This window comes from Castor canadensis, chromosome 2 (genome assembly GCF_047511655.1).
Source record: "Castor canadensis chromosome 2, mCasCan1.hap1v2, whole genome shotgun sequence".
NCBI lineage: Eukaryota > Metazoa > Chordata > Mammalia > Rodentia > Castoridae > Castor > Castor canadensis.
Genome location: NC_133387.1, coordinates 11,955,312 through 12,027,400, shown reverse-complemented (window position 1 = coordinate 12,027,400; position 72,089 = coordinate 11,955,312). Strand labels below are relative to the sequence as shown.

At 37.2% G+C, this 72,089-nt stretch overlaps 1 protein-coding gene and 1 pseudogene across 1 annotated transcript; both read left to right on the top strand.

The window, feature by feature from the left end:
• The first annotated feature begins 13,656 nt into the window (after nucleotides 1–13,656).
• Nucleotides 13,657–14,634, top strand: LOC109674879 (olfactory receptor 2A7-like). The gene has a single exon (XM_020151745.2). The coding sequence runs from the start codon at nucleotides 13,657–13,659 to the stop codon at nucleotides 14,632–14,634; it is 978 nt and encodes a 325-aa protein (XP_020007334.2).
• A 14,187-nt stretch (nucleotides 14,635–28,821) lies between these two features.
• Nucleotides 28,822–45,815, top strand: LOC109674883 (olfactory receptor 2A12-like; annotated as a pseudogene).
• The last annotated feature ends 26,274 nt before the right edge of the window (nucleotides 45,816–72,089 follow it).

The window sequence follows — 72,089 nt, the reverse complement described above, 5'->3', positions numbered from 1 at the left end:
GTTAGAAAATATAAATATTTGCAGGGAAAAAACTAAGTATGAGAGATTACGATTTCTTGTTTCAATATTTTGATACAGAAAGTTTGGTTCCTGAACTCAATAGTGCCATTTTCCAAATAGCCAGAACAGAGCTTTGATGAAAAGCAAAGTAAAGTTTATTAGTTTGCTAGGCACATGAGGAGAGCAGCAGACTAATGTCAAAACCCTGTCATTCTCTTCCTGAAGCGGGTATTCTGGGTTTTTAAGGGCAAGTCTAAGGATTGAGTTTCTGGGTTTTATGTATTCTGAGGCATGACTTGTGACCAGATGGTGACCTTGGGTCTGATCATCATCCAGTCCCCTGGTGATAATCTCCAGAGTTGTATGTCTTACTGACATGCAAATTCCTTCAATCCTGTGGTCAGTGAGATAAGGAGCTGATTGCCCTGCCTGAAGGTGAAGGGATATCTAGCCTTGAGTTCTCTCTCTCAGGGATAAGGGGGACCTGGAGCAGAAAGACAAGAAAAAATTCCATTTTAACTTCTACAATTGTTGAGCAAGGCTGTCAGGCTGGTAAAAACATTTAGGTGGTGCCCATTATAATTTGAGTTCTAGTGTGTTAATAAATCATATTTTCGTGTTATGACCTCTTTAGATATGTTCTTTCAACATTAGTCACAGCTTTCAAAGGGCTGAAAGTGGAAGAAATATGCCTAAATTTATGTTGAAAATTCCACTGCTTCACAAACGATACCCTAGGTTTCATCAATAACATAATGAAGTAGATATTGTTTTCCTTGTTTAATAGAAAAAGTAGCAACATTTCAGAAGGGTTTAGTAACTTGTCATACACAACAGAGCAAAAAATAGACCAGATGTGAAAATCACTCTTGCTGCAAATCACTGCTTTTCTTCCCTAAACAGCACAGATTTTAGCTTCACATGGGTTAATTCTCAGTAGCCACATGAGACAGCAGTTCAGATTATTATGGCCAAAGCCTTAACCCCAGAAAGAATACATACAGTAGCCATCCCATCTTTAGGGGACTCATTATCACTCTTGATAAGAAGATTGGACTTTAGTGGTTCAATCATTCTCCAATAGTCACTCCCTCTGCACACCTTTCTGAGAAATCACATGGTATGGATGACAGACATCATGCTGCTCTCAATATCACATTGTGCCTATAATACTGATCTTGCTCCAACATCAAATTTACCCAGCTATTTCCTTTTCCTTTATAATGACCACTTTCCCTCTCTCTCTCCTATATAGACTTTGGATGGAGTTACCTTGTTAGTGCACAGTGCAGCTAGGACTGAAGGACAGGAAGAACCTAGCCTGTTCTGAAGCTGAGATACTTTCTCAGATTTGCATTTCAGTTGCTCCAAGATTTACTGATTAGGTCTGTTTGTAAGAATGATTTCATCTCCTCCATTCTAAGTTTCATCTTAAGTCAGGTGTGGGTGATAATGTTTTTACTAGCTGTTCCACATGATTTTTATGAGTGCTAACTGGTACAATGTGTGTGAATCTAATTTGGAGATACATGCATATTTTTATGAGGAAGGTGTAAAAAATGAAAATGAAAATCATCACAAAGACTGAGTGTCAATAAAATTCATAATTAACCAACTGTAGAGGTATAAAATCTAATTTTACTTTAATGATTCATAAGTTACTACAATAGCTACTGAAAATGACAGTGGTTTAAACAACTTTAGCTATTTGCATTTGTAGCTTTTTGTTATTTTGTTATTTTTTTTTGGTTAAAACTTGTGGGAAGGTCTCAATTAAAAAGAGGTTAAAGGACAAAGCCCAAGAGGTTTGGTATGAAATTGTTTTCACTGTTCCTGCTGGGAGATAAAACTGTAAGAAGAACCTACATAAAATTTTATATTTTATAATAGCAGCAATTCTGAAAAGATTCTTGAGATTGCAGTAAGAATAGGATAGGAAAAACATACAAAATGATTAGTCTACAGTATGATTATATTCATTTGCCTATGTGTACACCAAGAGCTCTCAGTGCTGTGTATAAGGAACATCTCTATTAGGAAATGTCAGGGTCTACAGTAGCGATATAAACTCACCATTGTGTTACCTTGCTAATTGCCTGACAACTCAGCATCCATAATAACCTACTCCTTTTATTGGTCTCCCTGTGCTTGCAGGTACCCAGGATGCTAGTGAGATGAGACTAGGCATACACAGAAGATTAAATAAATTAATGGTTAGACATAAATTATTTATAAATGACTATAAGTATTTATTCTGGAAAAGAGAAGACAAAAGTGAAACAGGTTTGACATCTTCATACGTCCAAGCAGAACATTCTGTAAGCGGTAAAAATCATTCATTGCCTTCCCCAAATGGAAAAACTAGAATCAATAGCTAGGTTCTTTGGTAGATTTAAAATCAATATGAAAAAATATTTTCTAACATTATAAGGTATCTGACAATGGGGTGCTGTGAACTGGTACCAGCTTCCTTATAAATAGATTAGTGTTGAGTGAAATAAGCACATATTGAGCAGGTATTTGGAATACATTTCTCTAGTGTCCCTGAAGTCCTATTCATTTTTTGATTTCACAAATGCTTTGTATCTTATTTTTTAATGTGGGGGGAATTTAAGCTGTTTTTAAACAAACTTGTACAATAGCAGCTGTAAGAGAATGTTTCCCATGTCAAAAATGCTGTCTTGTTGTTCCTAGGATTGAAAAGTCATCAAAATGGAAATTCAAATAGAAAAAAGTAGTTACATAAGATCCATACTTGTTCTTTCATTTTAATCACTGCTGCTGCCACAGTTTTCTTCCTAAGTATATGTGGCTTCATATTTTAAATTGTCAGTCTGATCTGCAGTGATAGTAGCTTAATAAATTTTTACTTTAAACAAAGAGCAGTGAGAGATAAACCAAGAAAAGAGGAAATGAAAAAGACAAAATCAGCCTCCACAGAGAGATAAACATCTCTGCAGAGAGAAGCAAAACATAAACGCAGACCCATGAGCGATGCAGAAGACTTGTGCTTGCTGACTGAGTGGGGAAGCTGGCCTCTGTGGAAATGGTTCTGCTCTTGAGAAATAAAGAGATTAAGTACCTTATATGATAATGAGGAATTGAGAGAAGGTTTCTTTGTTGAAAATAGGTTATGGAGAAGGGGAGGAGGGATTCCCTCTACCTACTAATGGAGGCCAGAAACAGGCACTGCCTGCCTCAACTCATAGCCCTCCAAGAGCTGCAGTAAAGACATGAGAGCAGCCAGGCACTGTGCTACACTACCAGTTGTGGCATCCGGCCAACCAATCAGGATAAGAAGATCTTCAATTCATGCAGTATCACTGCAGGGAGAACTCCTAAACCTTTAATATGTGGATTGGATCCAAATCTACAGAAAAAGGGAGAGGCACAGGGGCTGTGGAATGACCTTTTAGTCAAGCAAAATAACCCCAAACAACAATTGGAATATAAATTCATTTCTGATGATGTTCTTTTTGTGTCTTTAGAAATGGGCAATCTGATAAATAATCCATATTTGTTTTAATGCATAAACAGATTTTTTTAAATGCATGACCATTATTTTAAATGACTAAAATATTAAGAAAAAGGTTAGAAAACAACAGATGGAGTCCCAAAAGACAAATCATAGATCTTAGAAATAAAACATAGTCCCTGAACAAAGACTGAATTTTCTTAAATATGAGAAAATCATCAAACAGACAAAATTCTGAATTGAGCACATTAAAAGGAAAACTTACGAAATAGAAGATGGAAGTTCACAAGTACCCAAAATGCAAGAGTAATTTTTTAATAAAATGGATTTTAAAACACCTGGAAGTTAGCATGAAATATCATATTCATTTATCTTGTAGGAATATAAGGAAAAAAGAAGAAAATAGAATAGTACATTATTATTGAAATTTTTTCCTAATTGATGAACACGTGAATTCTCAGAACAAGACACTCTGAATCAAGCCCCATAACTAAAAATATTTCCATGTCTAAACATATAATGAAAGCACAGGTCATGAAGAATGATAAAAAAATTTTAAAACTTTAGATAGTTATAGGTAAAACAACAGTAAGTAAAGTAATACCTAATTCCCTTTTGCAAAACAGTGCCAAGCCATTCAAAATGATGAGAAACACTTTTACTTTATAACTATCATTTAAGAAAGAAAAATGTGAAAATATCTTGAGCCATAGTTAGTAAAAAATTATCACTCTGAATCTTCAATGGAAGTATTGATGGACATAGTTGGATTAAAAGAAGTTACAATACATGAGAAGATGTAGGCTAAGATACAAGATGATGGAATGTGTTAATAAATACAACTGTTTAATACCAAGAAAAAGTTTTTTATGTGAAAAAAAGAAAGAATAGGAAACACTTAGTAACCATGCTAGTCATTGCAAATAATACTAATGTGTAATTAAATCATGTAAAATCATTAACATAATTAGAAAGAAGATGATGTGCTGGGAGTACTAGTGGGAGGGGGGAGGATGAATGAAGGAGATAAAGGTGAGGGTATATGGTTGATGGACTCCATGCATCTATATGAAATAAAACTAAGAAACCTCTTACAATTTGTTTAAGTGGGGCAAGGAGGGTGTTGGGGTGGAGAGACAATGGGAACAATGTAACTAATGTACAACATAAATCTAATCAGAATTGGCACTATGAATCCCACCCCCTATAACAAACATGTCTTAATAAAAGTTAATAAAAAAGAGATTACAAAAAAACCTTAAGGAATAGAAAAAATAAAGATATATCCCTAAACAGTGCCTTTGGCTGACCATTAGAATCTCATGGGAGGTTTAAAGAATGATGCTTGGGCAGACCTGGAATTAAATCAGTCTCTGTAGATGAGACCCAGAGGTCTATATTTTTATAGCTCCTCGTGTGCAGCTTGGATTGAGAATCATTGCTTTAAAGGAAGGACTCATTCTCTGTTGATATTCTTTTTTTTTATCATTTTTATTAAAATACATTCCTTGTACGGTGGGGAATTCGTTGTGACAATTCCAAATAAGCTTACAGTATACATTGGTTAGATTGCCCCCATTATCTACCCCGCTTCCTACAACCTAAAGCAATTGCAAGAGATTTCACTGCTCTATTTCATATATGTATATGAATATCAACCATATTCCCTCACCTTCATCTCCTCCATTCACTCTTCCCTGTCCCACAGTACCTCCCACACACTGTACCTATTTTACAGTCCTGCCTTTCATTATCAATTCTCAAGTCAGTGTTCAAAGGGGTTTCTTAATGTTTCCACTGTGAGTATAGTTTACTTTGGTCAGTTCTGTTGATATTCTTAAGAACAGCAAATTGCTTTTTAAGAATGGTGAACATGATTCATAGACATGATGAACTATCCTGAAATCTTAAAAGACATCCTAGTGAAGGTGGATTCTGAGCAGCTCAAATGTTTGCCAGTAGGATTTCCCTTTGAACCTACTGAGTATTTAGTAAATGAGGTTTTGATCATGACATAAAATGAGGGCAGACAGATGACTCTCATTCCTGCTTCAAGAGGCCAAAAATTATAGGCCACATAGTGTCTCAGACAGAACTGATGAAAAGAAATTCACTTTAGAACTATTAAGAAACCACATAAATACAAAGGATGTGGAGCTGCCCAAACAGCAGAAAGATTTTTAATATTCTCATTGCTAGTGTTTTGTCTTTTTGAAGATCTGAGATGGGCAGTCTGCTAGGTGCTGTTCAAGTTATCCTTCCAAAGATTGTGAACTGGGTATTCTTCCTAGAAGTATAGTCCTCGTATTGATGTTACAATTAATAGGAGAAACTGTTGAAAATAATGATGAGACTGTGATAAAGAGGCCCAAGACTTGGGGAATGAAGAGAGAGAATAAATATTTACAAAATGAAGAAGAGCACCAGGTGCTGGTGACTCATGCTTCCTAGGTACTCAGGAGGCAGAGATCAGGATGATTGCAGTTCGAAGCCAGACTGGCAAAATAGTCCCTGAGAACCTATGTCAAAAAATATCCAACCAAAAAAGGGTTGGCTGCATGGATCAAGTGGTAGAGTGTCTGCTTAGCAAGTGTAAGGACATTGAGTTAAAAATCCTAGTATTGTCCCCCCACCAAAAAAAAAAAAAAAGAGGAAGAGGAAAAAGAAGAACGAAGACAGAAAATGGTACATACTCAACAGCATACAGGTCACAGGATTCAAAATTTCTAGGGATAGTTAAGTGTTTGTTTTTTTAGAAGATGACGTTTTATAAGTTCATTTTTCTTTGAACTTTTTATTACATATTATTGTGCCAAATACATAGTTGTAGTAAATTTTATGTTTGCTCATTTTTACATGATTTTTTTCTTTTGAATTTTTGTCAAACACGTTTAATATTACAGCTGTGAAACTTATGAGAAGCATTCATGAGACCAAAATTTGCTTAGTTAGGTACTTTTCAGAAGAATCAACTGGCATAATTTTACCTCATTTAAAATTAACTGCATGTTAATCACTTTGCCATAGAAATGTAACCCTTTATGCTAATTTTACCTTCTGTAAATCTTTTTTTGATTTTAACCTCTTACACTCTAGTAAATATTTTAGTTTTTTATACTTCTATTTTTAATTTCCACAAAATTTGACTTGCTTGCAAATCTAAAAATTTATGCAATAAAGGAAAACTAATTACATTAAGGTTATCTTTTTTAAAGAGAGTATTAAAATTCTAAAATCTTAGTAAAATTATTATCTAGAATAAAATATATTAAAATGATGATATTGTGGAACAATTATTAGCATGTACTTCACAAATCAGTCAGGTAACATTTAGTGCAAGAGCTGCTTATAAGACTACAAGCCTCACAGGTCCTCATGTGACCTATAAGAGAACCCATGTGAACAGGAAAACTACTATATACATATATGTATACATATTAAAACCTTTTTAGGTTTTAATCATTTTTTAAAAATTAGGACTGAACAAATTAAATGAATTTTTTGAATAAGAGATAGATTGACTAACCATTTATTCAAGATGTATACTTGTGTTGTGTGAGAAGTCGAACGGTCCCTTCCAACTATAGGATTCAATGGACATAAATGTCTAGCAAGGTGGTAAGTTCAGTTCAGGGTGAAGACTTAGAAAATCAATTTGGAGTATACTCTTCATCTAGCTTTTATCAATAATAAAATTATATTTTGTTTACCTGTTTGATTCTTGGATTTATACCTCAACCAGTTTTCAATATGAGTAAGGTAGAGGAATGTTGCTTATTGATATCCTTAAACGTCCCAGTACCCAGGCTTATAACTTATGTTAATGTCCAAATGTGGGCATTTGGATTGCTGACCAATTGACTTGCTGTTGCCTATGCTGTGTGGTTGACTTTTTTTGTAACTGATTTTTAATACCTGTGACCTAGATTGGCAGCTTCAGAACTTAGGTTTAAGTTAAAACTAACCATGCAAAATGAATAACACTGGTAAGACACTATAATTTATGGCAGCTTTGTCCTATTGCAAGCTGTCTTTTTATACACACAAGTGGCTGTTTCTTTCTAGTCAGGGTAACACAGAATAGAAAGCAGGTAAGACTAGAAAGCAGGTAAGACTAGAAAGCAAGCAGGTAAGCTGCTTTGAGGGCAGCTTACCTGAACAGAGGACAAGCAGCTTCTAAGTCTTAACTAGCACACAGGTGTCATGGCAGGTATGGTTAACTTGAATTCGAATTGATAGATAAAATGGTCTGGTATTGTAGATGAAACTGAAGGATTTGACCTTTAATGCATTAGCTGGTAGAATGATGTTTGCAGTTTCTACTGCATTTGTCAAGCAGGGCTACAGACAGGAACTTTGAAGTGAAAGGCACTAGAGTTAGCTTTATGCTGTAGTAAAGCTTTACCTTTAAACTTCTGGTGACACTTTTGGAGTAACATCAGACTGACCATGCTAAATTCCATTTTGCATTCATGAACTCAGTTGTAAAGATGCTGACCTTGGATTCATGTTACTTCTTTCCATTCTCTGATTGCCCCCTACCTCGTCACTGAGCAGTCTGAATTTTTTCATGATGTAAATTGTCTCTTTATGATATATAAATTATGGATTTGCACAGGAAACATGACTGAGACTAATTACTGAGAAAATATGTCAACCAAGCAAGCTACTGCAAACCCCAGGCATAAGGGAGCAACTTTAAAAACATGTACATAGAAAGCTCTGTATCTAGTGCTAAATTTTGTGGGAGTCCATGGATTTGGTCTAAGCATTTGCACTGAACCCATCAAACCAAATTAACATACAGCTTAATCAGAGTAACTGAGCTTTGGTTGATTGCAGGGGTCCTGTAACTAGTTAAGTAGCTAAGCCATCACCAATTAACTTGTTCATTGACTAAGCTTTAGCCAACGAAGTCATTTTCTATACCTCACTTCCATTTTTCTGTAAATGCTGTCAGATCATGTTGTTATTTGGAACCCTAGAACCTGCTTTTGTTCTGGGAGCTCCCTGATTTGCACATTGTATTGCTCCATTTCTCTTTGCTTAAATAAACTTACTTTACATACTTGGTTTGAGGAATTTCCCCCTTTAATGTTTGAAATCAGGTGTATTTATATACTCATGAAGTAAAGTGGTTTAAAATTTTAAAATGGCTATAATAGGAGCAAGCGGGAGAATAAAAAATAAAATAAAGAAGTACTAGTAAGCTAGACGAAGGGAGCGATTTTCTTAAGAGAAATACCTTACAAGAAGGATTGAGTAGATTCAAAAGGAGAAAAAGGGCTGTGTTGATTCTGTTTTAAGAGAAAGTTTAAATTATTTTTGTCTTTGTCATTGGTAGAGCTGAAAAGGTGATGGGTAGACAAAGTAACTGTTCCAAGAGAAAAGGCAAGATCTTAGTGAGTGAATTAAAATGCCTCTCCAGAAAGAGCTAACACCCAGAAATAAACTGTTGTAAAGCACTCCTTACATTGAAATTGTGCAGTAACTGACATTAACCAAAAGTAGATATTGTGATTGTCATCCAGAGGAGACAATCTCTTTTAGAACTTTGTGTTCTCCCTTTCTCAATAAGAAAGTAAAATGATCTTTGCATGTACAATGGCTGGTTGTGTCATATTTAGCAAAATAATAGTCATTATTGTTTAGATGTTTAATGTACATAAAAGGGTAGTTACAAATTCTGAATTACTAAAGGAGTGGACTGCACTGATTACTAAACTCATGTCTTTTTGCTCCAAGCTTCTGCTTCTATGCTTTGTAATATTAGAGCTAAAGCTCCACAAATTCCCTTTGTTCCGGGCAGGCAAGCTGACTGCCACTTAGGGTCTACCAATAGAGGAGCCTAGATAAAAGTAAGAGGAACTTGCTCCTTCCTGTTTGCTTGTTTGCTTGTTTTGGTCAATTTTGCCCCCCACTAATTCTTCATACTGGCAGGTTAGCCAGTTCCCCTCTCCAATTTTTTTTTTCTGGCTTTCCCAGAATCAGCCTCATTACTCAATCTGTTACAACAGCATCTACTAGGAGATAGCCTCTTTTTAGAGTTTTAAGTCACAGCCCTATATGGTCTCTTCTTTGACCTTCTAAATTCTAATTGCCCCAAACTGGTGCACCTTGTGCATTTATTCAATCCTATCTGTTTGCTCATTTGAGATCTCCATTGTTGCTGTTATCATTCTTCAATATCAATTTAACCTCTCCTACTAGGCTCTGTTGAAAATAGCAGCACACTTTCTGTTGATACATTCTTGCTGATTCAAAGAAAAGTTAGAAAATGTGAGACGGTTATACAACTGATGATAAAAAGATTATCTGAGTAGGTACGAGAGTTTAAGATGAGAAAAGTCACCACAAAGTGTTTTTTTAAATTATCTGACATGTTGCAAAGTGATCCAGTTATAGATGGATGTATGCATTGCATGTGTCTGAGTGAATATGCCCAAGAAATCTAGGAATTGATCACTAAGTGAAGGCAAAACAATGACACAGAAACAAGATTACCATGATAGATAATCTTCCAACATGTCTTCATAAAATTAACAGAAAGAGAGAACAAATATAAAAGCCAAAAAAAAGGATGAAAAATAATATACAAATGATAGAAAGTCCAAACATCTTGATATTTATATTAAATGAATATGGGTTATATTCTATGTTCATGTTGAATTTTTAACACCCATAAAATATAGTTATTTATATGAACAACTAAAGCACAATCACAAAGAGAGGCTGGGAATACAGTATTGAAGGACATATCCTAGCCAAATATTTAATAAGTTGGCACAGCAACATAAATACCAAACAGACATTTGCATTTATTTAGATAGGCAAAAAGCATTAACTGGTATAAAGAGAGGTATTGCACATTAATTGTTATAGTTTCGATCTGGAATGTCCCCAAAACTCATGTGTTGAAGGTTTAGTTCCCAGGTGGTGATGCTATTGGAAGGTGATAGAAATTTAGGAGGTAGGCCTAGTTGGAGGTGAGAAGTTTTGTTCTACCATGATGTTTTTGCCTTGCAACACATGAAAGGTGTCACATGGACTGCAGTCACCAATAAGCCTCTCAGTGAACAGATTTGATGGAGAAAAGCCCATTTCAAACCTACCGCAGTCTCCTCTCCAGATTGAAAAAATGGTTTATTACTTTCATGGTTGGTATATAAGCTAAAATAACTAATTCAGAAATTGTGCTCTGGCTCTTTTATATTTGATTATGAGAATAAATGTAAATATAAGAATAAATGAGATATTTAATACATGAAGATATCATCAGATTTTTTTGACTGTAGTCCCAGAAATTATAAAACACGGTCAGTTCATTTTTATTTTGAGAGGAAGAGAAAACAGTAGTAGTCATAGGCCTAGAGGGATTTTAGTCTTTCTTCCCTTCTTGTGTTCAAAATCACTAGAAATTAAAGAATAGAAATTGTTTCCTTGTTTGTGCCCCTAGCTAAATTCTATAAAATAATATTTAACAAGTCCCATTGGGAAGCTCCCCATAGCTCCAGTAGGACTTGTTATCTGATCTTACTTCATGATTTGTACTCCTAGTGGAGACAACATTTAGAAAGGATGGGAATAATATATGGGTTCTGCATGCTCTAAATATAAGTTAATCTATCAGGTCAGTAGGAGGAGGAATAGATTAACTGCAGTTTTGGGAGTTCTTTAGAACCATAATAAATCCAAGCTGCTGGAAACTGTGGTGTGAAGGTGTCCTGTCTTAGAAGTCATTTGATTATTCTTAACTGTGGTCATGGACTCAACATTAAGCAAAGAAATCAGCAGTAGCTGTGTCTTATTGTGAATATTTCTCCAAGGAAACCCAAGCTAAGAACAGCGACTCCCATTTTCCTGGAAGGGCACAGATGGCAGTGTGTGTGATGTATCTTTTCCCCCCTCACACTCTACAAAATTTCAGAGCACAATGAGAGATGATTGGGTTAAGCAGAGAATAAAATCATCTATTATAAGAGAAATGCAGTCTCAATCACATTTTGCTTCCAAGAATCTTCTTGGAAGAAAATAATTTCAACATTAACAGCTGCTTGTTATTTGTGAAGCTTCACCTAGCCCACGTCCAACGTGTCGTCTCATTTTCAGATGTAAGTCTGAGAGGTTTCTTATATTATCTAACCTTTGTTCATTATACAATTTCAGCTAGACCATAATGAAAGATCACTATTCAAAATGTAATTATTATTGTCTGTTAATACTAAAGTCTTACTATTTATAGACTTAGCTATTAGGATAATCTAAAAATTATCAACTCTTTTAGATATACCTAATATGAATAATTTACTTTGGTACACTTTGTGTTAAATTTCTTGTTTAAATTATTAGAGTAGATGTTTGAGTTTCTATCACCTCATGAAATAGAGATTTCATAAAATAATGGGTCTCTTCAACTACAAAAATGGACTTGTGTGAAAAAAAAACAAACATCCTAAAGACTGTATTATTTAATGTGGGCTCCTTTATGTCAAAGGAAGAAACATGAGATTGTCATATTTGTGACTCCTTTCAACAAGAAAGTTATATGCACCAGAAAACAGGAACGGTCTCATATACCTTGCACTGAAACATGTAGCAGAACATGGTGTATGCTCACTGAATCCAACAGTTGGAAGGGACCTTAGCATCCTGGTTCAGCTTCTCACATGACACAGGAATACATCTTGATTAAATGGTTGGTCAATCAATCTCTTATTTTAAACATTTATTTAATTAAGAGTTTAGTCCCAATTAAAATGATTTCCAAAGAGGTTTCTCCAATTCTTTAAAAATGATTTTTGGCATTAAAATCATAATGTCTCCCAATAATTACTGTGAATTTTGACACTTCCTTTGAAGTAAGTCAAACAATTACTTACTTTTACTTATGAAACTTTTCAAAAATGTTTTAAAATTTTGAATGGGATGCTCAATGATAGGAACTCAATTATGAAATTTTCTTATATTCTTATTTTAAATGTAAAATGCAAACAGATTCTGGACTGAAAAAGAATATAAAAACAAATAGGCAAGAAAACAGAAGCAATAATTTAAAAGTTATAATTCAAGCCTCTATGTGGAAAGGTTTTAAAATATCTGTTTAGCCACAATGAAAAAGAGTCACATAAGTAATAAGTACTTGTTTTTACATTATAATTAACAGCTAGAAAATGTGTTAAAGATTGTATAAGCACAAGTCTATAGTTAGAGCTTTACCTATAATCTTAGTTGACCTTTATCATCATTTTTTTAAAAGTACTCAATTGCTATTTTTACTAACGAAATTGAGTGAAATAGATCAAAATCAAAGAGCATTTAACAAGTGCATTGCACACAGTAAGGATCCAATTTAAGTAATATATATATATATATATGATTCCTCTATCTCTCCCTATCATCCATTTATTCATTCAGGTACATATTGTACAGATACATTTTACCACAGAATGTTGCAAGGTATTTGAAAATTTTTGAGTGTAGGAAGGGAAAAATGTATGAATAAATATAGAATATAAAGCATAGAGTATAGGAGAGGTAAAAAATAGCTACATTTTTGACCAGGAGAAACCCAGAGTAGACCATCTATGGGTACAAAAGCAAAAAAAGGCAAAAGAATTATTTAAAATATTACAGCAAACTACAATTCTCTCAACTTACTTCAAGTTTACATTATCAGTAAAATGTCACAAATATATCAAATAATTTTTATTTTGAAGGCACTAATTTGATAAAAAGATCACTAACATTTCCTCATCCTTATTCCTCTCTTCACGTAAGTGTGTAAGACACCAGCATGAACACATATATGAATGTATATCCATTGCAGTGCAGGAATAGGAGTGGGCACACATCTGATGGAAGTATCACAAACTGAAAAGAGTGTCCAGTACTATGAAGGTAATTTAAGTGTCACCGTATTTTAAATACTGGTGAACGTTGGCTTGAACATAAAGGTAAGACTTAAGGAATGATGCTATTAATACCAGAATTTAATTGATAGTAGGTGACAAGATGCCTTTTCTTCCATTTGGGACACATAGTTTTCACTAAGTAAGTGACAAACTGGCCAAAAATGTCATGGAATGTATTTTAGGAAACATTCAAATGATGACACACACAGATGCACCATGTTTAAATACTTGCCTCAGACAAGTGAGTTTTCTTGTTTCTTTCTCAAAGAAATGTGGGGAAACCAGAGTTCCATCACAGAGTTCATCTTACTAGGATTTCCTCTTGACCCAAGGATACAGATGCTTCTCTTTGTCCTCTTCTCCCTGTTCTACACCTTCACCGTGCTAGGGAATGGAACCATCTTGGTGGTCATCTGGCTGGACTCCAGACTGCACACTCCCATGTACTCCTTCCTCTCCCACTTGGCCTTTGTGGACATTGCTTATGCCTGCAACACAGTGCCCCAGATGCTGGTGAACCTCCTGGACCCAGTCAAGCCCATCTCCTTTGCTGGCTGCATGACACAGACCTTTCTCTTTTTGACTTTTGCACACACAGAATGTCTCCTCCTGGTGGTGATGTCCTATGATCGGTATGTGGCCATCTGCCACCCACTCCGTTATTCAGCCATCATGGACTGGAGAATCTACATTGCCCTGGTAGTGACTTCCTGGATTTTAGGGGTCTTTTTAGCCCTAGTCCATCTAGTATTACTCCTACCATTGCCCTTCTGTGGCTCTCAGAATGTTAATCATTTTTTCTGTGAAATTATAGCTCTTCTCAAACTTGCCTGTGCAGATACTCACATAAATGAGGTCATGGTTTGGGCTGGGGCAGTGTCTGTTCTGGTTGGACCATTTTCTTCAATTGTGGTATCTTATGTTCATATTCTATGTGCCATCCTAAAGATCAGGTCAGAAGAGGGGCGCCAGAAAGCATTTTCTACTTGTTCCTCCCACCTTTGTGTGGTTGGACTTTTTTATGGAACAGCCATATTCATGTACATTGGGCCCCAACATGGGAACTACAAGGAGCAGAAGAAATATCTCTTGCTCTTTCACAGCCTTTTCAATCCCATGCTCAACCCCCTGATCTATAGTCTGAGGAACAAAGAGGTCAAATGTGCTCTGAAGAGACTGCTCATAAAAGAGAGAATGCCACGAAAGTCTCATATAATAACAAATAAAGGGCTCTCAGACATCTTCTAATCCAGTACCTGCCCCAGATATGTGGACACACTCTAGGGCATCCTTTCCATCTTCTTGAAATAGTCCTACTACACCTCCCAAGAAAGCCTGCTTTATTTCATCCTCTCTAATACTGGAAGTTGGTGCTGCACAAGTAGTAAAAACATCTTTATACTATCAGCAATCTATACACTTTTAATGTGGTTATGTGAAATAGTCTTAATGTGCACAAATAAATTTTCATCTTTTAATTTTGTAGCCAAAATTTTATGGATTAAACAAAAGGATCAGTGGAGTTTTTAACATAAAGAAGTTGCAAAAAATGACATTTTTATTTAAATATTTTTATCCTTTAAAACTAGGATTACATCTGAAATATTGGTATGTATTCCTATGATAATAATATTCTCTCTGGCATAATCAATTTAAATAATAAGAATATGAGCTATGGATTCAAGAGAAGAAAATTCAGAATATAACTGATCCAACTAACAAGAAAACCTCTATAGATATCATGCTAATAAATATGTAGTCATATTGGAGCCTCTCTATTCCTCTTTTTCTCTGCTTGTGGAGGATAGGTGGAGATCCAGGAGACATAAAACTGAGGAGAAGAAAGCAAAATGGAAAGAAATGACAGTCCCTACATATTTTTCTCTCATTAGTTGGGTCACCTTCCTCCTATAGAAAATAAGCAAAACTTGGAGAGATCATTGCGACAAATAAGAAAAGACTATAATCATTGTGACAACTAGCTGACCAATGGTACTAGTGCCATAAACTAATGCAAATAATTTCAATTTAAATTATGATATTTTGGGTAAGTTAATACTTTTTTTTGCTCAAGCATGAATCTCTCTGATTTAATTGAAAATTGATTAGAAAACAATAGTTGAGAAGTAGTATAAAATAATATATAAAGACACTTTTTTCAAATTGCATATAATTTAATTCAAACTTCTAAATACTCAAAATTATATAAAAGGGAAATGTTCAACTTTTTAAAAAAGGTGTCTTTTGGTATAAAATGATTTTTTTTCCACTTTCTACTAATTCATTTATTATAATTACCACATTAATTGTACAAATTAATGAGAATACAGTAAATGCATACATTGTACACGGGTCATGTCTGTCCACCTTTCTTCTTCCCACAACTATCCAACCCTTACAGTCCATCCCCAGCACATTTTCGGTCTTCAATAATCCTAAGTCTTTCTTTCCTGTTTGTTTTCACATGTGGCTGAAAACATGCAATATTTGTCTTTCTGTGTCTTGCTTATTTGACTTACCATGATGTCTTCCAGTCCATTGATTTTCCTGCAAATGCCAGAATTTCATTCTCATTGCTCCATTGGTTACACATACTGTATTTTCTCTATACATTCATCTGACTATGGAGACCTCCACTGATTCCCTATTTTAGCTATTATGAATAGTGCCATAATAAACACAGGCATGTAGTGTTTCCCTCAGATATAAACTCAAGAGTGGTACAGCTGGAACATATTGTAGTTGTATTTTAAAAACTTTATTTTTATACACATCGATTATCCAACTTCTACCTGAGGTTCTGATAAAGTCCACTGGCTATTGATTATAGTATGTTGTGGGAAAATAAGTTTCTTCGCCCTCAGCACACACTCACGTATGTAAACATTGTGGCTTAAAACTTTAAGTAGCTAATTTTCTCAAGTAGTAAGTCATAGAGATACTTTAAGTATTTCTCTTTAACATCAAGTTGTCACATATCCCCCAAGAGAAAAAAATGAATAAAAGATTCCCCACAGTCATTGGATAACTTGGGTTTCTGCCTCATGAGAATACTTCTAATTCCAAGGTTTTGTAGCATTCTCTTCCTATATCATTTTTCTCATCAGTTACCATTTGCTTGTATGTGTTATAAGAATTGAGAACTTACTTAAAGTTAAGAGACATTCATGTTATCAAGAATGCCCATCATGAATTTCCCAAAGGACAAGAATTTACTGAATCCTTTCCACAGACATTTCACTTACAGTATTTATCTCCAGCATGTGTTCTCTGGTAACCAGTATGATTATACTTTATGCTGAAACTTTTCCCACACTGATTACACTCATATGACTCCTCTCCAGTGTGAATTCTCATATTTGTTATCAAGTACAAATTCTTACTAAACGCTTTTCTGCAATCACTTCATTTAAAAGTTTTGTTTTCTGTGGTGAAATGTTCATATCTTCTGTGAGTTGTGAGACCCTTGAAGACTTTACCAATTCTTTACATTTAAATTATTTCATTCTCATGTGGATTTTCCTGTGAGAAATGAATATTTCACTATGAAGGCTTTCATACACTGATAACATTTAAAGAGTTTGCCACCTGTATGATTTCTCATGTTTTTTTTAACATTGAAGCAAAACATGGAGATCCAACATGTCGGATAGTAGAGGGAAACAGAAATAGAAATCCTGAGTGCCACGATTTCAGAAATGCTCCAGAGTTGTGGTAGCTACATATGGGTAATTCAGATTCTTTTTAGTCAACTGAACTACTGCCACCACATAGTGCACACATACAATTCAACAAATGACTCTTAAAATCACTTTTAATTACACATAACAGTCCAGGAAGTCCAGGCACAGCTGCAGGCCTGTATTGGGAAAGCTACAGGTGGCCATTTCTCCCACCTTTCTCTCTTTCTTTATTTTCCCTTGAAAATAGGAGAAATCTGTGGACCAAACTGAACTGTATTCTGTGATGACCCTTAAAGTAGATTTTATTTACACATAACAGCCATGGAAGATCCAGCTCAGCACCAGCACAATCACCAGCATGCTGGTAACAAACAGCATAGCCAACGGACTGCATCTGGGACAACCCCTGTCCGTTTTTCCTTTTTCTTCCTTTTTTTCTTGGAAAAGTGTCCAACTGCCAATCAAACTGGCCTGGACTATGCTATGTACTAGACCTGTTTCATGCATATACAGCCTTCAGACACCTGGATGTCCTGGACCCAACTCTGGAGGTATAAATTGACAACCCAAACAGATGATCACCACACACCTCCCATCCTCCAGGGACATAATCCAGCGCAGCTCATAGGTGATTCCACCCTCCCCCCCTTACCCCAAACAAAATTTAATGCCACAGACAGAGAATATTATTCACCATTACCTGGTGGGAGTGGGGCAGAACTGAGAACTGACCTCTGAGAGCAGGGATGTTTGAGAAGCCAAAACGTTGAGAGCTGAGGCTGGGTAAGGAGCCAACCTCCCGACTGGGAGTGTGGTGGATCTCTGAGCTTATCTCCTGGAACTATAGGTGGGGCAAAATGCTGATTTGCCCTATCTTCTGCCTGGAGGCAGAACATCCACAGCCAAAGCAGCTTTAGAGCAACTCAGTTGCTGCCTAGTGTAAACAGAAACATATCTGACTACCTTGAAGAATCTTCTATCCTGTGCGTAGAAGAGAGCAACAACTGCCCACAAACCACCCTCCTGGAGAGACCCTGCCTGCACCAGACAGCCCATCAGACCAAGGAAAAGCAGGGCTCAAAAACCCAGAGCTGACTCACCACTAAGCTGTCCAACAAAGAGGGGCAGTATCAATCATCACACTGCCCAGCATACCAACCTTGAGAAGGAACAGGGACACTGAAAAAACCCCCATCATAAGGGCCAGCAACTGGATTTGATGCCAAAGGAATAAATCCAGAGCTTTCAGCAAACTGATTTTTTTCTTTTCTTTTTTTCCTTTTTTATTTATTATTTATAATTTCATTACTACTACTTTCTTATCTTTATTCTTACTCTCTTCACATTCTTTCCTCTTCTTTTTCTACCTTCCTCTTCCTCTCTGTCCAGATATTAATCTGCTTAGCCCTCTCTTGTCCTACTTTCCCTTCTCTCCCCCAAGTATTTTCTCTACCATTTTCTTCCATTCTCTCCTCTTGTCTTCACCTTTCCCTCCTCATCTTCCCCTACCTCTCACCTCACTGACCCTACCTCCTCCACACCCACCACTTTCAGACTACTCTACTGCACCAACCCCCATTCTTCCTACCCCTCTGCAATGCCTGACACAAGTACCCTCCAAATGAGCTCAGAGAGGACTTCGACAAACACCAAAATGAAACTAAGGAGACTATTAAAAAAGAGATATATGAAAGAAAGAAAACAGCACAAAATATAAAAGAGGGGTTCAACAAAGATATGGAAAACAATCAAACAGAAATCCAGGAAATAAAAAGTTCCTTAAATCAAATAAAAAATTACAGTTGGAAGTTAGTCCAGCATACTAGAACAAGTAGAAGACAGAACTTCAGGGCTCAAAGACAAAGTAGATGTCAAAGAAAAAGCAGAGGCGTTCTTAGACAAAAGACTCAAGACCTATGAAAGGAATAAGCAAAAACTCAGCAACTGCATTAAAATACCAAGCCTGTGAATCATGGGCATTGAAGAAGGAGGAGAGGTGAAAGCCAAAGGAATACTCAATATATTCAGCAAATTAATAGCAGAAACTTTCCCAAACCTTGAGAAAGAGATGCTCATTCAGGTACAGGAAGCCTCCAGGACAGCAAATAGACATGACTAAAATAGAACCCCTGCACAGCATAGGTGAAAAACAACAGCCACAGAGAACAAGGAAAGTATTTTGAGAGAAAAATAAAATAACATACAAATATAAACCCATCAAATAACAGCAGATTTCTCAACAGAAACCTTAAAAGCAAGAAGGACATGGAGTGAAGTATTTCATCCCTAGGATGCACTACCCAGCAAAGCTATCCTTCAAAATTGATGGTCTTCCATGATAAACAGAAACTAAAACAGTATATGACCATCATATGACCACTACAGAAGATTCTGACAAGATTTCTACACACAGAAGACTACAAACATAACCATGAAATGATGGGAAGTAGTAAACCTCATGAGAAAACCAGACAAAAACTCAGAGTAGTGGAACTGACTGCACGCACTCAAATTCTTAAACAACAAAAACAACTAAATGGCAGGAATCCCCATATACCTTTCAATACTAACTTTAAATGTTAATGGATACAACTTCCCATCAAAAGACACCATTTAGCAAGCTGGATTAAAAAGGAAGACTTGATAATCTGTTCTTTACAAGAAACTCACCTTATTGACAGAAACAAACACTGTCTTAGGGTGAAAGGATAAAAGAAGACTTACCAAGCTAATGGCCACCCAAAACAGGCAAGAATAGCAATACTTTTATCAGATAAAATGGACTTCAGACATAAATTAGTCAGAAGAGATAAAGAAGGTCACTTCATATTAACAAAAAGAGCAATATATCAAGAGGGACTAACAATAACCAACATATATGTACCCGAGGTTGGTTCACCCAACTTCATTAAACATACACTAATGGACTTAAAATCATAGATAGACCCCCCAATACTGTGATAGTAGGAGACTAACACTTCTCTATCATCAATAGATAGGTCAACTAGCCAAAAAATTCAATAAAGAAATTTTAGAATTGAATGACACCATAGCTCTAATGGACCTGACAGAGTTTACAGAGTATTACATCCTGCAACAACAGCACAATATACATTCTTCTCAGCAGCCCATGGAACTTTCTCCAAAATAGACCATATCTTAGGTCATAAAGCAAGTCTCAACAAATATAAGAAAATTGAAATAACTCCCTGCATACTGTCTGACAACAATTCAGTGAAACTAGAACTCAACAACAAAAGAAGCAGCAGAAAATACTCAAACACCTGGGGACTGAATAACACATTGTTCAATGATCAGTGGGTTATAGAAGAAATAAAGGAAGAAATCAAAAAGTTCTTATAATTTAATGAAAACACAAACACAACCTATCAGAACCTAACAGGTTCCTCTTAGAACCCAAGAGGAAAGTATATAGCCATGAGTGCATATATTAAAAACATAGAAACATCTCAAATAAACAACTTAAGGCTGAATCTCAAATTCCTAGAGAAACAGAACAAACTAAACCCAAAACAACAAGAAGGAGAGAAATAATAAAAATATGGGCTGAAATCAAGGAAATAGAGAAAAAAAAAGCCATGCAAAGAATCAATGAAATAAAAAGCTGATTATTTGAAAATATGAACAAGATTGAAAAACCTCTGGCAAATCTAACTAAAAGGAGGAGGGGAAAAGACCCAAATTAATAAAATCAGAAATGAAAAAAGGGATAATAACAAACAGCAGGGGAATCATCAGGAACTATTTTGAGAACCTGCGTTCAAATAAATTGGAAAATCTAGAAGAAATGGACAAATTTCTAGATACTTATGACTATCCAAAACTGAACCAAGAGGATATTAATCACCTAAGTAGATCTATGACATATAATGAAATTGAAGCAGCAATAGAGTCTCCCAAAAAAGAAAATCTAGGACCTGATGGATTCTCTGTTGAATTCTACCAGACCTTTAAAGAGAACGTAATGCCAACAGTCCTTAAACTTTTCCATGAAACAGAAAGGGAAGGAATGCTGCCAAACTCATTCTATGAAGCCATTATTACACTCATCTCAAAACCAGACAAGGAGATACACACAAAAAGGAGAGAGAGAATTACAGGCCAATCTCTTTAATGAACATAGATTCAAAAATCCTCAATAAAATAATGGCAAACAAAATTCAACAGCCTGAAAAAAGGATCACACATCATGTGTGATGAGTCAAGTTGGCTTCATCCCAGGGATGCAAGGATGGGTTTAACATATGCAAATAATTCAGTATAATACACCATATTAACAGAAGCAAAGATAAAAACCACTTGATCATCTCAATTGATGCAGAAAAACCTTAGATAAAATCCCATACCTTTTCATAATAAAAGCTCTCATGAGACTTGGACTAGAAGGAATGTATGTCAACATAATAAAGGCTATATGTGACAAACCTGTAGCCAACATCATGCCTAATGGGGAAAAATTGAAACCATTTCCCTCTAAAGTCAGGAACAGGATCAGGAACAGTCTAAGCATAGACTTAGAATTCCTAGCCAGGGAAATAAGATAGAAAGAAAAAATAAAAGGAATACAAATACGTAAAGAAGAAGTCAAACGATCTCTTTTTTGCAGACATGATCTTATACCTAAAAGAACTGAAAAACTCCACCAAAAAACTACTAGATGCATAAACAGCTTTAGCAAAGTAGCAGGATACAACAATAATCTACAAAAATCAGTAGCCTTTCTATTCACCAACAATTAACAGATTGAGAAATACTACCAAAAGCAGTCTACATGGTCAATGCAATTCCTTTCAAAATCTCAATAACATTCATAACAGAGATTGGAAAATCAAGTTCATTTGGAAGCACAAAAGACCACAAACAGCAAAGACAATACTGAGCAAAAAGAACAATGCTGGAGGTATCACAGTACCCAACTTCCAACTATATTACAGAACCATACCAATAAAAAAAAGCATGGTTCTGGCACAAAAACAGATATGAAGATGAGTGGAACAAAATAGAAGACTGGGATATGAATCCATGTAACTAAGCCCACCTAATTTTTGACAAGGGTACAAAAAACATGTGATGGAGAAAAGACAGCCTCTTTAAAAAATGTTGCTGGGAAAACTGTGTATCTGCCTGCAGAAAACTGAAACTAGATCCATGTTTTTCACCCTGTAAAAGTATCAACTCAAAGTGGATTAAGGACCTTAATATAAGACCTGAAATCTTGAAGCTAGTATAGGAAAGATCAGGGAAAACACTGGAATCAATAGGCATAGGCAATTACTTCCTCAGTAGAACTCAGTTGGCTCAGCAATTAAGAGAAAGGATTGACAAATGGATCTACATGAAATCAAAAAGCTTCTGTACAACAAAAGAAATGGTCTTTAAATTGAAGAGGCCACCCACAGAATGGGAGAAAGCTTTTGCCAGCTACACATCAGACAAAGGACTGATTATGAGACTATATAGAGAGCTCAAAACACTAAACTCCCCCCAAAATCAATGACCCAAAGAAGGAATGGACAAATGAACTGAGAAGAGCCTTTTCAAAGCAAGAAGTGCAAATGGCTAAAAAAACACAAGAAAAAATGTTCACCATCTCTGGCCATGAAGGAAATGCAAATCAAAATCACACTAAGATTCCACCTCATTCCTGTTAAAGAGCCACCATCAAGAACACCACCACCAACAGTCCTTAAAGTTTTCCATGAAACAGAAAGGGAAGGAATAAGAAAATGTGGTGTTTATACACAATTGGATTTTACTCAGCCACAAAGAAGCATGAAAATTTTTCATTTGCAGGTAAATGGATAGAACTGGAGAGCATCAGCGTAAATGAAGTTACTCATGCTCAGAAGGCCAAAAGCTGCATGTTCTTTTTCATATGTGGATTATAGATCTAAAACAAATGCAGCAATATTATGGGAGGCAGATCACACTAAAAGGAAGTCACACACAAGGAGGTATGGGCAAGGGAAGGAAACTAAAAACTTGAATGTGGTTGATTTGCTCTCTGTAGAGGAATTAATAAAGAAATCTTAAATTGGCTGGGGCTACAATGGGCAGGGAATTTGGGAGGTGTGAAGAGGTCTAGAGGAGATGAACCAGTTGGGGTTGTAATACATATATGCATGGAAACAACACAAGGAAACTCCCTGTGTAGCTATCTTTATCTCAAACTAGAAAAAATGTCATGTTTCTGTTTTTATCTTTTATCTTTTTTCTACTAAAAAATAGAACAGGAATGTAGAACACATTCTGTCGGGGTGGGGTTTGGAGGGTGGTAATTGGCACTGGTGGGAGGGGGGGATGTGTACAGGAAAGGGGGCAGGAGGATGAACATAGTGCAAATAATGTGTACATATATATGTAAATGTAAAAATGATACTTGTTGAAACTATTCCAGGAAATGGGGTGGAGGGGACGAAGTGGGTGGTGGATGGGGTGAATTAAAATATGATATATCTGATACATTGCAAGAAACTTTATAAGTGTAAATGCCATAATGTCCCCCTACCCAGCACAACAACAAAGGGAAAATAATTTTTTAATGAATACAACATACTTTATTGCAAAGGTATATTAAAAATGGAACAGAAATTGGGTGGAGTAATAAGACCACAGTCTAAACCCTTCACCACTTGGATGACAGGGTGGAGTAAGCAGGGAATTCCTTGCCAAGTGTGTTTATCTTGGCACTCTCTGGCTACAAAGATGAAGGATTCTTAGTTTGCCTAAGCTCCTTATATTCCCATGATCTATAAACTATTTCAAAGAGTTTTGATTGATAAAAGGAAACGTTACATGTATTCATTATTTTCAGTGCCCATATTCATGAGGAAAAAAAAGGGTTCATAAAAGGTTACAGAATAAAATGTTTTCTTTCTATTAAAAAAGATCGAAGCAAAACATGAAAGCTTTATCATGGTTTCTCTCTACTATGTGTTCCCTAGTGCGTAGAGTCCTCTTTTCACGGAATATTTTCTACAATGATTACACTCATATGGTTCTTTCTAGTGTGAGTTCTCACATATACTGTAAAGTTTGCATTCTTCCTAAAGTCTTTGTTACACTCACTAAATTTAAAAGGTTTCTTTTCCCTGGTATGAATTTTCACATATCTCCTATGAGTTAGGAAATATCTGAATACTCTCTCACATTCCTCATATTTATACTGTTTCATTCAAATATGACTTTTCCTATGAAAACTCAGAAAGATTGACAGGTAAGCTTACAGTTTACATGTAAGGGGCTTTTCTCCAATGTGAATACTGATGTGTTCTTTAAGATTTGCGCGTTCCCTGGAGGCATTTTCACACTGATTGCATTTATGTTTTCTTTGCAGTATGATTTTCTTGTGCACAGTATGATGGGAGCTTACTGTAAAAGTTTTACCACACTGATCACACTTGAAAAGTTTTCTTCCAGCATTGTATTCTCAGGTGCACTTTTTTGGGGAGAATCAGTACTAGAGTTTGAACTCAGGGCCTCATGCTTACTAGTCAGGTGTTCTACTACCTGAACCATGTCCTCAGCCCTTTTGTTTTGTTTGTTGTTGAGATAAGGTCTCATTTTTGTTCCAGGACTGACCTTGGCCTGTGATCCTCCTGTTTGTACTTCATTGTGTAGCTAGGGTGTCAAGTGCACACCACAGTGTCCAGCCATTGTTTAAGGTGGGGTTCTCCAACTTTTTGCTGTGGTAGGACTTGAACTGAAATCATCCTGACCTCTGCCTCCCAAGACTTAGGTGCATTTTAAGGAATGTCTGGCTGTTTGATAATTTTCCACAATAGCCACATTCAATGAATTTCTATTCAGTGTAGGTTCTCTTATGTCCAATAAGGCATATTAGAAAACAGATTTTCCCACAATTATTGCATTCATAGTTTTTCTCCTATATATACTAGCTTATACATGGTAACCTGAAAGCTCCTATGAAAAAATTTTCTGCATTCGTTATATTTGTAGCATTTTCATCTTGAATGAATTATTTCATGTTGTCTATCAAGTGAGCTTTCTCTAAAAGTTTTTCCATAGTCATGGCATTCACAAGGCTTTTCTCCAGTGTAAATCCTCTCATTTTTTCTAAGGTAAGAGCTTGAGTATAGGCTTTTCCGCATTGATGACCTTAAAAGTCTTTTCTCCTCTGGGGACTCTCAGATGCAACTCCATGAGTGAGTGACTCTGGAATGCTTTCCTACACTGAATGCATCCAGACAATTTCCTTCTAATGTGAGCTATCTTATAATTCTTCAGGTGTAAATTTTAACTTAAGACTTTCCCACAGTCACTGCATTCATTGTGTTTTTCTGTCATATATTTTCATTTGTGCTCAGATACATAAGAGCTCATGCTTTTATACTCATTGGATTTTCCCCTGGAATAAACCCTCTCATTGTATTTAAGTAAGAAGTCTCCAAGATAATTCTCAGAGTCAAGATGGGTGGTATCCCTCCCCAGTATAAATTTGACTATTCTGAGTAATGTCGGACTTCATAAGTAAGGCCTAAATAATTATTTTTGCATTTGATAGGATTGCTTCCATGTATTGGAAGCAATATGTATTCTTATTGCCATTTTTTTAAACAAACTATCTTCAATAGATTGTGATTGTGGGGTTGTAAGAAGAATAATCCCATCTAAACAAGAATCTTGATGAATTCTCCTCCCCACTGTTTTCAGTTCATTTTCTTGTTTCCTCTGGTTGATCAAAAGGGAGTTATTAAGATGAGGTCCTATTACCCAGGACCTCACCCAGCTGAGGATTATGGAGTTCCTGAGTAACAGAGATCAATGAAAATGATCATAAATGAAGAGGTGATGTCTTCGTCTATCTAGCCGTTAGTTTCAACAATTGTTGCTTACAATTGAGATGAAATGAAAAAAAAATCACATTTTTTTTCAAAAGAAGCAGAGACCCCAATTTTTATGTGAAATATCCTACAATTTTAATACTGGTTATACTTGTAGTCTTCTATTTCTCTAAGGTCCTAGGGATATCTGGAATTCAACTAACCAATTCATGAGTGAATTTGTTATAGTTTCTTTATTGCCTAATTTATTTTCATATTGCGCAAATACTCCTGTTATACACCAGAAAAGTGAAAATATTTTCCTAAAATAGCATATAATCCCATTTTTGTTAAATCATTTATCTGTTTCTTCTATTTGCATTGTATCTGCATATACTAATGATGAAATCTCTGGGATATTGACCATTAGTCACAATGATCATTTCTGGCTGCTGTAACCTAGAATAATTTGATTTTTTTCATCGTACTTTTCAGAATTGCTTTAATTTGTACATGTTTAATGTCCCTTTAAAGAAATAAAACTCACTTTTTTCCAAAAAGTGGGTGGTTGAAGAGAGAGGATGATAAAGAAGGATTAAGACTTAAGAAGGAATGAGGAGCTCAGGGAAGCTCCAGCAGCTCCTGCAAGCTGGTGCTCCAGCTTCAGCTCCTGGAGTTCCAGCTGATGCTGCTGATGCAGCTGATGCAGCTCCTGCTCCAGCTCCTGCAGCTCCTAAAACCCCTGTAGCTCCTGCAGTGCTGAGCCCAGGGGAACCAGTAGCAACCCCAGCACCCCCCAGGCAGCCTTGCAGTGAGCACCTCTAGTGAGAACTCCCTTCAGCAACAGCTTCTGTGCACCTTACAGGGCAGATTTCTGGTGCCACTAGTTTGACAAACACCTTTAGGGACCCTCATTGAAGACCTGGCCCACCTGTGCCTCCTCATGGCTGCAAGAACCATTGTCATTGACCATGGGTCTGGCTTTCTGAAGGCCAGCCTGTCTGGCCGGAATGAGCCATCCATGGATGGTCATCCCAAGCATCGTAAACTACGTCCCGTGCAGGGAGAACCCCGGCCCCAGCTACACCCAGAGGCGTGTGAGCCTGCATTGACTTCTGCCACCCTGACACCTCAGCTACCCCATAGAGCGTGGTCGTGTCCTCAACTGGGAGGGCGTAGAGCACATCTGGTCCTTTGTCTTGGAGAGCCACCGGGGGTTGGGGGGCCTGAAGACTCCTCTGTGATGGTCACAGAGTGTCCCCTGAGGACACCCTCCTACCGACAGAAGACTGTGGAGATCATGTTCGAGTTATTTGAGGTGCCCTCCCTGCTGCTGGCCGACCAGCTGGAGATGTCCCTGTATGCCTTGGGCCTGCTGACGGCGTGGTGGTTGACTCCGGCCATGGCCTGATCCGCGCACAGTCCTTCCTCTTGGGCCATCCCTTGCCCTCCAGCAGGAAGATGCTGGAGTTTGCCGGCCAGGACCTCTCGGACTATCTCTTCAAAAAAAAAGAAGGAACGAAATAGGAATCAGCTCTCTTGTTGACCATTAGAATGTGAGCAAGAGGGAGGCAAGACTTCCTCTCTCTCCTCTTCAGTTGTGTCCCTGTAAACAAACTGCCTGGACATTCATGGTATGTGCTAAATATCTGACGAAAGAGTATACTCGTGGGCAGTGTCAACTCTCCAATGCTTGAGCAAAGTACAATGTCACGCTGTGGACTATTAATAAGCCCAGTCACCGGGAGGCAATTGGAGAAGCTAGAAAGGCACCACCCTGGTGAAGCCCATTTTTCCACAGCACATTAGCACTGACAACCAGAACGTTCTTACACCTTGCTTTCTAGACAGGAAATAGGTATCAGAACATTTACAGCTACAATAATAAAGATAATGTCCACTTATTGTCTTGTCCACCCTCTGCTTGTATTCTTTGTGGTCTCTTGCTAAATATCTATATGCTTTTTAATCCTCCTCTGGCATTTCAGATAATATATCCATTCTACCTTTTCTTGCAGACATCCCTCAAGAGACTTCAGGTCTCTTATCTGAACCGCTTGCTTCCTAGCAATTCCTTCTGCCAGTGTCCTGACTTGGAATGCCAACTTCATCAACCTCATGTCATCCTCTTTCCTCTACAATCACTTCATAATGGTAAGAGCATTCATAAGGACAGAAGCAATAGTGAAAACAGCCCTCAGCTTTTCAGAGTCCTTATCATTGCTTATATTATTTTATCTTCCTCAACTATCCCACTGAAATTCTACATGATAGGTGGACTTCCAAAAGAAAAGGGAAAAGAAAAAGAAATGACTCGAGTCCTGTGAAAGAAATATTTTTGTCTCAGAAATAGCCCAATATTAAAAGCAAATTTAGGCACAGCTGTAGGTCTACTAATTAATGGTACTCAGCAAACTCTTCTGTTTCAAAATTGTCTTCATTTATGAAAGTTCATCACCACAGATGCTCCATTATAATTATTATCACTAAAATACAAAATGTTAATCAAAGTCTTAATACTCACAAGAAATTTAAGCTTCTCACAGGCAGTGCTTTTGCACTCTAATCATTTCAGTTTAGAAGTAAAAATAGACAAATTATTTTGTATCCACAGTAGGCTGTGGTGTCATTTTATTGTCCTAAATAGAAGAAATAACATTGTGCTAATTATGCCTGTCTGATTGAATATGAACAAAAATATCTAAGCATTAGGGAGTCAAATTCATTTTTCTCTACTTCATTTCCTTGTAGGAAAATGAACAATAAAAATGCTACAAGTTAAAATTATTTAAGTATAACCTTGAATCTTGATCATTGCAAGGGTTTTGGTTGATCACAAAGAAGAAATCATTTTGGGTTGGAATCTGTGAAGAGGTCTCATGAGTGATTTGAGAAATTGGTACATTGTTTGAAGTCCACATGGTAAAAACAGCTAAAATTGACCTGAAATGCTGAATAAGAGTTCCAAGAGTGAGAGCTATCTGGGAATGGTGTTTGAATGGGAGAGTTTCCTAGACAATAAGGAGGTAAGTCGAGTGAGGCTCTATTGGCCTCAGGGGTTATTTAAAAAGAGAAACAATCCCAGTTAACCTTCTCTTGAATATACATTTTGCTATTCTCTACAACACATTAACATATAGCTAAGAAATCTGGGGGAAATTATGAAGAAGTCAAGGTATATCTGAACTGTGAAATAAAAATAAAAATATATTTGAATTTGAAAAATAAGGAGCAGCTATCTTGCAATAACACCTCCTCCACTGGAGAAACCTGTTTCTCTGTGGAAATGCTCTAACAGCTTCCAGGGGCTTCTAACTAAGACAGACAGAGACATCATACTCTCTGCTCCACAGCCAACAGAAAGCAAAAGAGAGGGGAATAATTTTAAGACAGATTAAAATGTTATTTTTGAGATAATTTAGATGATTTTATCTGTTTTTAAATTTTTCTATGCAATGTTTTACCTCCATTACAGAAATCCTGACCCCATCCAATCCTAGGCAAACACACTAAAACACATCCCATGAGTGTACTAAAAGAACAAAATGAGTAAACATGGGAGATTCAATTCACCTGCTAATAGAAAACTAGCATAGTCTTTATTTCCCTCTAGGGACAATGTGAGTAGATGCAATGCCACATAGTCTGGCTCCATCATTATTTATGTCTGCAAGCAGTGAGTGTTATTCATAGGATGATAGGAAAAGCTAAATAAAGCATGCAGAGGCAGTTCTCCCACAGAGGTCAGGAGAGCTCTGCCTCTGGGCTGTACTTCCCAGCGAGGCCCCTTCAGAGAGGAGTCGATGACACATTTTCCCTTTCTCTCTGTGAGATTTCTTCTAAATGCATGGCTTTGCCTGAAAGCAAGATCAGTTTATACCACCATAAGAAAAAGTTGTTCAGTTACCTGAGAAGAAGTTTGCAGTGGGAAATGGAATTGAGGCAGTGAATTAAATACTTGATTGAAAAGACAGTGGGGAAATGCCCTTGTTGTGTGATCCTGTCCTAACTCTCAGCCTCTATTTATGACTACCATACTGAGCAGATCTATCAGATCCACTAGGTACCTCATTTGTGGCCACATTTCCTCTAACCTTCTTGGCCCCTCCATCCAAATCCCATCATCATCCCATGGCAATTCTTAGGTTTGTCATGACTATGCAGGGAAGAGGATCAGATAACCCTCCATATTGAATGTGGTTTTACAGGCTCCAAAGAATCTCAGAAGCTGTGTGTTCCAGGAGCCTCTCCTTGCAGATGAAACACTGAGATCAGAGGAGTTGCTTTGTGTGCAGGCCCTGAGCCTGATCCTCCTTCCTTCTGTTTGCTGCCTACCTGGTGCATCCTCAGGAGTGTCGTTTCCTCCAGCAGGACGCACTTCACTGTGTGCGTCCCCAGGAAAACCCAGTGCCTATGGGGATCTCCTTCTCTTCTGGTCCTCATTTTAGCAGAGGAACTGTTGAACATATAGCATGTTTCTTATGATTATGGGATTCAGAACTCACTCTCCAATTATAGATCTCAAGTTTCTAATAATAATAATATTTATGAATTAGTGTCTTATGAGAGTTAACTCATTAGATCCATTCAGCTATACTATGAGACAGGATCAGATACTCACCTGGTTTTGCAGATTGGGAAACTGAGGCAGGGAGAGGCACAAAGAAGTAATGAAGCAGGTGTGTGGAAAAACCAGAATTTGATACTATGTCATCTTGTGCCAGAATCTTTTTTATTTTATTGTTATGCTGGATGGGGTTGCATTGTGGCATTTACAAATGTTCTTACGATACATCAAATATATCATATTTCAATTCATCCCCTCCACTGTTCTCTTTTATCACCTCTCCCCCCATTTCTGGAACAGTTTCAACAAGTATCTTTTTTCCATTTACATTTATGTGTACACAATATTTGTGCCATATTCATTCTCTTATATCCTTTCCCTACCTCCTCCTTCCCCACTCACTGGTATGGACACCCCCAGGCAGGACCTGTTCTTCCCTCCTGTTCTCTGATTTTGCAAAAGAAAGGAAAGTGAATGACTTTTGTTTGTTTAATACACAGGGGGATTTCCTTATGGCACTACAATTTACATATATATTATAGCCTGATTTGGTTAATTTCCTCTATTTTTCTTCATTCTTTCCACCTGTTTAAATATTCTATATTCATTCTTGTATAGAAAGTATATCAACCATATTCACTTTAGCTTCCTTCTTTTACCCTCCTTGTCTTGTGTGTGACCAACCCTTGGCATGTCCTATTTTTCATAATACTGTTGCATTTGTATGAGGATTATATTCAGCATATGAGAGAAAACCTGTAGCTTTTGGCCTTCTGAACCTGGCTAACTTCACTTAAGATGATGTTCTCCAGAATTCGCTTAAGATGATATTCTCCAAAATTTTATTCTTCTTTGTGGCTGAATAGAACTCCATTGTATATGAGTACCACATTTTCTTAATCCATTCATCAGTACTGAGGCATCTTGTCTGTTTCTATAGTTTAGGTATTATGAATGATGCTGCAATAAACATAGGTGTACAGTTGTCGTTGTTGTAAGCTGACTTACATTCCTTCAGGTATAACCCTTATGAGTGGAATTGCTGAATCTATGGCAGTTCTATTTTTAGGGTTTTTTGTTTGTGTGTTTTTCTGAGGAGCCTCCATACTGTTTTCCATAGTGGTTGTACTGGCTTACGTTCCCACCAGCAGTGTATGAGGGCTCCTATTTCCCCATATCCTCACCAACATTTGTTGTTGTTTGTGTTCTTAGGTAGCCACTCTAATAGGAATGAGGTGGAATCTTAACATGGTTTTAATTTGCGTTTCCTTTATAACCAGGTATGCTGAGCATTTCTTCATGTGTATTTTAGCCGTTTGGATTTGGATTTTTTTCTTTAGAGAAAGTTCTGTTAAGTTCTTTTGCCCCTTTCTTCGTTGGGTCATTGAATTTGGGGAATTTAGTTTTCTGAGCTCCCTGTATATTCTGGTTTATCAGTTCCTTGTCTGCTGTATAGCTGCCAAAGATTTTCTCCTATTCTGTGGGCAGCCTTTTCAATTTAGAGACCATTTCTTTTGTTGTATAGAAGCCTTTTAAGTTCATGTAGTCCCATTTGTCAATCCTTTCTTTTATTTGCTGAGCCATTTGAGTTCTATTGAGGAAGTCATTGCCTACGCCTATTAATTCCCTGATCTTTCCTGCACTAGCTTCTCAGTTTCAGGTCTTATATTAAGGTAATCTTAATTAATTTGAGTTGATACTTGTACAGGTTAACAAACATGAATCTAGTTTCAGTTTTCTACATGCAAACATCCAATTTTTCCAGCAGCATTTGTTGAAGAGGCTATCTTTTCTCCATCATATGTTTTTGGTGCCTTTGTCAAAACAGTGGGCATAGCTGCATAGAAGCATACCTGAATCTCCTATTCTGTTCCACTGGTCTTCATGTTTATTTGTTTGTTTTGCCACTACCATGCTGTTTTTATTGCTATGGCTCTCTAGTATAGTTTGAAGTTAGGTGTTTGATTACCTCCAGCATTTCTCTTTTTGCTCAGTATTGCCTTGTCTATTCATGGTCTTTTCTGTTTCCAAATGAACTTTAGCAATCTCTGTGATGAATGTCATTGGTATTTTGATGGGAATTGCATTGAGCATGTAGATTGCTTTTGGTAATATAGCCATTTTTACTATGTTGAGAATCTTTGTTTTTTAAACTATGGAATTCACTAAAATCAAGCTCAGTGTCAAAATTACTGCTGCAATTATAATACTTTCTGAGGAAATATAAAGATTTGGCATATCTGTGTTTCTGTCTCAGAACACCATTTTTTTTTCATTATTGGGGTATGAATCCAAGGTACTGTTCTGCTACTTGAGCTACACCCCCAGCCTGTTTCATTTTTTTTGTTTTTTGTTTGTTTGGTTGGTTTTGGTTTTCAGATGGAGTCTCACCAACTTTTGCCTGTGCTGGCTTCAAACTATTGATTCTAACCTCTGCCTCCCAAGTAACTGGGATTACAGCCATGTGCCACTATGTCTGACCAGAACCCTAATTTTGATGGTGCCAGATCTCTGATTCTGACAGCAATAGCAACAGAAATATTTGCCTTGGATCAATGTTAAATACTCTAAATGTGTCTCCCTTTTCCTTCTGTAAGATCCCTGTTCTCCCTCACTCTTTTGGATATTTGGCCTGGCAGAACTGTTTTAAAAATTTGTGTTTTCTTCTTTGTCACACAGGAATGAGCTTACTTTGAAGGATTCTTCTGTCTCTTTAGACTCCTTTGAAAGATAAACTTCTAAATCACAATGGAAGGTCTCTAATAGAAAACAAAGTAAAATGTGTTTTTTACTTAAATTCTAAAGTAGCCTAAAAGAAAGACATATTCAATGTGAAAGTGTTTAGAATACCATATGATTGTGTTGGATTTCAAAACCCAGTGACTTTAATTCTTCCCTCAACTTTGAGATCTCTGCAGTACTATTAATAACAGCTAACATTTATTAATCTATTAACAGGTACCAGTTTAATGGTACCTGTTCTTTACATCAATCTTTTATGTAGGTACTCTCATCTCTTACAGAAGAAAATAGCAAGGCTTAGAATAAGTCATTCAAGTTCACAGAGTTCACAAGTCAGAATAAAAGTTGCAGTGAAGGAGAGGAACACTTAACTATGCTCACTTGATTCTTATTAGGGAATCATGTTTTCTTCAGTCACACTAAATTTGTCAGGCTATGGAAAAAGAGAGAACCCATGAAGCTTCTTCTCTTGTTCTGTTCACTGAAGATTTTCTTGTTCATGGAAGATCTTCCATGTAGCTGGAGCTTCGATACAGAGCTCTTCATCAGGGGTTTAGCTGTTTTCATTGTATCTTCCCCAGGCTTTTTCAAGCAAGGAAAAGTATCTGATTCCTTAAACCACCAAATCTGAAATGCAAAACTTTGCCAATAATTAAAAGAAACAAAATTATCTTCACCTTATACAGAACTATGGTTTTGTCCTCCTTTGATTTCACAACTGAACTAATGAAACTTTTGTGATTGTAAATAGGCACTGTTATGGATATGCCCCATTATGGCCTTTGCTAGGAAACCATTGAAAAGTACAGAGGACTTCCAAAATTACATATGGCTTGGATGCAGTTCCTGTCTGATAAAAAAGTTCTTTCACTAATAATCCTATTTGCTTCCCTGTTATTCTTCAGAAACAGCTCATTCTGCTTGGTGTCAGGAATTCCATTTCAAAAATCACACATAAAACTCTAAAAATTCCAGATTGCTTTATTATGAACTTCAATTAGAAATTTGGCAAAAGGAACCTCCTGACTTGCATTGAGATACCTGAGGCATTCAAGTGCCTGCTAGCCTAGTTCTGTGGTCAGGGTGCAGAGCACGCCTCACAGGTGAGAGTCACATGGGATCATCCACCTTGCATACCCAGGATTCAGCTCAGGTAGAAGGGCTTTCCTGGCTACAGGCTGGTACTCAGCCTGATATCTTCCTCTTTAAGCTCAAAACTCACTTCCTCTTCTGAGAGTTTTCTCTAAATCATCAAAATACTATCATTGGAAAGAATTTTGTCTTCCCAGTTTCCTGTGTCTGTTTGTTTGCTTTTAACTTTAAATATACAGTGGTGCATTGCAGATAAAATTAAAAAGCACTGAAATGTATTTCTCTGAATGACAAAGTTCAGTTGCCTTGACCTGCACAACCTTGCATTGCCTGTGCGCTTATTCACAATTTAGTGGGTGTTACCATAATTTTCCACCTGACTTAAGATCCATTTCTACTTTTACTCAATAGATGATCTGGTTCGTTTCTATATTAGGACATCTCAGAAAAACATTTTTGTAAAGAAAAATGATCTTGAGGTTTTCAATTTCTGCTCTCATTCATCATTCAGTGTTAACTCATTAAAGGTTAACTCATTCATCATTCAGTGTCTTGTTTCTTCATTTGGAAGGTCTAAGGACATCTGCTCAGAACCCAGATTCTTGTCCAAACAAGGTGAGTAGGTTAGCAAGAATGGCACGCAACTTCAATCTTGCCTAACATTGTTCAATTTTCCTAAATAGACACATCCTTGCTTTTTTTCTCCCCTGACACTACAGATAGTTTATTTTAAAAACAACAGAAAAAGAGTAATTTGTGTAAAAGGTAAGTCATTATATAATCTTCCTCTGTAGAGCTAAATAATGAAATGAGTTCCATGATTTAGCAGTGCTTTACTAAATGTGTAAAGATATAATGGCATTTATATAAATGTTTTAGCTTTAAAATATGTATCAGATCATGTTATATATACATGAATTGACTTCATATAATGAATTGAAGATTTAAATTATCCATCTTAATTGCTGCCTGGTATTTATTCTGTACTTTGAAAGTACCCAAATATATTTAATCCATCTCCAACTGAAAAATATTTTGTCAACTCCAAAGTTTTAAAAGTACACACGTGTTCACAGTGAATATGTACAACCTCTTGTTCTCTATCATTTGGGCACATTGTATTTCTTTCTGTTCCCAGAACTCAACAAGTGCTTCCTTTCCAGAGATGGAATGGTCTTCTTGTTGCTCTGGTCAGGGTTGTGTCTCCTTCATCTTCCTGGTTCCATTCACATCTCCTCTTGAGAGAGGACTTTCCTGACCACATTATTTAAAGAAGCACCTTGAATCAAGTAACTTTCTATCATCTCATCCTGCTCATTTCCTCATAGTTGTGTTCATAATCAACAATTATCTTATTCACTTATTTACTCCTCACGGTTTAGGAGTGGTAACGAACTATGTCCTCAGTCTGTTCCAAATACAGAAAAAAACCCATACATTTAGAAATACACAGGAATCAGATAGATATTAAAAATAACACATTTTGCTAGTGAGGCTTATTGGATACATGGTTTATATTTTTAGCATAAGTTCTCACCAAATTAAAATGACAACCATTAGTCTACCATCAGCTCCAAACGAAACAGAACTTGGTCCTTTATGCTTTATGTCCAAAGGGACTGGAAATGCATAGAGGAAAAAAGAACAGAGAGGACATCCTTAGTTTCTATTTTCTGTTTTACAATACATATAAATTAGGGTACAGAGAGAGGTCAGTATGTTCCAAAGTGATTCCACCAGGGCTATAGAAGTTTTCTCCACAAAATGGAAGCCTGAGGTGTAGAGAAGCACCACCCTAGTAGTCACTTCTTCATTTCCCATCTCCTGCTCAGCATATGTCTCCCTTAACCACAGCTGTTCCTCCAGAGGACAGAATAGTGCAGAAACAGATCTGCCCTCCTGGACAGGAGTTGATGACATATGTGTTTAACCTATGTGAAATTATTCATGTTTCAGATCAACAAAGATCATAGCAGGGAATGTTTAGTATTGGTTACCCTGTGAGAAACAGGCATGATTCTCGTAAGTCAGTAGTATTTATATTGGTAAAGATTTATTAAAATTATATTGCTGAAAAATTTATGAAATTTATAGCATATAAATAGTCTGGGAGACAAATGGTGATAGATACCAGTAGCATTGAAATGCCTGTATATTTAACACCTGCAATTTCATTTTTAGATTATGTCCTAAAGAAATTATCATTCACAGAGACAATGCTTAGGTTTGTAAGAATATTAACCTCAATATTACCAAACATAAGAGAAATATAACCCAAAATTTCCTAACCATAATATGAAGAAGTGATACCAAAATATTATGCTACTTTATATAAATTATGCATAAATTATGATTTATTTCTACCTATATTTTATTCATCTAATATATTATTTAATACATGCAAACTTCTTTTTACATTAAATGAACATGGTAGTTTAAATGTACATTTAATTCCATAACAATCCTATTTTTAGATACTCAAATAAACAAATATGTGAGAATATTGAAATATTTTTCAAAATATTCCATTAGGCTTGAAATTTTCACATGGGTTAAAAATGAGGTTTTGGGTATTAATGAAATAAGTGTATAAAGTATACAAGGGGAGCACACGTCACGTGATTTTTGCAAAGTACCGCTGCCATCCATCCCTTTCATGTCACTTGTTTCCCTCTGGTGATTGGACAAACCCAGGGACTTCCAGGGAAGAACTCTCAAGAAAGAGCTAACCATAAATTCCAATTGTTCCCATCCCTGTGACCTGCTCAGGATGCACTGGACTTGCATAAGATTTTGTCAGGTAACTGGTGACCAGGAAGAAGGTGGTCAGGGAAGGTTGTCAGGTAACTGGTGACCAGGAAGAAGGTGGTCAGCTGTCTTTAGTTTAAACACTGTTAATGCAAGCAGGTTTCCCTTTCGAGTTTCTTACTTCAAAAGACTGCAGAAATGTCATCATGTTTAACAGTAGTTAAAGTACTTAATTGTATATATTTCTTGTAAGTAAAAAGTTAAGCTATGCCTAAAATTCAGTATCAAGTGCAGATGAAGAAGCAATAAAACTACAACCAAAAAGGACTGCCAGGGAGTACTAGCTGTCTATGGGAAAGGACAGTCTTAGGAGGTTTTAAAGCAACTATTAAAATTGGAAATTATTAGAAGGTATTTCAAGTCAGAAATAAGTGGATAGGAAACATGGACAGAAGTAAGAGGATTAGGAGGCCAACATATGAAGAACAGAGAGCACTAAGAACTCCATATCTTGTCCTGAGAAGGCAAGCAAACCCAGAAAGTGGAACCACCTTCTGTGGCAGGATTTTATTGATATGAGCCCTTCAAATTAACTTAAATCAAGACTCCCACCCTCAAAGTAGCAAAAATGCTATATTTTCTTATTATTGCTTATTTCTACTCTTCAATGGAACTGGAGAAAAGTGCAGAACAGGTTCTGCCTGGAAGGGGGGGGGAGGGAAGAGCGTGCAGGTGGGGGCAGGAAGGAGAAATGACCCAAACAATGAATGCACATGTGAATAAATGAATAATAATAAAAAAACACTGTTTAAAATTCTTACCTCGAGGAGACTCCAAGATGGCGGCTAGAGGGAGAAAGCAGAAAGCAAGCCTCCTATCGTAAAATCTTGGAGAGACACTGGAGACAAACTTTGCAGGCATAATCACTGAGAAGAGGCATAACTTTGACCCTTCCACACCTCCAGCCAGCGCAGAGAATCTCCAAGATGGCTTGGAGAGACGCGGACCAGGTGAGCTTCACAGTACTGTGGTACTCCCACAGACAAGCCTGGGCCAGAGCAGCATAGCCCCCTGGACAGACTGACCTCCACCCAGGGAAAAAAGAGAAACTGACTAATAAGCAATAAGAATAAAGACACGCAGGAAAGAGGGTGGGGCACACTGAGCGCTGAAGATTGGGGGAAGGGAATCCTTCCTGGGACTGTAAATAAACAAGCCGGGCAGGCCGGAGAGGCTCTGGCGGGAGCAGGGGTGCACGCCCAGCAACCAGGAGCGGGAAAGCTTGTGAGAGGAGGGAAGACCCACCTCCCACATGAACTGTAAACAAACATGGCGGCTGGCAGGAGCAGCAGCACCACCCAGTAATCAGGAGCAGGAAAGCTTGTGAACGTGGCAGTGGGAGGAAAACTCCACAGGAGAGGTGGGGAAGACCCACCTCCCACATGAACTGTAAATAAACATGCAGGCCTGACAACGGCGGGTGCAGTGTCACCTTTCCCAGTGTGCTTGGAAAGGGGAAAGCCTGTAGCAGTGGCTCACACACAGGAGAACTCTGAGCAAACAAAGCCTGCAGGGCCAGGTGAGTGCTAAGCTCACCCCAGAGATCTGCATAAATAACGCCGCCAGCAACAGCAGGCTGACAGCAGTGCAGATACCATTCACAGAACTGTCTTCAGACTCTTTTTTTTTTCTTTTTCTCCCTACCCTTGATGAGAGAACAACCGAATTACACCTGCAAGCTGAAAAACTTACTGAAACTGTATTGCATTTGAACTTGGGACACTTGGTAGGGTTTGTGTGTGTGTGTGTGTGTGTGTGTGTGTGTGTGAGTGTGTAGTTTTGTTCTACTTTATGCATACCCTTTGATGAGACAACTACAGAACAGCATCTGAGGCACCATCTCCAGGACTGGACACTGAGACGGACACCCAAATTATTAAGACTGGAACTTCATTGCATTTAAACTTAGAGGTTTTTTGGTTTTTTTTTTTTTAATTTTCTATTTTTCATTTATTTTAAGTTATTTTTATATACAGATATTTCTTTCTTTACTTATTTATTTTTATTCTTATCTTTTTTTAGTTTTGATTTTCAATCCTCTCTCTGTCTCTCTAATGTCTGTTCAGCTTACTGTCAATTAGTACACTAATGCTCCATGTTTATACTTTGAAACCTTCTTGTCTGATACCTTGTTCTGTTTTCTCCTTCTCCTCTGTGTATTTGCTTTTCCCTTTTCTTTAACTTCTTCCTTTCCATCTCCACTCACCCTTCCATTCTAAATATTACCATTGTCACTATTACAAGCTAGAAAATACTTAATTGCACACAGTACAGGGACAGTAACAACACCAAAGACAATGATGGGAGGACAGAAAAAACAAGGAAACCAGTTTCCCCACAGCAAAAAATTAGTACAGGAAACAGAGGGGAATGAAGAAAACAGAAACTCAGATCCAGACTCCAACAAAGTGAAGATAAACTATGCCAAAGAACCCAATGAAGCCCACAAGAATAAAAGAAGACATACTACAGGTACTCAATGAGAATTTTATAGAGATGATACTAGATAGGGTCAACCAAAATGTACAGGAGACACTCAAGAAATTCCAAGAAAATAAAAATAGAGAATTTGAAAAAGCAAAAGAAGAAATAAAGGAAACCATAGAAGCACTGTATAAACACCAAAGTGAAAGAGAGAACACGATGAATAAACAGATAAATGAACTCAGGACAAAAATAGACAACATTAAAGAGGAAACAACCCAGGATATGGAAAACCTCAGAAAAAAGAACAAAACAGAACTGCAAAACAAAACGGAAGGCCAATCCAGCAGAATAGAACAAACAGAAGACAGAATCTCAGAATTTGAAGATGAAATGGTAAGTAAAGGAAAAACTGAAGAACTATTAATTAAACAACTCAAGACCTGTGAAAAGAAAATGCAAGAATAAACTGACTCCATCAAAAGGCTAAACTTGAGAATCATGGGCATCAAAGAAGGAGAAGAGATGCAAGCAAAGGAAATGCATAATATATTCAACAAAATAATAATGGAAAATTTCCCAAATCTAGAGAAAGATATTCCCATACAGATGCAAGAGGCCTGCAGGACACCAAACAGACCAGATCAAAATAAAACTACCCCACGACATATCATCATTAAAACAACAAGTTCAGAAACTAAGGAAAAAATATTGAAGGCTGTAAGAGAGAAAAAACAAATAACATACAAAGGTAAACCCATCAAAATCACAGCAGAATTCTCAACAGAAACATTAAAAGCAAGAAGAGCCTGGGGTGAGATCTTCCAGGCACTGAATGAAAAAAACTTCAACCCCAGGTTACTCTACCCAGCAAAACTATCATTCAAAATAGATGGAGCAATAAAAGTCTTCCATCATAAGCAGAAGCTAAAACAATATTTGACCACAAAGCCACCACTACAAAAGATTCTGCAAGGGATTCTGCACACAGAAAGTGAAACCCAACTTAACCATGAAAAGACAGGCAGCACCAAACCACAGGAAAAGAAAAAGCAAGACAGTAGAGAGTAACCTCAACTTAGGTACACACAATCAAACCTTCAAACAACTAAGACAACTAAATGACAGGAATCACCACATACCTATCAGTACTAATGCTTAATGTTAATGGACTTAATTTACCCATCAAAAGGCACCGCTTGATGAAATGGATTAAAAAGGAAGATCCAACAATTTGTTGCTTACAGGAGACCCATCTCACCAAAAGAAATAAGCAGCGGCATAGGATGAAAGGCTGGAAGAAGATTTACCAAGCCAATGGCCCCTGAAAACAGGCAGGAGTAGCAATATTTATCTCTGACAAAGTAGACTTCAAACCTACATTGATCAAATGAGATAAAGAAGGACATTCCATACTAATAAAAGGGGAAATAGACCAAAAGGAAATGATAATTATCAACCTGTATGCACCCATGTCAATGCACCCAGTTTCATCAAACATACCCTGAAGTACCTAAAAGCATATATTAATGCCAACACAGTGGTTGTGGGAGACTTTAACACCCCATTATCATCAATAGATAGGTCATCCAAACAAAAAATCAATAAAGAAATCCTAGATCTAAAATATACAACAGATCAAATGGACCTACTTGATGTCTACAGAACATTTCATCCAACCTCTACACAATATACATTCTTCTCAACAGCCCATGGAACCTTCTCGAAAATAGATCATATCCTAGGGCACAAAGCAAGTCTCAGCAAATATAAGAAAATAGAAATTATACCATGCATACTGTCTGATCACAATGCAATAAAACTAGAACTCAGCAACAAAAGTAAAGACAAAAAACATGCAAACAGCTGGAAACTAAATAACTCATTACTTAATGAAGAATGGATAATCGATGAAATAAAAGAGGAAATTAAGAAGTTCCTGGAAGTCAATGAAAATGAAAACATAACCTACTGGAACCTAAGGGACACAGCTAAGGCAGTCCTGAGAGGAAAGTTTATAGCCATGAGTGCATGTATTAAAAAGACTGAAAGATCCCAAATCAATGACCTAATGACACATCTCAAACTCCCAGAAAAACAAGAACAAGCAAATCCCAAAACAAATAGAAGGAGAGAAATAATAAAATAAGAGCTGAAATCTACGAAATAGAAACCAAAAAAACCATAGAAGGAATTAATGAAACAAAAAGTTGAAACCATTCCCTCTAAAATCAGGAACCAGACAAGGATGCCCACTATCTCCACTCCTATTCAATGTACTACTGGAATTTGTAGCCAGGGCAATTAGGCAAGAAGAAGAAATAAAAGGAATACAAATAGGTAAAGAAACTGTCAAAATATCCCTATTTTCAGATGACATGATCCTATACCTTAAAGACCCAAAAAAACTCTACTCAGAAGCTCCAGACATCATCAAGAGCTATATCAAGGTACCAGGATATAAAATGAACATAGAAAAATCATTAGCATTTCTATACACTAACAATGAGCAAACTGAAAAAGAATGTATGAAAACAATTCCATTTACAATAGCCTCAAAAACAATCAAATACCTAGGTGTAAACCTAACAAAAGATGTGAAAGACCTCTACAAGGAAAACTATACACTTCTGAAGAAAGAGATTGAGGAAGACTATAGAAAGTGGAGAGATCTCCCATGCTCATGGATTGGTAGAATCAACATAGTAAAAATGTCTATACTCCCAAAAGTAATCTACATGTTTAATGCAATTCTCATCAAAATTCCAATGACATTCATTAAAGAGATTGAAAAATCTACTGTTAAATTTATATGGAAACACAAGAGACCACGAATAGCCAAGGCAATAGTCAAAAGAACAATGCTGGAGGTATCACAATACCTGACTTCAAACTATATTACAAAGCAATAACAATAAAAACAGCATGGTACTGGCACAAAAACAGACATGAAGACCAGTGGAACAGAATAGAGGACCCAGATATGAAGCCAAACAACTATAACCAACTTGTCTTTGACAAAGGAGCTAAAAATATACGATGGAGAAATAGCAGCCTCTTCAACAAAAACTGCTGGGAAAACTGGTTAGCAGTCTGCAAAAACCTGAAACTAGATCCATGTATATCACCCTATACCAATATTAACTCAAAATGGATCAAGGATCTTAATATCAGACCACAAACTCTAAACTTGACACAGGAAAGAGTAGGAAATACTCTGGAATTAGTAGGTATAGGTAAGAACTTTCTCAATGGAACCCCAGCAGCACAGCAACTAAGAGATAGCATAGATAAATGGGACTTCATAAAACTAAAAAGCTTCTGTTCATCAAAAGAAATGGTTTCTAAACTGAAGAGAACACCCACAGAGTGGGAGAAAATATTTGCCAGCTACACATCAGACAAAGGACTGATAACCAGAATATATAGGGAACTTAAAAAACTAAATTCTCCCAAAACTAATGAACCAATAAAGAAATGGGCAAGTGAACTAAACAGAACTTTCCCAAAAGAAGAAATTCAAATGGCAAAAAAACACATGAAAAAATGCTCACCATCTCTAGCAATAAAGGAAATGCAAATTAAAACCACACTAAGATTCCACCTCACCCCTGTTAGAATAGCCATCATTAGCAACACCTCCAACAACAGGTGTTGGCGAGGATGCGGGGAAAAAGGAACCCTCTTACACTGTTGGTGGGAATGTAAACTAGTACAACCACTCGAAAAAAATTTGGAGGCTACTTAAAAAGCTAGACATTGATCTACCATTTGATCCAGCAATACCACTCTTGGGGATATACCCAAAAGTCTGTGACACAGGTTCCTCCAGAGGCACCTGCACACCCATGTTTATAGCGGCACTATTCACAATATCCAAGTTATGGAAACAGCCAAGATGCCCCACCACTGATGAATGGATTAAGAAAATGTGATATCTATACACAATGGAATTTTATGCAGCCATGAAGAAGAACGAAATGTTATCATTCGCTGGTAAATGGATGGAATTGGAGAACATCATTCTGAGTGAGGTTAGACTGGCCCAAAAGACCAAAAGTTGTATGTTCTTCCTCATATGTGGACATTAGATCAAGGGCAAACACAACAATGGGATTGGTTTTTGAGCACATGATAAAAGCGAGAGCACACAAGGGAGGGGTGAGGATAGGTAAGACACCTAAAAAATTAGCTAGCATTTGTTGCCCTTAACGCAGAGAAACTAAAGCAGATACCTTAAAAGCAACTGAGGCCAATAGGAAAAGGGGACCAGGAACTAGAGAAAAGGTGAGATCAAAAAGAATTAACCTAGAAGGTAACACACACACACAGGAAATCAATGTGAGTCAACTCCCTGTATAGCTATCTTTATCTCAACTAGCAAAAACCCTTGTTCCTTCCTATTATTGCTTATACTCTCTCTTCAACAAAATTAGAAATAAGGGCAAAATAGTTTCCGTTGGGTATTGAGTGGGTGGGGGGAAGAGGGAGGGGGCGGAGTGGGTGGTAAGGGAGGGGGTGGGGGCAGGGGGGAGAAATGACCCAAGCCTTGTATGCACATATGAATAATAACATAAAAAATAAATTAAAAAAAAGCAAAGTAACAACTGTATAACAATCACAACTAATCCAAAAAAAAAGAAACAGATAATGAGACACCCTGCTTTCTCTGCCTTCATAAAACTTATTGCCACCTGACATATACTTATTTTCTTTCCACCCAACCAGAATGAAAGCTCCTTAAACATAGGAACTTTGTTTCATATTTTAAACACCAGAACAATACCTGACACAGAGAAGGAGCTCAACAAATATGTGTTGAATGAATAAATGAAAATCTCTAAATAAGCTGATGAATAAAAAAAAAAATGAACTCAAGAGAAAAAAAAAATAAAATAAAATAAAATTCTTACCTCATTAAAAGAGATCTCTGTTGGTTACCTTGAAAAAAAAAAAAAAGACTTCCACCCTGAAAGGAAGGCCTGAGTGCAAGATTTCTCTAAAACAATACATGTGTGCATATGTGTTCGTGTATCCTCTAATACAGGGTGTGTTAAGATAGAACCTATTATGCTAGCATATTTAATGTATGTACTATATTGATATATGTATTTATTTCCCTTTATTCCATTAGAAAGGAGTTTTTCCTCATTTTAATGAGTCCACTGAATTTCATTTTGCAGTACATCTGAAGGTAAATCTAGGAAATCTATCTTAAGTGGTACATTTCTATATTCTCACTTTGTAACATTCAGTAAATATTTAGCAATGTTGCTCCACAGCTGTAATCTTTCTGTTCTGGAAAAGGTCTTGCCTTTGTCATAGGAAGATGGGAGGTAAGCAGACATTGGATCACAGAGATCACCTTGCTGGGATTTCAAGTTCATCTGGCATTGGAAGGTTTCTTCATTGAACTTTCTCTTCTACACTTTTACCCTTACAGGGAATAAGGTAAGGGAATAATAATATTATAGGGAATATTATCTTTGGAATAATCTGACTGAACCCCATATTGTACAACCTATGTACTTCTTCCTCTCACATCTGGCCATGGTTGGCATGTCCTATACTTTCAACAATGTCCCCAAGATGCCAGCAAATCTTGTGAAGCAAAGAAGAACCATCTCCTTTGTTCTGTGTATAATAGAGACATTCATGTATTTGGCTTTTTTGCTATAGGTGGTGATGTCTTATGATTGGTATGTGGCCATCTGCTAACCCTCTCCTTACTTTGTCATCATGACCTAGAGATTGTACACTGTCCTGAGTGTCACTTCCTGGCAGTTTGGCTTCCTTTTAACTCTGGTTTATTTAGTCCTCATCCTGTGGCAGCTTTTCTTTGGGCTTTATGAAATCAACTACTTCTGTAAATTTCTTCCTGTCCTGAAGCTGGCATGTGCTGACATTAGCCTCAACCTAGCTGTCATCTTTACAGGACCCCTGTGTTTGGTACTGGTCTGCCACACATGCTTTCTAGTGGCCACCCTGAGGATGGTTGCCAGGTGCCACAGAAAGGTCTTCTCACCTGCTCTTCCCACCTCTGTGTGGTTGGGCTCTTCTTTGGCAGCGCCATTGTCATGTAATTAGCTCTCAAGACCTGCCACCATGAGGAGCAACAAAAGATCCTCTCCCTGTTTACTTTTCAACCCCATACTGAACCCCTTGATCTTACAGCCTGAGGAACATAGAGTCAAGGGTGCCCTGAACAAGGGAGCTGTGGCACTGTGGAAGGTGGGACCGAGTTCACAAACACAGAAGGGAAGGAGAAACTTGAGAAATATGGAATTTGATATTTTTGCCTTCTGTTAAAATAAGTGCTATAGTAAAGTGGAATATTATGGGCCTACATTTATAAACTAAAATTCTAAGACCCCTAAGAGAGAAAATAGTTGAATGCCTTAAATCACTTTTAGTATGAATAGATGTACAGCAAAAGCACAAAAAGAACTAGATGTAAAGTTTGAAAATTTAATTAATACTAGGCTTCTTTAAAGTTAATCACTCAGCTCATCAAGTCATCATTAAGAAACTAGACAGTCATAGACCAAGTGATAAAGGTCACATCTCTTGCTTCCAGCAAAGAAATTATAGACAGTACATGTAAAAATCTTTTCAGGTGTCTCTTTATTGCATCCGCACCCTGTCTTTTTAAAAGAGGAAAAGATAAAATGTGATTTCCTGAGCTGTGAGATCCAAAATGCAAGCTCATACCAGCAAATAAAAGGAAAAGAAAATATTGTGAGGTGATTAACAATTTGTGTATTTAGATAGCCACATTCTAGAATTGGCTTTTTGTGGTCTTTGGCACAAAGCTGTTAAAAGTACAGACATCAGCAGGACATGTGGTTTGTATATAGTTCACATCTGATAGAGTCAATTGTTTTACTAAGAATTTTATGCAGCACTTTATTTATTCTTGCTGTCTAGTAATAGCTTACTGGAGACCAGTGACTATGCAAAAGGAAAAGTCTATGTGAAAGGAAAATCAGTGGTTACTTTGAAGCCACTCTGGAGTGGCTTTTTTTTTTTTTTCTCATCACAATGTCTAAAACTTACAATGACTTAATGCCTGTGAACTACAAATACCTAGTCTTGCTCTGCTACATTCACATAATGATAGCATCTTGTAAACCCTCGTTTTTAAATAATGTGTTTCATCAGGACCTAGCACGTTTTAAGTATTTTTTGGTAACTTTTAGTAATTTTATTAGAAATTGTTTTACTTTTATGGTGAAATTTTCTTTATACATCCATCCATCCATGGGTACTTTCTGCATTTTGGTATATTGGCTATTGTGGAAGATGTTGCGATGGACATAGGGTATATATGTGTACATATCTTTGATATGGTGACTTCCATTTTGTTTGGCTATATACCTAGAAGTAGGACTGGTGGAACACACAGCAGTTCTATTTTTAGTTATAGAGCAACCTCCAATCTGTTTTCCACAACACTATTCTCATTTACATTGCATGATCACTGTGTATGGATTCCCTTTTTTCCACATCATAACTAACACATGCTATTTTTGACTTTTTGATAACTGTATTACCAGAACATCAAAGAAATTAATGTATCTCTGAGTTCCAACATAAAAAATGTAGCCAGAAAATTGGGTCAACCATCTGTGCAAATGGTAGATAGGGGTGATAGCCTCATAACTGCTAAGAAATCTTTTCTCAGCTGGGTGTTTTTTTTATGGTGATAAACCTTAATATGACTAAATTTTTTATACCTATAAATAAATACATCAATAAATTGTTTGATGGATTTGCCTGACCCCTTCCAAGTCTCAGTGCTTAATATAAGGATTTCATAGATATAGAAATAGGTACGTTTTAATCACTAAAGCATTACATTACATATATAATGAGACAATAACATATTAAACAAGTTATAATATTTGTATTCAAAGAAATAGCATGTAGTATGAATACACACACTGAAATATTCAACCAAAGAAGGAAATGGATGATGACACTGGCAATGAGTGAAACTGAAAAATTCTATTACGTGAAATAAGCAAGACTGAGATAGAAAAATACTATATGATCTTACCTATATGTGAAATTTAAAGTGGAAAGGAAGGGAAAAAAAGGGAGGGAGGGAGAGAGGGAGGTATGGGATAAAAGAAGATAGAATGAAAGAGAAAAAGAAATCTCAATGCGTGTGGATGAGAGTTATTTTTGTCTCAGAGACAGCAAAATGTTAAAAGGAAATTTAGACCCAGTTGTAGGTATTGTGTTTAATGGTAATAAGCAAGCACTTCTATTTCAAAACTGACATTTATTTATAAAGGCTCATTATCACTGACAGAGCCTAGTGTGCTTTGCAATATTTATTCTTGCCAAATATAAAATATTAATCAGTATTAATATTAGTACTCACAAAATGTCTTAAGACTTTCCACAGGAAGTATTTTTACTCTAATTATTTCAAAGATTAAAGCAAAAATAGGGATATTTTATGATGTCTTATGGAGACCACAGTAAGCTATATTAAATGTCAGTATATCAACAAAAGCATGAAAATTCTGCTAATTATGCTACTTGAATGAATATGCACCAAAATATTATTCTAGTTCTACTTGAGGGATACTGAGTCAAATTTATTGTCCTGTAAAAATCTTGTAGGAAATATGAACAGAATGTAAAAATTATTGAAGCCAACCTTGAGTCATGCTAATTGTAGTGTTTTGGTTTATCACAAAGGAGAATCCAATTTAAGTTGAAATAGTTGAAGAGGGATGCATGAGTGCTTTGAAAGATTGGTATTATACCTGAAGTTAGATCAAATGGTTAAAAAATGAATCAATGAATAAGAATTTCAAGAGTAGAAGCCAATCCAGGAATGGTACCTAAAGGAAGTAGAGAAGATGTGTTGAACAATAGGCAATAAGTAGAGTGATGCTCTATTGATCACATAGATTATCTAAATAGATCATTTAAAATCAGAAATTACCCACTTGATTCCTCTTCCTCTTAAATGTTCTTAAGATATTTTCCTCGTAAGTATTTTACAATAGATGAAATATATCTTTTATTTTGAATTTCTCCTCAAACTAAGACTGTAGAGAACTAGATTAAGAACAGATACTTCAGCAGTATCACAATCATCCAACATTACAACTGAATGAGAGGAGAGAGACAGAGAGACAGAGAGAGAGAGAGAGACTCATTTTATGCCCAAACTCAGGCCCTAACTCAGTATTAGGAAATGAAAAGGTCACTAAAAATATCTAGAGATGTTTGAGATGGAACACAGAAAATTAAGGGGGAAGATGACTGAATTGCCAAGTCAAAAGCATTTGTAATTTGATAAATCTACAGTGCTTATTTTGCAACAATATCTTCTTCATTGGGACAAACCTATTTCTCTGAGATACACCTTAGCAGGCCCATGGGGCCTCTGTGAGCCATCAAGAAACCACACTTCTGCTCTGACAGTCCAACGGGAAGCACTGGAGAGAGTAGCAGTTTTAATATTTATAAAATGTTTTGAGAGAAATTAGCTCATGGCATAATGTGGATTTTTATCTTCTGATTTTAAAGCTCAGTCCCCACCCAATTCCAGGCAATTATACACATGTCCCATGGGACTGATGAAAAGCAAATGAAGAAACATGGGAAATGCTTTCATCAGTTCACCTGCTAATATGAAAGTAGCAAGTTCTCTATGCCCTCTAGAGAATTTGACTGTGTGTATTACCATGAGGCTCTGTCACCCTGATCATTATTTTCTGTGGGGCGTGAGTTGGATTCAAAGATGATAGAAAGATCTTTAACCATCAGAAGAAGAAAGTCTTATCACAAAGGTCCAGAGGGCTCTGAATTTGGGCTTCTCCCAATGAAGACCCTAGGAAGAATCCATCCTAGTTTATCATATATTCTCTCATTCTTGCTTTGAGGTTTCTTCTTAGCCCATAGCTATGTTTGAAGAAGAGATCACACTGTATGCCACTGTAAGTAAAAGTGTTTCATTTGCCTGAGGAGAGGTTTGCAATGGGAAATGGAATCCAGGTAACGAATTAAATACTTTGTCTAAGATGGCAGTGCAGAAATGCCTTTGTTGTGTGGTCCCATCCTAGTCCTCATCCTCTGTTTATGGCTAGCATCCTGAGCAGATCTCTAGGATCTACTAGCTGCCTCATTTGTTGTCACAGTTCCTCTGACCCTCTTGGCCCTTCCACACACATTCCCTTATCATCCCATGGCAGCAGTTGGGTTTGTCATGACTGTGCAGGGAAGAGAATCAGACAACCCTCCACAGTGGATGTGGTCTAACATGCGCAAAGGAATCTCAGCAGCTATGAGACCCAGAGACCTCTCCTTGCAGATGAAACACTGAGTCACAGGAGTTGCATTGTATACATGCTCTGAGCCTGGTCTTAGCTTTCCTCCTCTCGCTGCCTGCCCCATGCAACCTCAGGAGCATCATCTCCTCCTCCAACAGGATGCACTTCACCATGTGTAGGACATAGATGGCTTTTTCCCAGGAAAACCCAATGCCTGTAGGAGTCACATGCTCTTCTGTTCCTTATTTTGGCAGAGAAACTGTTGCATACATAACATGTTGCTTAGGATTACTGGACCCAGAAGTTACTCTCCAATGATGGGTCTCAAATCTCTAATACAATAGTAGTTATGCACTGAGTAAGTGTCTTGTGAGAGATAGCTTATCAGGTCAGTGTTATTGCAGTGGGGAAATGGAGGCAGGGAGGATCATGGAGAAGTCACAGAAGTAGTATGTAGCCAAAATTTGAACCCAGTAAGTAGAGTTCTAGAATCTGTTGGGTTTGTTTTTAATATTCTGCTAATAGTTAAGATCAAGCTGAATATAGAAGTAACTTATTAGAGAAGTTAAGTAACTTTGAATAAGTGGAAAGATTTGACAGATCTGCCCTGCTCAGAGCCTCATCTTTGAAAGCCCAGGGCTTTCTTTCTGAGACAGTTATCAATAGAGACTTCTCCTTTCAGCCAATGTTAAATACCCTAACTATAGCTTCCTTTTCCTTCCAAAAAAGTATTCTCATTCTCTCTCTCTCTTCTCTCTTCTCTGTGTTAGTTAGCATGTCAGAATTGCCCTTTCACTTTTAAATCTGTACTTTTTTAAATACAGGAGCGAGATCACTTAGCATATTCTTCTAGGTCTTTAAATTCCTTTTTAATTTTAAAAATCAAAACATGAAGATATTATCAATAGAAATGAATTCTAAATTAATATTTTTTTCTAAATTGAAACATAAGGTCAGCTAAAAGAAAAGCAACATATGTTGTGGAAGTCTGCAATGCAGTGACAATGCATTGGATTTCTAATTTTGTGGTCTCTGTAAAACAGTGAATATTTACTAACCTCATAATAGCAACTAGGGTAATGCATTTCTTCTTTGCATTGGCCCTTTCTATATCTACTGTCACCATTTTAGATAAATATAGTGAGGCATAGAATAAGAGACTCCAGTTTGTAACGTTCACTGCTCAGCATCAAGGTTGGTAGGAGGATCTAAACAAACTGTTAACCACACCACCTTTACTATTACTCATGACTGTGGTTTTCAATCATTCCTAAATTTATCATGCTATGGAGGAGCAGGGAAATGTGTCCATGAGGCTGCTTCCCTTTGTGTTCTTCACTGTGTAGCTGGCGTGGACACTCAAAGCAACCATTTCAGGTATCTGTCTCCTTACTGTATCTGCCCCAGGCTTTTAATAAGAGGAAAAATAAAATGTGACTTACTGATTTGTGAAATTCAAAATGCAAATTCATGCCAATAAATAAAAGGAAAAGGGTTTTTTTTCTACATTACACCAATGTTTTTCTACCTTCCTTGGCTTCATAATTGAGGTGGTTAACAGTTTGTGTATTTAGGTAGCCACATTGTAGACTGCATTTTGTGGTCTTTTGGACAAAGCTATTAAAAGTACATTTGACATTAGCATGGTATATGGTTTGGATATAGTTCACAGCTGATAAAGTCAATTGTTTAAGAATTTTATTTGACCCCTTATTTATTCCCACCCTTTACAAATAGTTTATTCTAGGCGAGAGTCTATTTCAGAACTTTCTTAGTAAAAACTAAATCACATATAAGGCCATAAATACAGATTGCTTTAATTATGAACTTAGCTTAGTCAAGCAAGTCTATTCATTTGGAAGCTAATGTCTTGCATTTTTAATTCCCAAAACATCTGCATGCCTGCAATGCTGAGCCCCTGGCCTGGTACAGTAGGGGCCCATATGTACACATGACAGATGACAGCCATGTGGGCCTCCAGATATGTAAGATATCCATGTTCTCAGAAGTCTACAGAATCGAGAGCTCCCTGAGCAATTCCTTTCATCCACACAGTATTGTACTGTCTCCACAAAGTGCCCAAATTCTTTCTGTCAGCAAATTTATATTGCCCCAAAAATTAGACAGGTTCTCATTCCAAATATGTTCTCATTGAAAGTTCAATATGTATCTTCTAACTGTACTTTACTTGTATCAATCTAACAATACACAATATGAATGAAGTCAAATGTATGTCTCTCAGTACAAACAAAGTAGATTCAATTATATTTGAAAGACTTTGTAAGATAATTTACTAGCCAAATTCTATTACTATTTCTTGGAGCTCCAAACCTTGGAAGTTTGTTTCAGATCTTCTTTTAACAGAAATACCAAATTGATATAAGCATGGACGTGTAAGTTCACACTAAAGAGAGCTAATGTCTCTCAAACAGATGATGCCCTGGAGCTTGGTCTGATCATAGTAAGAAAAGTATGGCCTGGCTCACTTAATCAGCATCTAGGAAAAGTAGAGCACTTCATGAGCAGACCTGGATTGCAAATTTCCCATAGTTATGCAGGCTGATTCTAAGTCACTTTAGAAAACATGTTCTTAGACAAATGACAGCTAAATTCTCTATCTCTCCAGATCCTACATTTCAAAGCACTCTTTTTATTCTTATTTTCATTCTTTTGATTTGTAATGTGAAATTTCCAGAAGCTACACTACCAATAAGAAAACTTAAGATCATTGAAATGCACTTCTCTGTATGACAAACTTCACGTTTTTTGACCTGTGCCAGTTCAGATCTGTCCTTGGTTAATGTCATTCACAGTCTGGTGGTTGTCGCAGTAATTCTCAACCTCATTTAAGAACTGTTTCTACTTTAACGCAGTAGATATTCCTGGCAATTTATTCATTTATTAGGACAACTCAGAAAAAAAACTTTCCTCTTTTTTTTTTTGTGATGGATTTTTTTTCTCTTTTTTTATTTGTTTATTCACATGTGCATACATTGTTTGGGTCATTTCTCCCCCCATGCCCCCCAGCTCTTCCCTCTCCCCCACAAACCCCCTAGCTTCCAGGCAGAATCTGTTCTGCCCTTATCTCTACTTCTGTTGAAGAGAAAGTATAAGCAATAAGAAAGACAAAGTGTTTTTGCTAGTTGAGATAAGGATAGCTATACAGAAAGATTCCTAGCATTTCTTCCATGTACAAATGTGTTACATCCCAAGTTAATTCATCTCTGACCTTTTCACTAGTTCCTGATCCTCTTCTCATATTGACCTCTGTTGCTTTAAGGTTTCTGTATTAGTTCCCCTGCAGTAAAGACATATTATACCATCATGTTTTGGGTTTCTTATCTATCCCCATACCACCTGTTTGTTCTCTTCCCTTATCATATGACCCAAGTCCAACCACATTGCTGTATTTGCCCTAGATCTAAAGTCTGCATATGAGGGAGAACATACAATTTTTGGTCTTCTGAGCCTGGCTAACCTCGCTCAGAATGATGTTCTCCAGTTCCATCCATTTACTTGCGAATGATAAGATTTCATTCTTCTTCATGGATGAGTAGAATTCCATTGTGTATAAATACAACATTTTCTTAATGCATTTGTCAGTAGTGGGGCATCTTGGCTGTTTCCATAACTTGGCTATTGTGAATAGCAGGAATAAACATGGGTGTGCAGGTGCCTCTGGAGTAACCTGTGTCGCATTCCTTTGGGTATATCCCCAGGAGTGGGATTGCTGGATCATACTCCAGATCTATGTTTAGATTTTTAAGAAACCTCCAAATTGTTTTCCAGAATGGTTGCATTAGTTGCATTTCCACCAGCAGTGTACAAGGGTTCCTTTTTCCCCACATCCTCACCGACACCTACTGTAGGTATTTTTAATGATGGCTATTCTAACAAGGGTGAGGTGGAATCTTACTGTGGTTTTGATTTGCATTTCCTTTATGGCTAGAGATGGTGAGCATTTTTTCATGTGTTTTTTGGTCATTTGAATTTCTTCTGTTGAGAAAGTTCTGTTAAGTTCAGTTGCCCATTTCTTTATTGGTTCATTGATTTTGGGAGAGTTTAGTTTTTTGAATTCCATGTATATTCTGGTTATCAGCCCTTTGTCTGATGTATAGCTGGCAAATATTTTCTCCCACTCTGTGGGTGATCTCTTCAGTTTAGAGACCATTTCTTTTGTTGTACAGAAGCTTTTTAGTTTTATGAAGTCCCATTTGTCTATACTTTCACTTAGTTCTTGAGCTGCTGGGGTTCTATTGAGGAAGTCCTTGCTTATACCTATTACTTCCAGAGTGTTTCTACTTTTTCCTGTACCAACTTTAGAGTTTCCAGTCTGATATTAAGGTCCTTGATCCATTCTGAGTTGATTCTAGTAAAAGGTGATAAACATGGCTCTAGTTTCAGTTTTTTGCAGATGGATAACCACTTTTCCCAGCAACATTTGTTGAAGAGGCTATCTTTTCTCCAGCATATATTTTTAGTGTTTTTGTCAAAAATAAGGTGCGCATAGTTGTATGGATTCATATCCGGGTGTTCTATTATGTTCTACTGGTTTTCCTGTCTGTTTTTGTGCAAGTACCATGCTGTTTTTATTGCTATTGCTTTGTGATATAGTTTTTTTTTTTAATTTTTACTTTTTTATTATTCATATGTGCATACAATGCTTGGGTCATGTCTCCACTCTGTCCCCACCCCCTCCCTTACCACCCAGTCCTCCCTCTCCCTCTTGACCCCAACCCCTCGATACCCAGCAGAAACTATTTTGCCCTTATCTCTAATTTGTTGAAGAGAGAGTATAAGCAATAATAGGAAGGAACAAGGGGTTTTGCTGGTTGAGATAAGGATAGCTATACAGAGAGTTGACTCACATTAATTTCCTGTGCATGTGTGTTACCTTCTAGGTTAATTCTTTTTGATCTCACCTTTTCTCTAGTTCCTGGTCCCCTTCTCCTATTGGCCTCAGTTGCTTTTAAGGTATCTGCTTTAGTTTCTCTGCATTGAGGGCAACAAATGTTAGCTAATTTTTTAGGTGTCTCACGTATCCTCACCCCTCCCTTGTGTGCACACACTTTTATCTTGTAATCAAAGTTCATTCCCCTTGTTGTGTTTGCCCTTAATCTAATGACCACATATGAGGGAGAACATATGATTTTTGGTCTTTTGGTCCAGGGTAACCTCACTCAGAATGATGTTCTCCAATTCCATCCATTTACCAGCGAATGATAACATTTCATTCTTCTTCATGGCTGCATAAAACTTCATTGTGTATAGATACTACATTTTCTTAATCCATTCGTCAGTGGTGGGGCATCTTGGCTGTTTCCATAACTTGGCTATTGTGAATAGTGCCACAATAAACATGGATGTGCAGGTGCCTCTGGGGTAACCTGTGTCATAGTCTTTTGGGTATATCCCCAAGAGTGGTATTGCTGGATCAAATGGTAGATCAATGTTTAGCTTTTTAAGTAGCCTCCAAATTTTTTTCCAGAGTGGTTGTACTAGATTACATTCCCACCAACAGTGTAAGAGGGTTCCTTTTTCCCCGCATCCTCGACAACACCTGTTGTTGGTGGTGTTTCTAATGATGGCTATTCTAACAGAGGTGAGGTGCAATCTTAGTGTGGTTTTAATTTGCATTTCCTTTATTGCTAGAGATGGTGAGCATTTTTTCATGTGTTTTTTTGCCATTTGAATTTCTTCTTTTGAGAAAGTTCTGTTTAGTTCACTTGCCCATTTCTTTATTGGTTCATTAGTTTTGGGAGAATTTAGTTTTTAAGTTCCCTATATATTCTGGTTATCAGTCCTTTGTCTGATGTATAGCTGGCAAATATTTTCTCCCACTCTGTGGGTGGTCTTTTCAGTTTAGAAACCATTTCTTTTGATGAGCAGAAGCTTTTTAGTTTTATGAAGTCCCATTTATCTATGCTCTCTCTTAGTTGCTGTGATGTTGGGGTTCCATTGAGAAATTTACCTATACCCACTAACTCCAGAGTATTTCCTACTCTTTCCTGTATCAACTTAAGAGTTTGTGGTCTGATATTAAGATCCTTGATCCATTTTGAGTTAATATTGGTATAGGGTGATATACATGGATCTACTTTCAGGTTTTTGCAGACTGCTAACCAGTTTTCCCAGCAGTTTTTGTAGAACAGGCTGCTTTTTCTCCATCATATATTTTTAGCTCCTTTGTCAAAGACAATTTGGTTATAGTTGTGTGGCTTCATATCTGGGTCCTCTATTCTGTTCCACTGGTCTTCATGTCTGTTTTTGTGCCAGTACCATGCTGTTTTTGTCATTTTTGCTTTGTAATATAGTTTGAAGTCAGGTATTGTGATACCTCCAGCATTGTTCTTTGACTGAGTATTGCTTTGGCTATTCGTGGCCTCTTGTGTTTCCATATAAATTTAACAGTAGATTTTTCAATCTCTTTAATGAATGTCATTGGAATTTTGATGGGAATTGCATTAAACATGTAGATTACTTTGGGGAGTATCGACATTTTTACTATGTTGCTTCTACCAATCCATGAGCATGGGAGATCTCTCCACTTTCTATAGTCTTCCTCAATCTCTTTCTTCAGAAGTGTATAGTTTTCCTTGTAGAGGTCTTTCACATCTTTTGTTAGGTTTACACCTAGGTATTTGATTTTTTTTGAAGCTATTGTAAATGGAATTATTTTCAGATATTCTTTCTCAGTTTGTTCATTATTAGCATATAGAAATGCTAATGATTTTTCTATGTTGATTTTATATCCTGCTACCTTGCTATAGCTATTGATGGTGTCTAGGAGATTCTGAGTGGAGTTTTTTGGGTCTTTAAGGTATAGGATCATGTCATCTGAAAATAGGGACATTTTGACAGTTTCTTTACCTATTTGTATTCCTTTTATTCCTTCTTCTTGCCTAATTGCTCTGGCTAGGAATTCCAGTACTATGTTGAATAGGAGTGGAGATAGTGGGCATCCTTGTCTGGTTCATGATTTTAGAGGGAATGGTTTCAGTTTTTCTCTGTTAAGTATAGTGCTGGCTGTAGGTTTGTCATATATAGCTTTTGTAATGTTGAGGTACTTTCCTTCTATTCCTAGTTTTCTTAGAGCTTTTATCATGAAGTGGTGTTGGATCTTATCAAAAGCTTTTTCTGCATTTATTTTGGTAATCTAGTGGTTTTTGTCTTTTCTTCTGTTAATGTGGTTTATTACATTTATTGATTTCATATGTTGAACCACCCAAGCATCCCTGGGATGGGAAGCCTACTTGGTCGTGGTGAATAATCTTTTTGATGTGTTGTTGAATTCGGTTTGCTATTATTTTGTTTGGGATTTTTGCATCAATGTTTGTTAAGGAGATTGGCCTATAGTTCTCCTTTTTGGAGGTGTCTTTGCCTGGTTTTGGGATAAGTGTAATACTGGCTTCATAAAATGTGTTAGGCAGTTTTCCTTTCCTATTTTGTGGAACAGTTTAAGGAGGATTGGTGTCAGTTCTTCTTTAAAGGTCTGACAGAATTCATCAGAGAATCCATCAGGTCCTGGACTTTTCTTTTTGGGGAGACTCTTGATTGCTGCTTCAATTTCGTTTTGTGTTATAGATCTATTCAGGTGATTCGTTTCCTCTTGCTTCAGTTTTGGATGATCATATGTATCTAGAAATCTGTCCATTTCTTTAAGATTTTCAAATTTTTTGAATATACGTTCTCAGAGTAGTCTCTGATGATTTCCTGGACTTCCATGATGTTTGTTGTTATCTCCTCTTTTGATTCCTGATTCTACTAATTTGGGTTTTTTCTTTCCTCATTTTAGTCAGGTTTGCCAGGGGTTTGTCAATCTTGTTTATTTTTTCAAAGAACCAACTTTTTGTTTCATTGATTCTTTGTATGGTTTTTTAAGTTTCTATTTCATTGATTTCAGCTCTTATTTTTATTTAATTCTCTCCTTCTATTTGTTTAGGGATTTGCTTGTTCTTGTTTTCCTAGGAGTTTGAAATGTATCATTAGGTCATTGACTTGGGATCTTTCAGAATTTTAAATATATGCAGTCATAGCTATAAACTTTCCTCTCAGGACTGCCTTTGCTGTGTCCCATAGGTTCCAGTAGGTTATGTTTTCATTTTCACTGACTTCCAGGAACTTTTAAATTTCCTCTTTATTTCATCAATGACCCATTGTTCATTAAGTAATGAGTTATTCAGTTTCCAGCTGTTTGCATGTTTTTTGTCTTTACTTTTGTTGTGAGTTTTAGTTTTATTGCATTGTGATCAGATAGTATGCACAGTATAATTTCTATTTTCTTATATTTACTAAGGCTTGCTTTGTGCCCTAGGATTTGATCTATTTTAGAGAAGGTCTGTGGACTGCTGAGAAGAATGTATGTTGTTTAGAAGTTGAATGAAATGTTCTGTAGACATCAAGTAAGTCCATTTGATCTATGGTATATTTTAGATCTAGCATTTCTTTATTGATTGTTTGGATGACTGATCTATTGATGATAAGGGGTGCATTGAAATTGGGTGCATACAGGTTGATGATCATTACTTCCTTTGGTCTATTTCCCCTTTTATTAGTATGGAATGTCCTTCTTTATCTCATTTGATCAATGTAGGTTTGAAGTCTACTTTGTCAGAGATAAATATTGCTGCTCCTGCCTGTTTTCGGGGGCCATTGGCTTGGTAAATCTTCTTCCAGCCTTTCATCCTTAGTATATGCTTATTTCTGTCAGTGAGATGGGTCTCCTGTAAGCAACAAATTGTTGGATCTTCCTTTTTAATCCATTTCATCAAGCGGTGCCTTTTGATGGGTGAATTAAGTCTGTTAACATTAAGTGTTAGTACTGATAGGTATGTGGTGATTCCTGTCATTTAGTTGTCTTAGTTGTTTGAAGGTTTGGTTGTGTGTACCTAAGTTGAGGTTACTCTCTACTGTCTTGCTTTTTCTTTTCCTGTGGTTTGGTGCTGCCTGCCTTTTCATGGTTAAGTTGGGTGTCACTTTCTGTGTGTAGAATCCCTTGCAGAATCTTTTGCAGTGGTGGCTTTGTGGTCACATATTGTTTTAGTTTCTGCTTATCATGGAAGACTTTTATTGCTCCATCTATTTTGAATGATAGTTTTGCTGGGTAGAGTATCCTGGGGTTGAAGTTATTTTCATTCAGTGCCTGGAAGATCTCACCCCATGCTCTTCTTGCTTTTAATGCTTCTGTTGAGAAGTCTGCTGTGATTTTGATGGGTTTACCTTTGTATGTTTTTGTTTTTTCTCTCTTACAGCCTTCAATATTCTTTCCCTAGTTTCTGAAATTGTTGTTTTAATTATGATATGTTGTGGGGTAGTTCTATTTTGATCTGGTCTGTTTGGTGTTCTGGAGGCCTCTTGCATATGTACGGGTATATCTTTCTCTAGATTTGGGAAATTTTCCATTATTATTTTGTTGAATATATTATGCATTCCCTTTGCTTGCACCTCTTCTCCTTCTTTGATGCCCATGTTTCTCAATTTTGGTCTTTTGATGAAGCTGGTTTGTTCTTGCATTTTCTTTTCACAGGTCTTGAGTTGTTTAATTAATAGTTCTTCAGTTTTTCCTTTAATTACCATTTCATCTTCGAGTTCTGACATTCTGTCTTCTGTTTGTTCTATTCTGCTGGATTGGCCTTCCATTTTGTTTTGCAATTCTGTTTTGTTCTTCTTTCTGAGATTTCCATATACTGGGTGGTTTCCTCTTTAATGTTGTCTATTTTTGTCTTGAGTTCATTTATCTCTTTATTAATCATGTTCTCTGTTTACTTTGGTGTTTATACAGTGCTTCTATGGTTTCCTTTATTTCTACTTTTGTTTTTTTTTTTATTTTTCTTTTATTATTCATATGTGCATACAAGGATTGGTTCATTTCTCCCCACTGCCTCCACACCCTCCCTTACCACCCACTCCACCCCCTCCCTCTCCCCCCCAATACCCAGCAGAAACTATTTTGCCCTTATTTCTAATTTTGTTGTAGAAAGAGTATAAGCAATAATAGGAAGGAACAAGAGTTTTTGCTGGTTGAGATAAGGATAGCTATACAGGGCATTGACTCACATTGATTTCCTGTGCGTGGGTGTTACCTTCTAGGTTAATTCTTTTTGATCTAACCTTTTCTCTAGTACCTGTTCCCCTTTTCCTATTGGCCTCAGTTGCTTTAAGGTATCTGCTTTAGTTTCTCTGTGTTAAGGGCAACAAATGCTAGCTAGTTTTTTAGGTGTCTTACCTATCCTCATCCCTCCCTTGTGTGCTCTCGCTTTTATCATGTGCTCATAGTCCAATCCCCTTGTTGTGTTTGCCCTTGATCTAATGTCCACATATGAGGGAGAACATACGATTTTTGGTTTTTTGAGCCAGGCTATCCTCACTCCGAATGATGTTCTCCAATTCCATCCATTTACCAGCGAATGATAACATTTCGTTCTTCTTCATGGCTGCATAAAACTCCATTGTGTATAGATACCACATTTTCTTAATCCATTTCTCAGTGCTGGGGCATCTTGGCTGTTTCCATAACTTGGCTATTGTGAATAGTGCCGCAATAAACATGGATGTGCAGGTGCCTCTGGAGTAACAGTCTTTTGGGTATATTCCCAAGAGTGGTATTGCTGGATCAAATGGTAGATCAATGTCTAGCTTTTTAAGTAGCCTCCAAATTTTTTTCCAGAGTGGTTGTACTAGTCTACATTCCCAACAACAGTGTAAGAGGGTTCCTTTTTCCCCGCATCCTCGCCAACACCTGTTGTTGGTGGTGTTGCTGATGATGGCTGTTCTAACAGGGGTGAGGTGGAATCTTAGCGTGGTTTTAATTTGCATTTCCTTTATTGCTAGAGATGGTGAGCATTTTGCATGTGTTTTTTTGCCATTTGAATTTCTTCTTTTGAGAAAGTTCTGTTTAGTTCACATGCCCATTTCTTTATTGGTTCATTAGTTTTGGGAGAATTTAGTTTTTTAAGTTCCCTGTATATTCTGGTTATCAGTCCTTTGTCTGATGTATAGTTGGCAAATATTTTCTCCCACTCTGTGGGTGTTCTCTTCAGTTTAGAGACCATTTCTTTTGATGAACAGAAGCTTTTTAGCTTTATGAGGTCCCATTTATCTATGCTCTCTCTTAGTTGCTGTGATGTTGGGGTTCCATTGAGAAATTTACCTATACCCACTAACTCCAGAGTATTTCCTACTCTTTCTTGTATCAACTTAAGAGTTTGGGGTCTGATATTAAGATCCTTGATCCATTTTGAGTTAATATTGGTATAGGGTGATATACATGGATCTAGTTTCAGGTTTTTGCAGACTGCTAACCAGTTTTCCCAGCAGTTTTTGTTGAAGAGGCTGCTATTTCTCCATCGTGTATTTTTAGCTCCTTTGTCAAAGATAAGTTGCTTATAGTTGTGTGGCTTCATATCTGGATCTTCTGTTCTGTTCCACTGGTCTTCATGTCTGTTTTTGTGCCAGTACCATGCTGTTTTTATTGTTATTGCTTTGTAATATAGTTTGAAGTCAGGTATTGTGATACCTCCTGCATAGTTCTTTTTACTGAGTATTGCCTTGGCTATTCTTGGCCTCTTGTGTTTCCATATAAATTTAACAGTAGATTTTTCAATCTCTTTAATGAATGTCTTTGGAATTTTGATGGGAATTGCATTAAACATGTAGATTACTTTTGGGAGTATCGACATTTTTACTATGTTGATTCTACCAATCCATGAGCATGGGAGATCTCTCCACTTTCTATAGTCTTCCTCAATCTCTTTCTTCAGAAGTGTATAGTTTTCCTTGTAGAGGTCTTTCACATCTTTTGTTAGGTTTACACCTAGGTATTTGATTTTTTTTGAGGCTATTGTAAATGGAATTGTTTTCATACATTCTTTTTCAGTTTGCTCATTGTTAGTGTATAGAAATGCTAATGAATTTTCTATGTTGATTTTATATCCTGCTACCTTGCTATAGCTATTGATGATGTCTAAAAGCTTCTGAGTAGAGTTTTTTGGGTCTTTAAGGTATAGGATCATGTCGTCTGCAAATAGGGATATTTTGACAGTTTCTTTACCTATTTCTATTCCTTTTATTCCTTCTTCTTGCCTAATTGCTCTGGCTAGGAATTCCAGTACTATGTTGAATAGGAGTGGAGATAGTGGGCATCCTTGTCTGGTTCCTGATTTTAGAGGGAATGGTTTTAATTTTTCTCCATTAAGTATAATGCTGGCTGTAGGTTTGTCATATATAGCTTTTATAATGTTGAGGAACTTTCCTTCTATTCCTAGTTTTCTTAGAGCTTTTATCATGAAATGATGTTGGATCTTATCAAAGGCTTTTTCTGCATCTATTGAGATGATCAAGTGGTTTTTGTCTTTGCTTCTGTTAATGTGGCTTATTACGTTTATTGATTTTCGTATGTTGAACCACCCCTGCATCCGTGGGATGAAGCCTACTTGGTCGTGGTGAATAATCTTTTTGATGTGTTGCTGAATTCGGTTTGCCATTATTTTGTTGAGGATTTTTGCATCAATGTTCATTAAGGAGATTGGCCTATAGTTCTCCTTTTTGGAGGTGTCTTTGCCTGGTTTTGGGATAAGTGTAATACTGGCTTCATAAAATGTGTTTGGCAGTTTTCCTTCCCTTTCTATTTCATGGAACAGTTTAAGGAGGGTTGGTATCAGTTCTTCTTTAAAGGTCTGATAGAATTCAGCAGAGAATCCATCAGGTCCTGGACTTTTCTTTTTGGGGAGACTCTTGATTGCTGCTTCAATTTCGTTTTGTGTTATAGGCCTATTCAGGTGATTAATTTCCTCTTGGTTCAGTTTTGGATGATCATATGTATCTAGAAATCTGTCCATTTCTTTAAGATTTTCAAATTTATTTGAATATAGGTTCTCAAAGTAGTCTCTGATGATTTCCTGGACTTCCATGGTGTTTGTTGTTATCTCCCCTTTTGCATTCCTAATTCTACTGATTTGGGTTTTTTCTCCACTCATTTTAGTCAGGTTTGCCAGGGGTCTATCGACCTTGTTTATTTTTTCAAAGAACCAACTTTTTGTTTCATTAATTCTTTGTATGGTTTTTTTGGTTTCTATTTCATTGATTTCAGCTCTTATTTTTATTATTTCTCTCCTTCTATTTGTTTTGGGATTTGCTTGTTCTTGTTTTTCTAGGAGTTTGAGATGTATCATTAGGTCATTGATTTGGGATCTTTCAATCTTTTTAATATATGCACTCATGGCTATAAACTTTCCTCTCAAGACTGCCTTAGCTGTGTCCCATAGGTTCCGGTAGGTTGTGTTTTCATTTTCATTGACTTCCAGGAACTTTTTACGTTCCTCTTTTATTGCATCGATGATCCACTCTTCATTAAGTAATGAGTTATTTAGTTTCCAGCTGTTTGCATGTTTTTTGTCTTTACTTTTGTTGTTGAGTTCTACTTTTACTGCATTGTGGTCAGATAGTATGCACGGTATTATTTCTATTTTCTTATATTTGCTGAGGCTTGCTTTGTGCCCTAGGATATGATCTATTTTGGAGAAGGTTCCATGGGCTGCTGAGAAGAATGTATATTGTGTAGAGGTTGGATGAAATGTTCTGTAGACATCTACTAGGTCCACTTGATCTATTGCATATTTTAGATCTTGGATTTCTTTATTGAGTTTTTGTTTGGATGACCTATCTATTGATGATAATGGAGTGTTAAAGTCTCCCACAACCACTGTGTTGGCGTTTCTATATGCTTTTAGGTCTTTCAGGGTATGTTTGATGAAATTGGGTGCGTTGACATTGGGTGCGTACAGATTGATGATTATTATTTCCTTTTGGTCTATTTCCCCTTTTATTAGTATGGAATGTCCTTCTTTATCTCGTTTGATCAATGTAGGTTTGAAGTCTACTTTGTCAGAGATAAGTATTGCTACTCCTGCTTGTTTTCCGGGGCCATTGGCTTGGTAAATCTTCTTCCAGCCTTTCATCCTAAGCATATGCTTATTTCTGTCGGTGAGATGAGTCTCCTGTATGCAACAAATTGTTGGATCTTCTTTTTTAATCCATTTTGTCAAACGGTGTCTTTTGATGGGTGAATTAAGTCCATTAACATTAAGTGTTAGTACTGATAGGTATGTGTTGATTCCTGCCATTTAGTTGTCTTAGTTATTTGAAGGTTTGATTGTGTGTACCTAACTTGATGTTACTCTCTACTGTCTCGCTTTTTCTTTTCCTGTGGTTTGGTGCTGCCTGCCTTTTCATGGTTAAGTTGGGTGTCACTTTCTGTGTGCAGGATCGCTTGCAGAATCTTTTGTAATGGTGGCTTTATGGTCACATATTGTTTTAGTTTCTGCTTATCATGGAAGACTTTTATTGCTCCATCTATTTTGAATGATAGCTTTGCTGGGTAGAGTATCCTGGGGTTGAAGTTATTTTCATTCAGTGCCCGGAAGATCTCACCCCACGCTCTTCTTGCTTTTAATGTTTCTGTTGAGAAGTCTGCTGTGATTTTGATGGGTTTACCTTTGTATGTTACTTGTTTTTTCTCTCTTACAGCCTTCAATATTCTTTCCTTAGTTTCTGAACTTGTTGTTTTAATGATTATATGTCGTGGAGTAGTTCTATTTTGATCTGGTCTGTTTGGTGTCCTGGAGGCCTCTTGCATTTGTATGGGAATATCTTTCTCTAGATTTGGGAAATTTTCTGTTATTATTTTGTTGAATATATTACGCATTCCCTTTGCTTGCACCTCTTCTCCTTCTTCGATGCGCATGATTCTCAAGTTTGGTCTTTTGATGGAGTCAGTGAGTTCTTGCATTTTCTTTTCACAGGTCTTGAGTTGTTTAATTAATAGTTCTTCAGTTTTTCCTTTAATTACCATTTCATCTTCAAGTTCTGAGATTCTGTCTTCTGTTTGTTCTATTCTGCTGGATTGGCCTTCCATTTTGTTTTGCAGTTCTGTTTCGTTCTTTTTTCTGAGGTTTTCCATATCCTGGCAGTTTTCTTCTTTATTGTTGTCTATTTTTGTCCTGAGTTCATTTATCCATTTATTCATTGTGTTCTCTCTTTCACTTTGGTGTTTATACAGTGCTTCTATGGTTTCCTTTATTTCTTCTTTTGCTTTTTCAAATTCTCTATTTTTATTTTCTTGGAATTTCTTGAGTGTCTCCTGTACATTTTGGTTGACCCTATCCAGTATCATCTCTATAAAATTCTCGTTGAGTACTTGTAGTATGTCTTCTTTTAAGTTATTCTTGTGGGCTTCATTGGGTCCTTTGGCATAGTTTATCTTCATTTTGTTGGAGTCTGGATCTGAGTTTCTGTTCTCTTCATTCCCCTCTGGTTCCTGTACTAATTTTTTGCTGTGAGGAAACTGGTTTCCCTGTTTTTTCTGTCTTCCCGTCATTGTCCTTGGTGTTGTTACTGTCCCTGTACTGTGTGTAATTAAGTATTTTCTAGCTTGTAATAATAACAATGGTAATATTTAGAATGGAAGAGTGAGCTGAGATGGAAAGCAAGAAGTTAAAGAAAAGGGGAAAACAAATATACAGACAAGAGGGAGAAAGCAGAACAAGGTATCAGACAAAAGAGTTTCAAAGGTATAAACAGGGAGTGTTAGTGTACTAATCGACAGTAAGCTGAACAGACATTAGAGAGACAGAGAGAGGATTGAAAATCAAAGATAAAATGAAAAATAAGTAAATGAAAGTAATATCTATATATAAAAATGAATTAAAATAAAATGGAAAATAGAAAATTAAAAAAAAAAAAAACCAAAAAACTTCCAAGTTTATATGCAGTGCAGTTTCAGTCTTAATAATTTGGGTGTCCGTCTCAATCTCCAGTCCTGGAGTTGGTGCCTCAGATGTTGTTCTGTAGTTGTCTCATCAAAGGGTATGCATAAAGTAGAACAAAACTACACACTCACACACACACACACACACACACACACACACAAAAAGCCCCACCAAGTGTCCCCAGTTCAAATGCAATACAGTTTCAGTAAGTTTTTCAGCTTGCAGGTGTAATTCGGTTGTTCTTTCATCAAAGGTAGGGAGAAAAAGAAAAAAAAGTGTCTGGAGACAGTTCTGAGTGTGGTATCTGCAACTGTGGCTTGCCTGCCTGCCGCTCTCAGCCTGTAGCTGGCGGCGTTATTTATGCAGATCTCTGGGGTGAGCTAGCACTCACCTCGTCACACAGGCTTTGTTTGTTCAGAGTTCTCCTGTGCGGGAGCCTCTGCTACAGGCTTTCCCCTTTCCAAGCACTGGGAAAGGTGACACTGCCCCACGTTGTCAGGCCTGCGTGTTTATTTACAGTTCATGTGGGAGCCCCTCTCCTCTGAAGTTTTCCTCCCACTGCCACTTTCAGCAGCTTTCCTGCTCCTGCTTACTGGGTGGTGCTGCTGCTCCTGCCGGCCGCCATGTTTGTTTACAGTTCACGTGGGAAGTGGGTCACAAGCTTCCCTGCTCCTGTTTGCTGGGCACGCGCCCCGCTCCCGCCAGAGGCTCTCCGGCCCGCCCGGCTTGTTTATTTACAGTCCCGGGAAGGATTCCCTTCCCCCGATCTTCAGCACTCAGGGCGCCCCACCCTCTTTCCAGAGTGTCTTAACTGTTCTTATTGCTTATTACTCAGTTTCTCTTTTTTTTTCCCGTGTGGAGGTCAGTCTGTCCAGGGGGCTATGCTGCTCTGGCCCAGGCTTGTCTGTGGGAGTACCGCGGTACCACGAAGCTCACCTGGTCCGCGTCTTCCCAAATCGTATGGGCGCCGGCCACTGGTGGCCCCAGGGGCCCTCCTCGTTTCTCCATTTAACGTGAAGTGGAGAGTCTCTGCACCGGCTGGAGATGTGGAGGGGTCAAAATTATGCCTTTTCTCAGTGATTATGCCTGCAAGGTGTGTCTCCTGCATCTCTCCAAACTTTCACTATAGGAGGGTCGCTTTCTGCTTCCTACCTCTAGCCACCGTCTTGGAATCCTACTTTTGCTTTTTCAAATTCTCTATTTTTGTTGTCTTGGAATTTCTTGAGTGTCTTCTGTACATTTTGGTTTACCATATCCAGTATTCTCTATAAAATTCTCATTGAGTACTTGTAGTATGTCTTCTTTTAAATTATTCTTGTAGGCTTCATTGGGTTCTTTGGCATAGTTTATCTTCATTTTGTTGGAGTCTGGATCTGAGTATCTTTTTTCTTCATTTCCCTGTGGTTGCTGTGCTACGTTTTTGCTGTTGGGTTCCCTGTTTTTTCTGTCTTCCCGTAATTGCCCTTGGTGTTGTTATTGTCCCTGTACTGCATGCAATTAAGTATTTTCTGGCTGTAATAATAGCACTAGTGATATGTAGAATGGAAGGGTGAGAGGGGATGGAAAGCAAAGAAGTTAAATTGAAAGGGAAAAACAAATAATCGAGTAGAAGAAAAAAACAAAACAAAGAAACAAACAAAGTTTCAAAGATATAAACAGGGAGAGACAGTGTACTAATCAACCATAAGCTGAAAAGGCATTAGAGAGACAGAGAGAAGATTGAAAATTAAAAATAAAAAGAATAGATATAAGAATAAAAATAAAAAATAAGTAATTGAAAGAAAAAAATGCATATATGTATAAGAAAATTAAATTAAATTAAATTAAAAATTAAAAAACCTCCAACTTCAAATGCAATGAAGTTTGTCTTAATAATTTTGTTGTTTGTCCCTCAGTCTCCAGTTCTGGAGATGGTGCCTCAGATGTTGTTCTGTAGTTGTCTCATCAATGGGGTAACATAAAATAGAACAAAACTGCACAAAACAAGAAAAAAAAACCCACAGTGTCCAACTTCAAATGTAATACAGTTTCAGTAAGGTTTTCAGCATGCAGGTGTAGTTCGGTTGTTTTCTCATCAAAGGTAGGGAGAGAGAAAAAAAAGAGTCTGGAGACAGTTCTGAGAATGGTATCTGTGGCTGTGGCTTGCCTGCCCACTGCTGTCAGCCTGCTGTTGCTGGAGGCGTTATTTATGCAGATCTTGGGGTGAGCTTAGCACTCACCTGGCCCCACAGGCTTTGTTTACTCAGAGTCCTGTGCGTGAGCCTCTGCCACAAGCTTTCCCCTTTCCAAGCACACTGGGGGAGGTGACACTGCATCCACTTTCTCAGGCCTGTGTGTTTATTTACAGTTCACGTGGGAAGTGATCGTCACCCCTCTCCAGTGGAGTTTCCTCCCTCTGCCACTCTCACAAGCTTTCCTGCTCCTGGTTTCTGGGCGTGTGCCCCCACTCCCACCCTCTCCAGCAGGCCCGGCTTGTTTATTTACAGTTCTGTGAGGAATTCTCCTCCCCCGCTCTTTGGAGCTCAGGGTGCCCCACCCTCTTTGCTACGTGTCTTTATTGTTCTTATTGCTTATTACTCAGTTTCTCTTTTTTCCTGGGTGGGCGTTGGTCTGTCCAGGGGGCTATGCTGATCTGGCCCAGGCTTGTCTGTGGAAGTACCATTTACCACTTAGCTCACCTTGTGGTCCATATCTTCCCAAGCCATCTGGGTGCAGGTGACTGGTGGCCCGGGGGCCCTCCTGGTTTCTCTGGTTTCTCTGTTTAACATGAAGTGGAGATTCTCTGCGCAGGCTTGAAGTGTGGAGGGGTCAAAGTTATGCCTCTTCTCAGTGATTATGCCTGCAAGATGTGTCTCCAGCGTCTCTCCAAGATTTCCCTTTAGGAGGCACACTTTCTGCTTCCTCCCTCTAGCCCTGTGATATCATTTGAAGTCAGGTTTTGTGATACCTCCAGCACTGCTTTTTTTGCTAAGTACTGCCTTGGCTATTCACAGTCTCTTGTGTTCCAAATAAGTTTTAGGTTAGATTTTTCAATCTCTGTGATGAATGTCACTGGAATTTTGATGGGAATTGCATTGAACAAGTAGATTGCTTTTGGTAGTATATCCATTTGTGCTGTTGATTCTACTAATCCATGAGCATAGGAGATCTTTCCATCTTCTGTAGTCTTCCTTGATGTCATTCTTCAGGGGTTTGTAGTTCTCCTTGTAGAGGTCATTCACATCCTTTGTTAAGTTTACTCCTAGGTATTTATTTTTTTGAGACTATTGTAAATGGAATTGTTTCCATATATTCTTTCTCAGTTTGTTTGTTGTTGGTGTATAGAAAACCTAAGGATTTTTGAAAGTTGATTTTGTATCCTGCCACCTTGCTGAAGCTGTTTATGGTGCTTAGGAGTTTTGGTGTAGAATATTTTGGGTCTTTAAGGTATAGGATCATATCATCTGCAAATAGGGATATTTTGACAGTTTCTTTACCTATTTGTATTCCTTTTATTTCTTCTTTTTTCCTAATTGCTCTGGCTTGGCATTCCAATACTATGTTGAATAAGAGTGAGGATAGTGGGCATCTTTGTCTCATTCCTGATTTTAGGGGAAATGGTTTCAGTTATTCACCATTAAGTATGATGCTGGCTGTAGTTTTGTCATATATAGCCTTTACAATGTTGAGGTACATTCCTTCTATTCTTAGTTTTCTTAGAACTTTTATCATGAAGTGGTGTTGGATCTTGTCAAAGGCTTTTTCTGCATCTATTGAGATGATCAAGTGATTTTTGTCTTTGCTTCTATTGATGTGCTGCATTACATTTATAGATTTGTGTATGTTGAACCACCTCTGCATTCATGGGATGAAGCTAGCTTTGTTGTGGTGTATGATCTTTCTGATGTATTATTGGATTCGGCTTGCATTATTTTATTGAGAATTTTTGCATCAATGTTCATTAAGGAGATTAGCCTATAGTTCTCCTTTTTGGAGGTGTCTTTGTCTGGTTTTGAGATGAGTGCAATACTGGCTTCATAAAATGAGTTAGGCAGTGCTCCTTCCCTTTCTATTTCATGGAACAGTCTAAGAAGACTTGGTATTAGTTCTTCTTTAAAGGTCTGGTGGAATTTAGCAGAGAATCCATCAGGTCCTGGACTTCCTTTTTTTGGGAGACTCTTTATTACTTCTTCAATTTCGTTTTGTGTTATAGATCTATTCAGGTGATTAATGTCCTCTTGGTTTAATTTTGGATGGTCATAGTATCTAGAAATCTGTCCATTTCCTCAAGATTTTCAAATTTATTAGAATATAGGTTCTCAAAGTAATCACTGACAATTTCCTGGATTTCCGTGGCATTTGTTTTTATCCCCCCTTTTGCATTTCTGATTTTACTGATTTGGGTTTTTTCTGTCCTCATTTTAGGCAGGTTTTCCAGGGGTCTGTCAATCTTACTTATTTTTTCAAAGAGCCAACTTTTTGTTTCATTGATTCTTTGTATGTTTTTTTGTTTGTTTCTATTTCATTGATTTTGGCCCTTATTATTATTACTTCTCTCTTTTTGTTCGTTTTGAGATTTGCTTGTTCTTGTTTTTCTAGAGTTTAAGATGTAGCATTAGGTCATTGGTTTGAGGTCTTTCTGTCCTTTTAATATATACACTCATGGCTATAAATTCTCCTTCAGGACTACCTTTGCTCTGTTCCATACGTTCTGGTAGGTCATGTCTTCATTTTCATTAACTTCCAGGAACCTTTTAATTTCCTTTTGTATTTCATCAGTGATCCATTGATCATTGAGCAATGTGTTGTTCAGCTTCCAACTGTTTGCATATTTTTTACGGTTGTTTTTGTTGTTGAGTTCCAGTTTTAATGTGCTGTGATCAGATAGAATGCATGGTATTATTTCCATTTTCTTATATTTGCTGAGGCTTGCTTTGTGCCCTAAGATATGATCAATTTTGGAGAAGGTTCCATGGGCTGCTGAGAAGAATGTATATTGCATGGAAGTTGGATGAAATATTCTGTAGACATCAGCTAGGTCCATTTGATCTATAGTGTGATTTAGATCTAGGATTTCTTTATTGATTTTTTTGTTTGGATGACATATCTACTGGTGATGGGGGGTATTAAAGTCTCACACTACCACTGCACAGAGGTCAGCTCCTTGCCCTTTCCCCTTCTCTGGTGGAGAGGCTAGCCAGCAGGCTACTTTTGCAGGCTTTGTTTACTGAGAGTTTGCATGGAAAGCAGCTCCTTGCTTCTCCCCCCTTCTCCAGTGCTTTCAAAGCACCCTGCCCTCTCTGTGTGTGTCCTTTTCAATCCCTTGTTTATTATTCAGTTTTTTTTGTGGGGTGGGTGTCAGTCTGTCCAGGGGGCTATGCTGGTTTATCCCAGGGGTGGCTGTGGAAGTACCACCTGCCATTTATTTGCTCACCTGTTGGTCTGCATCTCCCAAGCAGGTTTGGAGCCAGCATCTGGCAGCACAGGAGCCCTTCTGGTTTCTCAGTGTAATGTGGCATGGAGGAGCTTTTTGTGGCTGGGGGTTCAGGGTGTCAGAGTTTTGCTTATTCTTGGTGGGTTTTTTCTGCCAAGTGTGGCTCCAGCATCTCAGCAAGATTTTTGATTTACAGATCTCATGCTGTCTGCTTCCTTCCTATAGTCACCATCTTGGATCTCTTCCAACAATTGTGTTTTTCAGTATCTTTCTTCTTATAAAAATAAATATATAACTAAAGTTTTCAATTCCCTCTTACTTTAAAGGGCTAACTTTTTCACAGTGCAGAAACTTCTCTGGCCTCATGAAACTCTAAGGAAATCTCAGCTGGGAGATCCTATTGAAACCTGGTGAATATTACTCTCAAAATGGGGCAGTGGGATAATGTGAAAATTGAGCTATATCTTACATTGTGTATTTTTCCAGAAATAGAAATGCCCTGGATTTTAGCCTAATATTGAATAAAGTTTATTATAAAAGAAACAAAGAAGGAAACTTATTCAAAAGTTCCTGAATAATTTTATTCTGTAGAGCAAATCAGTGTTATACTCAGAGTTCTGTATGTACTTAAATAAGATCAAAATTATATGTGCATGTAAATATTCATGTTTTAAAATATAAATCACATTATATACACACATATGATTGCTGCATGTGGATAAGTTTACACTTCACTACATAAAAATTAGCATTATCTTTTTTAATGACTGCATGATATTCTGTTCTATGAAAGTAGCCATATACATTTAATCAATCACCAACTAATAATACTCGTGGTTATAGTGAATATGTTCAGCTTGTTGCCTTCTATGGTACAGCACATTGAATTTACTTCTCTCCCCAGAACTCAGCAAGTACTTCGTACTCAGTGATTTTGCCTTTCCTAGTCCTCTGCTGTCTCCAGTGCAGGGAATGGTCCTCCTGTGGCTCTGGTCAGGGTTGACTCCCACTCATTTTCTAAGTTCTACTCAGAACTCCTCTTGAGAGAGAACTTTCCTGACCATCTCATTTAGAGAGGCTTCATTTAGCCAAACATGGAAGCACTCATCTG

What these genes read in the sequence shown, in the direction of transcription:
- LOC109674879 (XM_020151745.2), top strand. Translation starts at nt 13,657, where the DNA reads ATGTGGGGAAACCAGAGTTCCATCACAGAGTTCATCTTACTAGGATTT.